The sequence below is a fragment of the Pipistrellus kuhlii genome, unplaced genomic scaffold, assembly GCF_014108245.1.
Source record: "Pipistrellus kuhlii isolate mPipKuh1 unplaced genomic scaffold, mPipKuh1.p scaffold_m20_p_7, whole genome shotgun sequence".
Lineage (NCBI taxonomy): Eukaryota > Metazoa > Chordata > Mammalia > Chiroptera > Vespertilionidae > Pipistrellus > Pipistrellus kuhlii.
In genome coordinates this window covers 9,494,357-9,562,263 of record NW_023425573.1, presented here as the reverse complement: position 1 = coordinate 9,562,263, position 67,907 = coordinate 9,494,357, and the positions used below count along the sequence as shown (strand labels likewise).

The 67,907-nt window shown below is 40.6% G+C and overlaps 1 protein-coding gene across 1 annotated transcript; it reads left to right on the top strand.

Annotated features, from left to right (window-relative positions):
• Positions 1–7,562: 7,562 nt before the first annotated feature.
• CD28 (CD28 molecule) lies at positions 7,563–34,554 on the top strand. The gene is made up of 4 exons (XM_036422055.2): positions 7,563–7,950; positions 26,846–27,202; positions 28,046–28,170; positions 33,692–34,554. The coding sequence occupies exons 1-4, from the start codon at positions 7,896–7,898 to the stop codon at positions 33,818–33,820; spliced, it is 666 nt and encodes a 221-aa protein (XP_036277948.1). The 5' UTR covers positions 7,563–7,895; the 3' UTR covers positions 33,821–34,554.
• Positions 34,555–67,907: the final 33,353 nt, after the last annotated feature.

The following is a 67,907-nucleotide window of genomic DNA, read 5'->3' as shown; positions in this document are numbered from 1 at the left end:
GGCCTTCTCTATCGTGGGCACTGAACGTATGTCTGTTGAGTGAATAAGTGCATTTTTTGAGGTCACCCTATATGACTCTCCTACACTTGTTTGTTACACGTTGACGCCTGCTAAATGATTCCAATTTTCTAGAAGAGTCTTATGGCAATTTGGCACAGCAACGCTGGGCAAATTACATACAGTGACCAACAGCACGAGAGATCAGTGTAGATTGGACTCCTGATGTGGACGAGATTTCCTTGTGTTTCGAAGTCAATTGTGGGCCCGCAATGAGGAAAATTATGAGTTAGTTTGCAGTCATTCCAAAAAGGAGCAGCCTGTAATATAAAGGGAGCTAAATGCGTGAGGACAAGTTTAGTCTGGAATTTTCCTCAAGACCATGCATAAAAGACATCACATGCACTGTGGTGTAAATGACTATTTCTGGATGGATTCTTAGACGAATACTAGATTTGTCTGAACCTTGCCTCAGGACATAGCCTCTTTAATCTTGCTCCGTATTGTTACTATTGAGCTTCTTGTAACATCTGGTACAGCTTTTTTTCTCTCTCTCCAATATTTCACGTGTGTGTGTGTGTGTGTGTGTGTGTGTGTGTGTGTGTATTACGATGTGGAAGTATAGTGACTTAGAGAGAAAGAAAGGTACTGCATTTTCCAGAACTTAAAGAAAAAGTTAAGGCTTAAAAACTTGGCATGTTTTAGGTTTGTACTAAATCTGGCAAATAGCAAATGCTTAAGGACTTTTAGCTACAATTATTATTAAAATTACTAATATTATTATTAGCAGTAATAGGATCCAGTACTTGAAAGCAGGCTGTTTTGTACCAAAGCAAGTGTGGGGGAATATACTCTCCTAGCTCTACTATTCTCCATAGGAAGCAGAGATTGCATGTATTAGCTGGAGTTCACCCAAACTACTTTTGGGACAAACAGGATCACGTGTTTGGAACGGAGGTCAACAGCTGTTACTCCTCTGTGACATTTCTGAGATGTGGACAGATGTATTCAGATGACCTTCCTTATTCAGTGAGTGTGGGAACTGGTGGAAGAGGGCAGGGGGGAGGGAAGGAGATACAGCAGTGGAGAGGGTTAGAAGGCTCCCATGGGGCTCAGTAACATGAGCGACCATTGAAGGCAACATTGGAGCTAACAGTTTTATTTCCTGGAGTTTCCGTACTAAACACACATTAGGGAATGAGGGCCCTTAACATTTTTTTTCTGAAAGGATGAAAACCAGGCATGACAGTTTTCCCAAGGCTGGGACAAGATTGCACTTCCTGAAGAGGTCAGAGGTGACCTGTTTACCATTCCACTGAATGCACAGTAGGGAATAGAAGAGAGTCAAATCAGGTTCAATACAAGATGTGAAGTGAAATACATTTCTTCCATAGCCCTTCCAACCCCAGTCATATTTAATTAACATTCCTATTTCTAGAAAATATCCAACTGTGTCAGTGGCTTCAAAAAAGTAAAAATTCAGCCTGGCACAGGGCTCTTGGTATATTTGTATAATGCCAGCAATAAAGCAGGCAGCTGGTCTTCCTTGAGCCAAAAGAACATGGCTCCGTAAGGCCATTCATTTTTTCAGAATAATAGAATTTGAGAACATCACAGCAGACTTTCCTGTAACGGTATCTTTGGGTCCTAAGACCTCTAAGTTTACACTGCCATAGTGGGTCAGCCAGAGTCTGCTGGGCAATCGTCTTCCTCAGTCTTTAGTGATGGTGATGGATGTTTTCTGTATCTGCCACTCTCCTTCTGCTTTCTGTCAGATTACCAAGTGAATAAACCCATTGTCAAGGAACTGTCCTAAAGCTCTGGTCAGCATTGCCTGGGCACATGGTGGATCTGGCTGACAGTACACACATTCCTTTAGGATCTCGTCAGCATTAATTCCTCCAAGATGATGTCAAAACTACACGATTTTTTCTCCTTCCTCTTGATGGGGTCTGCATGAGTATAGGGTCAGCAAGGAAACTAGGAGAACTACATCCTCCAGAGTGAAGGAAGACGTTGCAAGTCACATAGAATTCTTGCTGAATTTGTATGAAGATGGCGCTAGAGGTCAGGAGTGCCTATCAGGAAGATACGTTCCTCTTTACAAACCTTGTTCCTAAGCACTGCGCTATCAACCACATATTCCAGCTGTCGGTTGATTGGGACTGTATCCATTTCCACCATGATGCTCTAATCTAGAGTTCACTTTTGGAGTGAGACGGAATCAAATTTAAATCCTTGCTTTATTACTTACCGTGTGATTGCAGGTGGATTACTTAACCCGGCTGAGCTCCTGTTTTCTTATCTATAAAATAGAGATATTAATAGCACCAACCTCCTAAGGTTATTGTGGAGATTAAATGAGATGATGCAGGCATAATGCTGAGCACAATGCCTGCCAGCAGGAGGCCTCCAGGAAAAGTTAGCTACTTACTACTTTTACCACTTGGAGCCTTAGGCCTGTCTCTCTTTGTAAGTGGTCAAAAGGTTTTTAGATAATGTTTTAAGCTATTTTTCACCATATTTTTCATGGGATGCTTGATAAAACTTCTTAGATTGTTCCTGCAAATATATTTAATATTTGTTTACTCAGTAGGATTAGTTGATCAATATGGCAGTTATTTCTTGCCTTTTCATTTCTTTTGGGCACAACATAATTTTTTTTTTCAGGCTTTGGTCCTGCTGGTTTGTGATAATGCATGACCTTTATTTTTAAGAGTTTTTGTCTGTTTTTTTTTTTTTTTTTTTTTTTAATAACTTTTTTGTACCAACTGCATAGCTCAAAGAATCTCAAGCTTCGTTATTTTTCCACAGTCACCAGGTGAGCATTTGAACCCCTGTATGACAAGACCTTTATGGAAAATTAGAAACTAAAATGAAGGCAAGTTTCTAGCTGAAATTTAGACAAAAGAAAATATTATCCTGGTAGGCTTGCTCAATATTAGAGATAGCCAGAGGGTTTCCCATTATTGACTGGCTTGACTAATTCTTGAGGACTCTTCAATGATATTTCGTAGTTTATACTGGTGTAGGTTACGGTGAAAAGAACTATGCACCAAGAAGGCACTATGCTAATTTCTAAAACAGAGTTCTGGTGTTACTCATGCTGGAAAGTAAAATCAGTCTATGTAAACATATCAAACATATATTCATCTAGAGGCCCAGTGCATGAAATTTGTGCATGGGGAGGGGGGAGGAATTCCCTTAGCCTGGCCTGCACCCTCTCACAATTTGGGACCCCTTAGGGGATGTCCGACTACTGTTAGGGCCTAAACCAGCAGTCAGACATCCCTCTCGCAATTTGGGACCACCAGCTCCTAACTGCTGGCCTTCCTGACTACTTGATTGCCCCTAACTGCCTCTGCCTGCCTGCCTGATCACCCCTAATGTTCTCTGCCGGTTTGCCTGATTACCCCTAACCATTTGCCTGCCTGCCTGCCTGCCTGCCTGATCACCCTTAACTGCTTACCCACCTGCCTGATCACCCCTAACCACCTCTGCCTCAACCCCTGCCTCTGTGGCTTCATCTGGAAGGACGTCCAGAATGATGTCCAGAAGGCCGTTTGACTGCCTGGTCTAATTAGCATATTATGCTTTTATATTATGATATAATATAATATTATAGATGATCCATTTTGGTTGATCCAACAAAAATTTACTCAGCCCCTTATAGTAAGTGTGAAATGGAGATTCATTAAATCTTATTTCTATCTTAAGAGTGTGGAAATTCACACATTGTGTGAGATATGAACAACTTACTGTGTGAATTATTTTCATTCCTACTTTACACATGCAGAATTGAGGTTATGACTTTTTAAGTTCCTTTGGCTACCAAGTGGCCCAACTGGGATTTGTCCCTTAAGCCTGTGGAACTTCAAGCCCTTGCTTTTAGCTGCTAGAATTCTCAAAATTCTCCCCCCATCAATACTGACTAATTCTCTGAAACCAGTTGGTTGTCCTACAATTTAATTCAGTTCTGACATGATTTAATTAGAGTTAATGTCAGATCCCACAAGTTAAGGGGTCAATTCCACAAAATTGTCCTTCCTACAGATGCCAAATGCAAGTCCCAGGTTGTAATTTTTTGGACTGTGTATAAATTGTGTTCCCGTGACCCCCTCTCAGGTTCAGAGGATAGGGAGAGGAGCTAAAAGTTTCCAGCTTCTAATCATGGCTTGGTATTTCTCATGACCAGCCCCATCCTGAAGCTATCCAGGAGCTAACCAAGAATCACCTCCTTAGAACAAAAGATGCTCCCATCACCCAGAAAATTCCTACGCATTTAGGAGCTCTGGGCAAGAAACTGAATAAAAAACCAAATATGAAAACAAAATGGTCCTAGAACCTTTATTAATTAGGAAATTACAGAGGTTTTAGGAGCCAAGAATAAAGACCACAATATTACAATATTATATTACAACTAGAGGCCTGATGCACGAAAATTTGTGCACTGGGCAGGGGTGGGGGTGGTGGGAGAATGGGGTGAGATCCCTCAGCCCAGCCTGCACCCTCTTGCAGTCCAGGACACCTCGGGGGATGTCCACCTGCCAGCTTAGGCCTGCTCCTGGTGGAGTGGGCCCAAGTTGACATCCCTCTGGCAGCCTGGGAGCCCTCAGAGGATGTCCAACTGACAGCTTAGGCCCGCTTCCCAGGAGGAGCAGGCCTAAACCACAGTTAGACATCCATCTCCACCTCTGCTGTGCTTGCAGGTGTCATCCCAGTTAGTGTCAGTCCTGTGGAAGCGTATTGCCACCAGGGGGCAGCTCCTGTGTTGAGCGTCTGTGCCTGGTGGTCAGTGTGCATCATAGTGACTGGTTGTTCCTAGTCATTATGCCATTAGGATCAATTTACATATTACCTTTTTATTATATAGGATTTTACATGCCCCAAGATTCTTTCTTTTTAAGTTTCTTAATCCCAAGTGTAATTTCTATTACATATGTTCAAACAGCCCAGAGAATTTGGTCATTTGTACTATATTTTTCTCTGACAAGTTATGTAATTGGAACTTCAGTATCATCACATGCACATGTCCTTGAATTTCAAAATCATGTGTGAATTTAAAAAATTCTGGAATTTCTCCATAAATATCCAGGTGCATTTTTTTTTTTTTAAATCAAACATAGTTTGATTATGTCTTCACAGCATCCTGGGGCCAACCCCTTTTCCTCTCACACTCCAGCACATAGGCTAGATGTTAGATGCCTTGCAAGAGAAAGATAATGCACATTTCTTATTCTTTTGCCGGAAGGAATTTATAATCCTGGAGAGGTTTGACAGTAAGGAGGCAGTATAGTTCTGTGCCTAGGGCATAGCAGTTCAAGTTAGAAATCTCTAGATTCTAATGCTGACTCCACTGCTTCCTGAGACTTCTCAACTCTCTCAGAGTCATTTTCTCATCTGTAAAGTGGGGATAATAGTAGCGTGTTCCTTACAGAATGTGTGAGTATTAAATGAGACAAGGCATGTGAAGTGCTTGCTACATAAATGCTAACTACTTTTATTATGGGGAACACAGTAGAGACTCAGTAATCTCTGCATTGATGGCTTTAATGTCCTTTATTTCATTTCTTTCATTTTCACTTCTCAGTACATGTGAATGCCATTGAATTTCAAGGAGCAAATGTGAAAGGACCAAACCCTAATGAAATGATTTGCTTCTTTAGTGTGATATATATTTATAAAAAAAGAAGGCAAATACCAACATTTGTATTTCCTTTTATTCTAATGACTAAAAACCAAAAAATGGTTAATCAAGTTATAAAATCAAGTATACTTACTTGATATTTTGTGAGTTTCTATTAATTAGCTATTCTCTGTGGGCTTCAGCATCCGCCTCTGCAAAATAAAGGAGTTAGACCAGATAATTGCACCGTTTCTTTCCAGCTGAGTTTGATTCAACCAGGCATTTACATATACATAATATTAGCTAGATGTTATACAGTTATCTTTCCTGTGCTCAAAGATAGTTCTTCATTTTCTTCTTAGCTTTCTGTTATCGGTCAGAGGGAAATTCAGGAAGTCTTTGTTTCTCCTGTACATATTCTTAATCTCTATGATGAATTTCAGAGCCTCTTTGTCTAGATCTGGGTGGTCTAGTCGCTCCAGAATAGGGGTAACCTTGTAGAGAAGGTCAATAGGCCTCCTTTAAATTGTCCCAGAAAGATATCAGGCCCTGGGTAAGCAATAGGTCCCCCTAACGGGGTGGAGGGTCCGAGCCAGGAATACTGGGTCAAACTAGAAGTGAATCTTCTCCAGGACTGGGGCGTTAACATAATTATTTTCCTTTAGTTCAGAAGTGTAAATGAATCCTTTTCAAGGACCAGCTGCTCCAAAGGGCAGAAAAAATGTGTCAGTATGGGCGGGTCACAAAGACTGTGTTGGTGAGAAAATTGAAATGTGGACAAAAGAGGTCTATCGGGAGAGAAAATTTTTAAATCTATCATTCAGCAGATGAGAAGGGTGGGACTTATAGCTAGGTCATCAAGGATGTTCACTGTAGCATTTTTAAAATAGCAAAAAATTGGTACTAGGGGATGCTTAAACAAATTATGATATGATTATAAGATATTGTTCATCAATTACAAATGGTATTGATAAAGAATACTTATATGTCATGGGGAAATGTTCCAGATATAACAGATAAGAGCATATATCTGTTGAAAACTATAAATAAAACATGGCATCAAACATATAAAAATCTTAGTAGAAAATCACATGGAAGACAATGGAGCAGGAAGTTAAAAGTACATCAGGGTGGTAAGATTATGCGAGATTTTGGTTTTAATGATTATTTTTTACATTTAAAAAGGTTAAATGTATCTTTTTCTAAATTTTCTATATGAAATATGTCTGACTTTTATAGTCAGAATAGAAAGCAATACAAACTATCTTAAAACCAAACCAAACCAAACCAAACCTAGGGTAATCATATCAAACTTAGATGTTCAGGAAAACAGAAAAAAATGACTGGGAAGATTTTGAGAAAGCCAGCAAATACAAGATCCTGAGTCAGGTGCCAGACGAGGGAAGCAGAGTTGGCCACACCAGTGGAAAGATTCAAATGCAGAAGGCATGGCCAGAAGGAGAGGGCTCAGGGCATGGGACTGGCCTTGGGGAGCCTGCTCTAGACCCTCCCTTCCTGCCTCTCACTTATATTGAGTGACTCCTTGAGGGACATACAAAAGGGCTTTTGGTCACTTTACTGACCCCCTTTGTTATCTGACTCTCCCTTTGCTTAGGGGACCTCCTCTTCTCAGTGGCTTGAGCTTGCAAGGAGGGTGTGTGGTTCTCAAAGTTCCTAGAAGTGAGCTTGGTATAAACAAAGGTGCACGTGTTAAATTCTCCAAAGGGCTACCTATGTCTAACACACAAGTTCAAGTCCCAATATTTATGACTCCTTTCAACACTGGTCTAAATTTTCCCAAATAAATCCTCAATAGAATTCTCATTGTTGTTATTTAACTCTAACAATATGTCTATCCCCATCTCGTGAAAATCTCTCCTCTGTGAGAGGGCTTTATCTGTCCTTTAGAATACCTTTGTCTACCCTTACATTCCTGCTGGATTCCACGCACCAGGTTTCCCCAGCTGTGACCCCGGACCATCAAGAATCATTCTCATGAGCCCATCATAGAGTGACTGGCAATCTTTTTCAGTGACAAGAAAAGGACGCCTTTAAAAGAAAAGTCTACAGTCATCAAAACAATGCAATATCCTGTGTGAAGCGGTGCCTTGAGGTTTGAGGACATGTGGTTTGATCATGTGCCCCGAGAGAAGTGAAGTTGGCGGTGGCCTTGGATGACGGTGACGCGCAGGCCCTAGCGAGTGTGCCCTCAGCCCACCTCACACTTGGGGCTCCTCCGGAGGAGGGGCTGCCTCTCTGACCTGTTAGCACCATGATCCTCAGGCTGCTTCTGGCTCTCAGCTTCTTCCCGTCAATTCTAGTAACAGGTAAATGATTTTGATTTCTTTCCTTCTCTGCGTTTTAACCGTGAAATTTGGGTATTTGAAGTATAGTTTTGCTATGAAATGGCAATCTGCTTTTTAGAAACTCACTGATTCTCAGACTACATTATGATATTTTAATGAGCATCTTTTTTTGGAATGAAATAAAATTTATTTAGCTATTAGTTGAAAATGTCATATATATATATACATACATATGTATGTATATATATGGTGTTTTTTTTTTCAATTTAAGAAAACTACTAATAGCAGTTTGGTTCTGAATGCTCTGGAATTGGACTGCTTGCATTCATGTCACAAACCCATTGTTCACTAGCTAAGCTGAGGCTAGTGTTTAAACTCTCTAAGCCTCAATTTCCTTATGTGTGGAATGGTGATGATAATAAATTCACCCCAAGGTCATTGTGAGGATAAAATGAAATAATCCATGTAAAATGCTCAGTGTAGTTAGTGCTTGGCTGGCAAGTTAAGTGTTACTTGTAATTACTGTGTCTACCAGAATTGCACGAGTGCCAAAATGAATCTGGAGTCATTACATAAACTGGCACAATACAGATGCTAATAAATTAGTTTATTTTGTTTTGTTTGGTTTTTACAATTGGCTGAAATCCATTTCCCTAGATTAAAAACCCTTAGGGTCTCAATGGTGATGATGAGGAGGATGAGTACACCTAACACTATTACAAACCCCATTTCAGATGAAGAGATGGAGGGGTAGGAATGCTAATTTGCCCAAGGGTATACAGGTACTAGTTGTAGGAACCAGGGTTTGATGCTAGACTATCTATGTTCTGGACCTTTGTGCTATCCCACCTAACATGATGTGGTTTATAATTTCATAGCTGCAGACACATCCAAGGTTCAGTCATCTTTAGAAAAAAATCCCAATTCCAAACAGAAGGAACTTGTTGCTTTGGTGGGCTAGGGTGAGAGGTGTTTGTTCAGCTTGGTCTTAGACTTGGAAAAGGGTTCTGCTTGGCTCAAAAATTGGACTGATAGGGGTTGATGGGATGTTTAAATATAGTTACTTCTTTCCCTTGAAGATACATTGAAAAACCAATACCTTCAATTTTCTATTGCATTTATTTTGATGTGAGAACTATTTGTTGTTCTTAAATATCATGTGCACGTGCTCCAAAGGGTATACTTTTCCCACCTGCATAAGTACAATAGTTACATAATTGCCCATCTGTTTCATTGTCTGATGCCAGCGAGAACATTTACAAATTGTGTGTATTTATAAAAGGTGTTCATATAATGAAACACAGCTGGTGATGAGACAGGTTTTGCCTCAGTGTCTAGGACCAAGCATTTAGAGCTACTAAATTCATTTAAAAGGTATTTTTACATTTATTTTTAAAAAGGTCTTTAAACTCTATTTTTAAGGGATCTTTAAAATTTATTTAAAAATAACATTTAAAATTCCTTAGTTTATTAGACAGCAAAGAATTGGCAGAAAAGAAGGAGAAACCTCATTCAGGCAGAAAAACTAAAATTTGTGATTGTACACAAAGTACTTTGCTGATGTGCCTTGTGGACAGCCATCTGCCATCAGTTCATTCACTGTCCTTGGAAGGCATTTTTTGCATGATTCAAAGCTTTTTAGAACATCTGTTAAAAGGGAGTAGCTAAAAAAGCAGTTAGAGAGCACACACACGCAAAAACCTTTGTTTCTTCAACTTTAAAATACATCTGCTTTTCAAATACCAAATCAACCTCCTAATAACTTTTCAGGTTTGATGCTGAGTGGTCAGCCAATGAAGTAGGAAAGGGTTTGGAGGACAGAGGGCACTTCTGAAATGCCTCTTCCAATGGAAAAACTGATGAGAAAACACAATGACAACACGCACAAATGTATAACCCATTTTAATCAGTGTGCTCTCTGCTTCTCTGTACTTACCCTGTAAGAGGAAATAGCAATACAATTCTCTGGTCAAAGTGTAATTGTCCTTCTTAGGATTGTGAGAGACTACTGGTATGTCAGTGTTGAAAGTGTGTATGTGTTTAAAAAAAGAGAAGAACGGTTCTCTCCTCCCCCAACCCCTCTTCCCCCGCCCCCATGAATCTAATAATCCTAATGCATTGGCTCACAGCATAGTTTAAAACACTTATTCTAGGAAGGTTAAACCTACCCCGATTCTTTATGATTTTACTGATACTCTAGAAAAGATCTTTATGGCTAAATTAAAGAAATATGACCTAGAAAGTGTGAGGCAGCCTTCACTTAGACAATTCCTTTGCTCAAGTTGCATGTTTTCTATCAGATTTGGGTAGTTGTGCCGTTGAGATCCATAGCAGAGAATTTCGCTGGGCCTCGGAATGTGAGTCCAGCTCAGGACAGCAGGCCCTGGAAAGGAGCCTCGCTTGGGATTGCCGATGGAGAGTGTGCATATTGTTTGTAGGTGTGCAGCCGATATTGGCTATTTCTCGGCAAGCTAGTTATCCACACTGAAGACAAAATCAGGACGACACCACTTCTTTTTTTTAATTTATTTTTTATTTTTTTGTCCACGAGAGCATTTATTTTCATTTAATCTTTGCAAAATGAGCCATTTTGAACAGGATTGGCTTCTCCAGCGCTGCTGCATTTCCCTCAGCATGTCTTTTTCTGAGAGAGCCAGGAAGGCAGAAAGATGGTATCTAATCATTTCAATGATCAGCAAAGCAAGCTACTTAAAAACTTTATTTTTAGTTCAGCAAATGGCCCCTCTGAGATAGCTGCACGCAAAAGGGAGTAATCCACCTCTCCTGAAAAAAAAGCGCTGCTGCTCTGAGGCCAGACGTGGGAAAGTATGGTAAAAAGAGGAACATCAAAAAGGCAACGTACCCAGCAAATGGCTCCATCTACCTAAGATTCAATACACTGTAGCCAGTGTTCCTGACTGTTCAGAAAGTGACCGGGTGTTTTTGTCATTTCAAGTAAATGTGATGGACATTTCAAAAGTGTAGACCTTGCTTAAGAGTTATCTTTTGCTCTGCCACCATTCCCTACAACGAGGTACTACTTTTTATGTTTTTCAAAGGCAGCTATCCAGAAAGGTCTTTTACGGCAAGGACTGTGAAATTAATATCAATATACCAATGTCAGGAAATAGAATGAGTCATTTTCACAGACAGACTAGAAATAGAAATGAATCTGTGATCCTAACTTTGAAGCTCTCACATTCAAACCTTTACTCTGGGTAGGAAGGAGAACTAGACTGTCCTTCTTCTTGAGGTCTTGATCCTATGATCACGAGTGGATAAGTTCCATATGACTATTATTCAGCTTTTATCATGTGTGACTGTCCTCCCCCCAGTATTTCCTGCATGCAATGCACACGAAGCTCCAATCACCTGGCCACTCCAAGAGGTAGGTAGCGTGGGGAGCACTCCAGCCCTCCTGACCAAGGTCTATGAGCTAAAATGTTCAAGCTCTAGCTACCCATTTTTTTTTTTTTAAGAGGGAGAAAAAGAATGTGTACAAGCAGTGAATACTGTAGTAGATTCACTGGGGGGCCATGGCCTTTGGCCTCTAACACGTTCCTGGCTGATCCCAGGGACTATGGAATGCCCCCGCACATGCCAGGCCTCAAAGCTCACACTGCCTTCAGAAACACAGAAATGCCTACCCTGACCCAACAGACCACCTGCAGAGAGAGCAGAGTCTGTGGGCCTGGGAGGGAGCTATCTGTGCTCAGCCTGTGCTTCCTCCTCCGGGCACTAACGGGGTGTGGACCTCACCAGGAAGAAAAATCAATGGAGTCCCCTTCCCCCATTGTTTTGAATTTTGGTGGATCTGTGTGTGGCAAAAGCCTCACGAAATTTCACCACCTGCACCATTCTTAACTCAGAAAACTAGAAATAAGGTCGCTTATTCTGACTGAAGGTTTGTCCCTCGCTGGCTACCCTCCCTTCCCATCACCATGGTTTGGTTCCTATTAATTTCGGATGCTTTTCTTTAAAGCAATGACGAGAGAGAGAGAGAGAGAGAGAGAGAGAGAGAGAGAGAGAGAGAGAGAGAGAGAGTGAGTATAAGACATTATTTACAGAGGCATAAGACAAAGCAAAGCACTGCAGGAGAGCACAGGTAGTAGAGACAGAATGCCCACACCGGACAGGGAAGACAGGTTACTTTGAGGAGGAGCAGGGCACCCTGTCACCCAGGCTTCCCCTGGGTGTTGGCTGAGGACCTAACACCGGGGTGTCAGAGCATGGAGAATGGGGCCTGAGAAATGGGGAGAGCGGGAGATGCAACTCCTGCTTGGGGCTGTGAGAAGAAAGTCCTGAAAGAGACCCAAGGAAGCTGAGGGACCTAAGTCTTGCCATCCCAACCTCCACTGGTGGCGCTGGCATCTTCCAGGCTCGCGTGGGGGGCAGTGGGTGGGCCTGGAGAAGGGGGATACAAGCCCCGAGGTGCTATGAGGGTTACCCGGGTCGGTCCCAGGATGTTTCCCCACATGGGCAGCATACAGATAGGCCACTCCCCGAGGGCAGGTGTGCAAGCTAGCTGCAATGATGGGTATCGTGCAGCTTGGCATGGGCTGCCCAGGCATCATGGAACCTGGGCCTGGTGTGACGTGGCTGGGGCAGGTGGGGCGGCAGCATCCTCTGCTGCATCAGAGGGTAGCAGGGGTGGGGAGGAGGGGCACTGCTGGCGAGGCATCATGCCCAGGTGCCGGGGGGGCCGGGCCAGCCCCCCTGGAGTGCTACTGTCCCTGTGGAGGGTTCTGCCCACGCTGCTTTCAGCTGCTCCACGTGCAAGTCCTGGCGTTCGGCAAGCAGGTGCTGCCGCTGCTCTAAGCCTCCTTCTGTCCACGGTCCTTTCCGGCCCCGAAGTGTGATCTCCAGCTTCGTCACCCGTGTCTCAACCAGGAGAGCGGCCTTGGTCTTTCTCTTCAAGGGCAGCCAGGTGTGTGGCTTTGTGGCAGCTGAGGCAAGAGCAGATGCAGTAGCTGCGGCTGCGGCTATGTTTCCTTCAGAAAGGTTCCGCTCTGCTCTGTTGTTCCCAATAACCCTTCCTCTTTCTTGACAAGTGTCACTGAGTTCCTTGTTCTCGGGACTCCTTTTCCTGGGATTTGGTTGCCTCTGCCTGGCTAACTTCACTATCCTCTTGGTATTTTTCATTGTCTCAGTCTTGTGCTCTGTCAGCTTCATCCGTTTCATTTCCCCCTTTGTTTCTGCCTTTCCAGGCTGCCCACCATCAGGATCTGTTTCCATTTCCCCCTCTTCAGCTCCTTCAAGTCCTTCTGGCTCCTCAGGCCCAGGCCTGAGATGCAGCTGCCCTCCAGGCCGTAGGTGGGATCCAGCTACTTCTTGTACTTTCTTGATATGCGCGTCAGCCAATTCCTGGGGTACCTTGTCCCCGAGCCACAGAAACTCCTGTAAAGATGTTTTTGTTGCAGGAGATACCACACAGAGGGTCTATCCTGGATATCAGAAGGGCAGCAGTGCTCATGACTGGGTTTCCCGACTGACGAAGGGGGACAGGCTGGTAGGCCAGGGGCCCAGGGGAAGCATCTGAATCCTCAAGGGATGGGCCCTCAGTGGAAAGCCTCAAAAAGTGAAGGATGCATTCAGCATGTTCTGCCACTGTTCCAACCACCCTTGTACATGTCCAGGGCCTCCAGGGGTAGTCAGTCTCCTGCTCAGTCCACTCACTTCCAGCATGAGTAAATGTCAGTAGGGAGGCCACAGTTCTGCAAATCAGCTGGTTTTTCCTTGTCCTTCTCAGGACCTGAGGTGATTGTAGACGTAGAGGCACAAGCCCAGAGGGTGTATCAGTCAATGTGCTGAAGGGAGGAGTAGGAAGGACGTCCCATTACCATGGGCTGACTTTCTGGATCCACTGGGTGGTTAACAAACCCCCCACTGCTCTAGAAAGGCATGAACCCTCATCACAGCACACACATCTCCAGTCAAGTTTTAGGCAATTATGTGTCAATCATAAAATTTGGATATGCCAAGTATATCTCTGGAGTCTTGGATTTATGTTTTTTTTCCAATGAAAAACTCAGGAAGAGCATGTTGTTCAATCATGTGAATGTAGTTATAACCAAACCATGACCATAGGTGGGAATAATAATGTGATTGGTCTTCTATGTCTCATTATCTTTACCAAGGTCAACTGCATGACTCTGATCACCTTTGAAGGGGTCTTCATCTTCCTTTTCTCTTGTTGTGACTGTTTCTTCATTCTGTTCATCCAGATCAGCTAAGTGCCTCTTTCATAGGTGTATTTTCACTATCTTTCTTTGGACTTATATTTGTTTTTTTTTGGAAGTACCACTTCTTCTATGTTGGGTATAGGTATTGGGTCTTCCATATCCTTGGTAAGATTTTCTTGCTTATCTTCCTCTTCTTTTTTAAAATATATTTTTATTGATTTTTGTACAGAGAGGAAGGGAGAGGATAGAGAGTTAGAAACATCGATGAGAGAGAGTCATCGATCAGCTGCCTCTTGCACACCCCCTACTGGGATATGCCCACAACCAAGGTACATGCCCTTGACCTGAATCGAACCCAGGACCTTTCAGTTCCCAAGCCGATGCTCTATCCATTGAGCCAAACCGGTTTTGGCTATCTTCCTCTTTTTGATATCTGCATTTCCCCATAAAGATTAGTTGTTCTTTCTTTCCACTTTTCTTCTGTGAGTCTGTGGGTGTGGGAGGTGGAGAGGAAGGTGAATGTTGCCTTTTCAGAGCATTAACTAAGGCCTTTCTTTTCTTTTCTTTTTTTTTAATTTTATTGATTTCAGAGAGGAAGGAAGTGGGAGAGATAGAATCATCAATGATGAGAGAGAATCATTGATTGGCTGCCTCATGCACATCCTCCACTGGGGATTGAGCCTGCAATCCCAGGCATATATCTTTGACCGGAATCGAACCTGGGACTTTTCAGTCTGCAGGCTGACCCTCTATCCACTGAACCAAACTAGCTAGGGCTATATAAGTCCTTCCATCCCTTTTCTCTGGACTTCAGGCTGGCTCTTCACTCTTCATTGAAATTTGCTGTAAAAAACTCAGCAAATTGTGTTCTGTCCACCTCATAATCCTCCTCATTCATAGCATTCATTGAAAAAAACATTAGTGTCTTAAATCCATTTTGCATGAACTTCCCATGGATTTCTTGGAATTAGTAGATCTTCACTTTCCACATTAACATCATTATGGACCCAAGTGTCATAGCTGTCTGGATAAAACCCCTAATGTACTAACACCAGCTTGTCTTTTCTATTCATGGGTCTCAATCACTCTTCATCTTCTTGTGAGGAAGGATACGGATAAATGTGGTGGGAAGCTTTTGACTTCTCATCAGTAAATGTCACCTGATGTCATTTGATGATATCTTTCAATTTGTTAGCCAACTTCAGATCAACGTCTGGAATTATGTAGATATTGGGTCTGGTCAGACAATTGCTGTGTACCAATGTCTTTTTTTAAATTTATTTTTATTTTTTTATATATTTTTTTATTGATTTTTTACAGAGAGGAAGGGAGAGAGATAGAGAGCTAGAAACGTCGACGAGACAGAAACATCGACAGCTGCCTCTTGCACACCCCCTACTGGGGATGTGCCCGCAACCAACGTACATGCCCCTGACCAGAATCGAACCTGGGACCTTTCAGTCCGCAGACCGATGTTCTACCACTGAGCCAAACTGGTTTTGGCCCAATGTCTTAAAAAAAAAAAAAAAAAAAAAAATTATATATATATATATATATATATATATATATATATATATATATATATATATATATATAAATTGATTTCAGAGAGGAAATGAGAGAGCCTACAACCTAGAACCTACAACCCCTACTTGGGATGATCGAGACTACAACCCGGCATGTGCCCTTGGCAGGAATCAAACCTGGCACCCTTTAGTCTTCAGGCTGATGCATATCCACTGAGCCAGATGTTCATAAACATCTCAAGGTTATGATCCATTTGGGATGGATTCTGTAGATCAAACCTCCACTATTCCTGTTCATTTTTATACTAGAGGCACATTGCACAAAGATTTGTACAATAGGCCTTCCTTCCCCTGGCTGCTGGCACCGGTTTGCCCCCAGCACCCAAGACCTTTGCTCTGGCCACTGCCTTCAGTCTTTGCTCCAGCTGGAGTGCTGCTCCTGTAGCTCCTTCTACCCCCCTCTCCCCCTCACAGCAGGAGTCTCACCCTGCCTGTCTACTCTACCTGGAATGTATTGCCCAGAGGCCTGGAGTGGCTGGGGGGCAAGGCCATCGTCATATTTGTCAGATTAATTTGCATACTCACTCCCGATTGGCTGGTGGGTGTTGCAAAGTGATGGTCAATTTGCATATATCTCTTTTATTAGTGTAGATGTATAAACAGCCACAAGAATGTGACACAAGGTGCCTCCAGCTTTGAAATCCATAAAATATATGCCAGGATTTTGGTGAAGGCTGGGCTGGTGACACATTTCCTAAAGACACCTTCCTGGAAATAAAGAAGCTGCACCATAGCCTAGTCAGCATTTTATTGGTAGGTGCATTGGCATGAACATACTTTCTTGTAGTGCTTTGCCCAGCCAGACCTGCACCAAGCACACCAATTCATATTGTCTCTAGAATCTCCCAAAATTTGTTAGCTGGGTCCTCATGCTTCCATTGATAAATGTCCAGGCCCACTGCTGTCCCCTGGCTGCTGCCACTTGCTGCTGTGGCCATCATAGCCATTTGTCAGCCCCACCCCTGGCCTGCCCTGGCGTTCCTGTTCACACCTGACAGTATATGTCTCTTTTATGCTGATTTCTTTGACTCCTTTGGCCAATGACATGGTGTTGTCATAAAAAAAAAATGTACCCAAGCTTTCAGTCTGAGAATCATTGCATGAGCCTTGGTTTCTAAAGCTGGAGAGAAGGTAGTCTAGGCCCAACTGAGAAGTGGAAAGTAGGTGTCTAACTTGTTGCCTGTTACTCTCATTTTGATGACTATAGAAGAGAGATGTGCTGTATGGGATAAACTGCTACTCAGTCACTCCTTTATAGGATGTGAAAAAGAGACTCAAGACTTCAATCCTAATTTCATAGGCATTTTAATTTAGTCTGTGTGTGTCACCATGTAGTTTAGCTGTGTTTATGTTTTCATTGCTAGAAGAGAGCCTGTACCATGGTGGATAATTTCTTACTTAACTTTGAGCTCCAACTTTATCTCTGCATCATCATTACTCTCATCCTTTTTGTGCGTCATCATCTTCGTTATCTTGGGGACTCTGACTGCCAAGGCAACCAGGTTAATGGTTCCTGATTAACATCAGAGTTACCCATTCTCTGTTCACTCTGACCTCTGATCTAATGCCGAGCCCCTTTCCACACTTTGTTGCCTCACAATCCACAGTGTAATGTATTGATTACTGCAGTAACTCCTATTCATCATCCACTCATTCACATAAGAATCTGAATTATTGACATGTCTTACATTTTAACAATGACATAGACTTTCTTGCTAAGAACTTAGGTGGGTGTTTGACTTGAGCTTTTTGTTTCTTGCTGAGAAGATAACAAGCTGTGCTTTTCATTGCTGAGGGATACTTGACATGCGGTGAAGTGTCAGAATGTCACTGTGGCTGTGTTTGCAACTTCCATGTGACCTGATGACTTCCCTTGATATTGAGCACTACCAATAGCCAGGGTACATAGTTTAAGAACAGCTTTAGGAATGGGGGTCCAGGAGGGTTCCATTTCTGAGCCACAGACTCTATCCCATAAAGTGTGGTTGAGAGTGGGCACACATGAGGAGACTGTTTCTTTCAACTATGAGGCTCCTTTGGGGGCTAACACACAAGGTTCAGCCCAACCCTGCCTACCATCAGGGACAGGGATCTCTTGTCTAGTCAGGAAAGTTACTCTCAGCATCTCCATGTTTGTTTGATTTTTGTTTTGTTTTTTGTAACAAAGATGTAGCTGCTTGCCCTTGGCTTTGGAAAGGCCATTATTCTTTTCTTTTCTTTTCTTTTTCTTTTCTTTTCTCTTCTATTCTCTTCTTTTCTTTTCTTTTCTTTTTTTTCTCCCTTCTTCTTCTTCTTCTTCTTCTTCTTCTTCTTCTTCTTCTTCTTCTTCTTCTTCTTCTTCTTCTTCTTCTTCTTCTTCTTCTTCTTCTTCTTCTTCCTCCTCTTCTCCTCCTCCTCCTCCTCCTCCTCCTCCTCCTCCTCCTCCTCCTCCTCCTTCTTCTTCTTCCTTTCCTCCCCCTCCGCTTCCCCCACCCCCTTCTCTTCCTCCTCCTTCTTCTTTTCAAGCTCAAAAGCCAAAGCTACTGATCTTTCAAGGTAGGAGGATGTGACTAGGAGTTTTAAGTCTGTCACACTGTGGCACAGCTTTTCTAGGCCTTTGTTTTCTCATCTGATATATGAAGGGGTTGGACTTGAAGACATCGCAGGTATATTTCTGGCTTAAAAATGCTGCTTTAGTGGAATAAAAACTCTGGCTTTTATCAGCTCTATCAAGGCAACGCAACCACCCTCCCACTTTGTAGATGCTCTTACGCACGATCTGATAGAGAAATACAAAGAATTGCAAGCCAGCCATTTCTGAAATCTCCTGGAGAGATTGCAAACCTGGATCTGAGATACTAATATGCTTTGAAATGACTGCAAGAGTTTAAGGGACATATTGTCTTTGCACTCTCTCCCCCATTTTGTTATGTAATGTTGTTTCAACACATCAATTATTTTCAAACTTCTAGAAGATTTTGTATCTGCCAAGGTGGTTCGGAGCAGGGTTTTTTTTGTTGTTTTTTTTTAAATAGAAGATTTAAGGAGAATGAGACAGAGAGGATCAATGTATTCTCATCTTTTTTAGAGTTATTTTAAGTGAGGGGTCAGAATGATGGTGACTTAAGAGAAAAATATATTTCCCAAATTTGGTTACTGGTTTAAAATATACATTTAGAAAATAATATATTAATATAGGAAGTCCTTTGATACCTGTGAGGTTTCTTTTTTATCTGTTAGCTGAATTGCCATCATGACATTTATGTAGAAAGCTATAAAATAATTTTTGATTCCTGTTCACCATCACCAATCATAACTGAGCACCAATGACTTGTCCATCCTTACTATCGCAGCTGCTACCCGCAGTTCAGACCCCATGAGTGCACATCAATACTATTACAACAGCCTCCAGTGAGTCTCCGCCTCCACTCTAGCCTTGCTCCAAATCATTACATTCTGCACAAATGTGCTAACATCCCAAAGGAGCATTTACCACTCTGTTCTGAACTCAGATATCTTTAATGTCTCCTATTGCTTTTCTAGTAAAATACACATTGACATTAAAGGCGCGCCCATCCTCACTTACTTCCTTGTTAAGTAAATGGGATACTCTGATAGTCTCCAGTAAACCCTTACACTCAAAGTTCTCTCCTTCATTTTAGCCTGTCTAGATTTGCCCCAGACCTCATATCCAGCTAAAGCCCAGCCTGCTCAAAAGCCTCCAGACTCAGGTCATCTGGCAACAAGGCCTCTTACGTGTGACTGTCAGTGAATCTCTATGGGGCTCATGCACCAGACATGGCTTTGGAGTATAGCTAATCGTGCCCCTGCCTTAGAATTTCTCCCAGAAGGAAAAGGCTTTGTGTTTTACATCTTCCCATCTCCCAAGAACCTAGAACATTAGGTCCCATTACTTATTTGCTGAATGAATGCATGACTTTGTCACAGTAGAAGTTAGAATGCCAAAGAACAATTTTCTGACACATCAAAATTTATTTTCGGAAAGTACTTATTGTTTTGATAATTTTTTCTCTCTTAAGAATTAATGGAAGATAGGACTGAGAAGGAGAAAGGGGTCAGATGGTCACATGTTGAAGGGTATCCTGCGTCTGAGCAGGAAATATACTCTGAGAGAAGTTATGGTAACTTTACCAGCTCTGTGGTCAGGTGGGAGGTGTCATTCTCTGCTAGGGAAACCAGTGTTACCTTCACAAAATAATCACAAATATCATAGGGCAAAATAGCTGAAAATAGAAAGCTTTCATTTTCTTTGGTTTCTGCCTAACATATTGAATTCTGTACAATCAGAACTTAAAAATGGAATAAAAGTGAATAGGATTTTCCAACCTAATTTTTAAACTGCAAAAGAAACTCTGGGATGTGCTGAAATGAAACCCACAAAAGTTCTTAAGAGGTTCTGAAGGGAAGTAAGATTGTTTGCTAAATATCTACTATATATATTCTATTGTGTCTTTAACTTCCCAATACAGATTTAAGTACTGAGTGCTGCCTACTCTACTCTCTGGTTTATCAGCCTCCATGTGGTATTGTATTTCTCTATGGTACTATGATAAAGAAAAGGAAATATGAAATATGGTAAATTAAACATGACAAGCAAATGCAATTCACAAAGACTGAATTTAAGGATTTCCTCAAATGAGGTTTAGACTGAAAAGGGTCTTTATTATTGACAAATGTTCATGTTCAAACCCTTTTGTACACTTGGGCAAGCTGAAATGGAAGAGCTGCCATGGTATAATTATTGCTTGTAGATCTGAAATAATTTACAAGAGGCATTTCATGTGACCATATTATCGGTAGGACTTATCTGGGATCCATCTATGCCCTTCAGGAAATCTTTGCAATGGTAAGCAAAATGTTTTCTGAATGTGCATTAGAGGCACAAACTGTTTGGAGACATATATTTTTTCTAAATAGGACCATGGAATTAAGTCAGTTTTGCTGAATTCACAAAGTTTGCTTTCTATTCATTCACGTTTCAAAACATTGCCCATAGAATCATTTATAAACAAACAAAAAAATAAAACCTTAGCCTTTCCTCCATTTGTGTGATCTTGCTTAGAGAGTTATTTACTTAATTTGTTTTCCGTTGCCTTTCCTAGAAAACAGGGATTAGTATAGATTATCTCCAGCTTTCCGACAGCTGAGTACTTTTGGTAGGATAGGACTCCAGCAAAATGATGGAGTAAGTGGAATTTTTCTTGGTCCTGTTTTCCCCCACTCCATTTACTCCCCCACTCAATAGTATTCTTCTTCCTAGCTCTCAATTTAGATATACTGTACCATACAATTATATCAAGCCCAACTTTTACAGGATCTAAAATCAATCACTGAAATTGTGTTGAAGTTTTGATGCAACCTGGCAGAGAGAAAATAACAATAGATTAGGAGGCATGAGGCATGAGCCAAGTCTTAAGGGTCACTTACTTGTTCTATAACATTGGGCAAGTCATTGACTCCACTGCCTGGTTTTTCCACATATAAAATGATCATAAAGATGAATACCTTGTCTATTTACTTCACATGTTAATATGGAGTTCATATGAGATAAAATAGGAGAAAATGCTTTATAGCCTTATTTAATTACTTTTTTTTTGTGTGTGTTTTTTTGTAATTCTCTAGATATTCTCCCATTGACTTTTAGAGAGGTGGAAGGGAAGGGGAGAAACACACAGAGAGAGAGAAACATTGATGTGAGAGAGACATATCGATTGGTTGTCTCCTGCACACACCCTGACCAGGGCCAGGAATTGAATATGCAATCGAGGTATATGCCCTTGTCCGGAATTTATCCCAGGACTCTTTAGTCTGAGGGCTGATGTTCTATCCACTGAGCCAAACTGTCTAGGGCTATGATTACTTAAGTCAACATGTAGATACTTTCAGGGTCAAGGTTCTTTCTCTAGTACTTGGAGTAACACCTTACAGATGGTTGGTTATCTACTCCACCTGTGCAGAGAGCTGATTTGGTTATTAATATAGTAATTGACCTATTTACAATAGATAGAAGAGGAAGATTTTTGTTGTAATCAAGCTTTCTCTTTCACTCCATTCTCATGGAAGCACAAGCAACTTACAATTTTCCAGAAGTCAATGATAGCACAAGATTCACAGATTATCTGTGAGAAATCTTTTAGCTCTCAATGCCTTGCTCATAAGTAGCAGATAAGTACCTTCTTACCTCCAATCTACTCTCATGTTGTCTGTTGTCAAGGAGGAGTTGTGAGGGAAAGAGGTTTGAGGTTATTGCTTCCTGTCTCCACACCTTTAGCTGGTTTAGCTGAAGGAAAGACTTTGAAAAGCAAAGCACTAAATTCATCATCAAAACAACTTGTCAATTCAGTTATAGAAACGTCAGTCAAGGCGTTTTTTTTTGATACCATAAGCAAATATAATAGATGGGTTGACAATGTTTCTCTTTTAACCTAGTAGGTCTGACCTAAGTAGACTCACAAGAGGGAAAACCAAAATGGGGAGACAAAGAAATATGCCCCAAATGAAAGAATGATAGGAATGTTCAGAAAAAGGGCTAAACGAAATGAACAAGCAATTTATTAGACATAGAGTTAAAAAAAAATGGCTATGAGGATGCTGAAGAAACTTACTGAGCACTTTCAAAATGAGAGAGAAAGCATAAAAAGGACAGAGAAACAAGAGAGAGAGAGAGAGAGAGAGAGAGAGAGAGAGAGAGAGAGAGAGAGAGAGAGAGAGAGAGAGAGAATCAGCCAGAAATGAAGAATGCAAGGTGTAAATGAAGAACATACTAGATGGAATAAACAGTAGGTTGGATCAAGCAGGGGATCGAATCAGTAATATGGATAACAAGCTAGCTGAAAATACACAATCAGAGGAGCAAAAAATGGAGGCTAAATAACATATTACTAAACAATGAATGGATTAATAATGATATCAAGGAAGATACCAAAAGATACCTTGAAACAAATGAGAATACAAGAATCCCAAAATCATTGTGACATAGCAAAAGCAGTCCTAAGAGGGAAATTCATAGCATTATAGGCCTACCTCAAGAAACAAGAAAAATATCATATAAACAATTTAACTTTAATTTAAAGGAACTAGAAAAATGAGCAATAAACAAAGCCCAAAGTGAGTAGAAGAAAGGGAATAATAAAGACCAGAGCAGAAATAAATAAAATAGAGGGGGAAAAAAAGAAGAAAGAAACAAAAAATCAATGGAATCAGAGCTGGTTCTTTGAAAAGCTAAAAAAGATTGAACACTTCTAACATGACTCATCAAGAAAAAAAGACAGAGGACCCAAATAAATAAAATAAGAAATGATAGAGAAGTAACAACTGACATCAAAGTAATACAAAGAATTCTAAGAAAATATTACAACTATATGTCAACAAATTTGACAATCTAGATGAAATGGTTAAATTCATCAAACACACACACACACACACACACACACACACACACACACACACACACAATCTTCTAAAGCTGAATCAGAAGGAATCAGAAAATCTGAATAGAAAAATTACAACTAATGAAATTGAAGCAGTCATCAAAAATCTCCCAACACACATAAGTCCTGGACTGGATGATTTCACAGATGCATTTTACCAAACATTCAAGGAACTAACATCTATATTTTTCAGACTATTCCAAACAATTCAAGAGAAGGGGAAACTCCCAAGCTTATGTAGAGGCCAGCAATCAGATAAGAAGAATAAAAGGTATCCAAATTGGAAAGATGACATGAAATTGTATATAGAGAACCCTTAAGATTCCATAAGGAAGGGAAAATACATTTACAGTATTTATCTAAAAATCAGCATATAAACAGCATGTAAGTGGACCTGTGTAGTTTATACCCATATTGTTCCAGGATCAACTGAATATTTTTAAACACCATTTTGAAAATACTAGAATGTTATTTTCCACTTTATATATTACCTAGATCAGTTAAACTACAACTCTCTGAGAATCTTGCTTAGTTGAAAGTATCATGTCTGTAAAATTGAACTGAAAAGTTGCAGGAATTAATAGCTTTCAAATATTTTTTTTTGTAAATTAACTATATTTCTACAAGCTATGCTAAGATAATGGCCATTAATATAATGACAATGAGACCACTTTAATTCTAAGTACTCATTAATGATAGTGCCACAAAATTATTTAATTCCAGCTTATGTGTTTGCTAGTTTTTAAATTACAGATAATGATATCTCTTAGGGTAAATGAATGTGCTCAATTTACCATCAGTTTTCATTTATGTTTATTTTATACTTTCAAAATACAGCAAGTTCTATAATTTGAATAGCTTATTTTATGTGCTTCAATTCATTCAGCTTATAATTTATATTTCCTTGAGACCCCTAGTTTTCAAGCCTTTTGAGAGCAAGGATCACATGTTACACTTCTTTATATATTGCTGTGAAAATAATAGGATCTCATTAAATAACCAATAAGTGATGGTGATCTTGCTGTATCATTATCCACAGCTAAGCCTAACAGCCATCTCATTAAATCCTTATTCAAAATGTGTGTCTCAACAATAAGTTTAGCTTTATTTATTATTCATTCAACAAATACTCTCTAAGAGCATTAGAAAGTAAACATGCAAAGAATCAGGACTGAAACCAAGATGGCAGCATAGGTGAACACCTAAACTGCTGCCTCGCACAACAATTTCAAAACTACAACTAAAGGATAAAACAGACATTATCCAGAACCACAGGAAGACTGGCTGAGTGGAAATTCTACAACTAGAATGAAAGAGAAAAGCAGACTGAGACTTAGAGGAGCTGCAGGAGGCAGAGGTACTGAGGTGCACACACAGAGAGGACTGGCAACTGAGAGTGTGGCTGGCTTTCTCAAGGGGGAGGGAGACAAGAGCTCCTGACTGCACTGAACTCCAGTTCCGGGCGAGACTCTGGGGACCCAGACTCATTTGGAGAGAAACTGGACTGTCTGGCAGCGGGTGGAACTCGAGGACGGCTTTCTCTCAGAGGTACTTGCAGTGATTACCATGGAACACTGAGACACAAAGGCCTATTAGGGCAGGCCTGATGGGAAACCAATGCTGCTCTGCCCTTAGACTCAGCCCCATCCAAGCTGAGCACAGAGGCTTTTGCAAGTCTTGTCTCATAAGGGTGTCTCCAGCACAGAAGTTTTCCCTGCATAGGCACAGCTGATCCTCACAGCCAATTGGCCTGGAGTCAAGTCCTCCCAGTGATACCAACAACAGTCAAGGCTTACCTACAACAAGACTGTGCACACAACCCACAAATGGGCACACCAAGAGTGTTCACCTCAGGTAACTGGGGAAGCTGAGCCACTAGGCCCTATAGGACACCTAGCACACAAGTCACTCTGTCAACTCATGGAAGCAGCCAAAATGCGGAGACAAAGAAATATATCACAAATTAAAGAAATAGAGGGAAGCAAACTACTGGATATAGAGTTCAAAACCACAGTTATAAGGTTTTTCAAGAATTTTCTAGAAAAGGCTGATAAATTTAGCGAGACCCTCGAGGATATGAAAAAGGACCAACTATAAATTAAGCATACACTGACTGAAATAAAAAAATATTATACAGAGATCTAACAGCAGACTAAAAGATTGCAAGAATCAAGTCAAATATTTGAAACACAAAGAAGCAAAAAACACTCAACCGGAAAAGCAAAAAGCAAAAAGAATCCAAAAATATGAAGATAGTATAAGGAACCTCTGGGACAACTTCAAGCATACCAACATCAGAATTATGGGGGTGTCAGCTGATTTCTCAACAGAAACTATGCAGGCCAGTTGGGAGTGGCAAGAAATATTCAAAGTGATTAACTGCAAGAACCTACAACCAAGATTACTTTACCCAGCTATCATTCAGAATTGAAGGTCAGATAAAGAGCTTTAAAGATAAGAAAAAACTAAAGGAGTTCATCACCACCAAACCAGTATTATAATATATGAAACGCTGAAAGGTATTCTTTAAGAAGAGGAGGAAGAAGAAAAAGGTAAAGATAAAAGTTATGAACAACAAATACATATCTATCAACAAGTGAATCTAAAAATCAAATGAATAAAAAATCTGATGAACAGAATAAATTGGTGAATTTAATAGAATCAGGGGCATAGAAAGGGAGTGGACTGACAATTCTCAGGGGGAAAGGGGTGTGGGGGGTTCTGGAAGATACTGGACAAAAATTGTATACCTATGGATGAGGACAGTGGGGGGGCGGGTAAGGGCAGAAGGAGGGGTGGGAACTGGATGGAGGGGAAAAAAGAGGAACAATTGTAACAATCAGAATAATAAAGATTTATTAAATTTAAAAAAAAGAATAAAAAAGTTCAAGCTGTCTTGATAGGAAAAATCCAACTTGTTTTTTTCTGTGGTTTTGTTTTGCTTGGCCTTTTTCTTTGTGTACTTAGAAGAAATCATTGGGCAGGTTCTGATGGGAAGAATCAACGCCAGCAAGCAATGCCAGCATCTCCCTCTTTTACAGAAAGTTTGGGTTAGGCATTTATATTTCTGTTTACTGAGCCCTCCAGGAATTGTGTTTCTGTTACTAATATTTGGATGCTGTTATAATGAGCATTCAAATTCTTCCTGATTTAACTTTGAGAGCTGATATAAGAAAAAAAGATGAGACTAGGATTCCTTTGCAGAAAATTTTAAAAAGGAGGACTTGGTCGGGGAAACTGAGTAAGGCTGGAGAGAAACCTTAGATCAGTGTTTCCCAAAGTGTGGTACGTGTACCCCCAGGGGTACGGGAAGAGTTTGGTGGGGGTACGTGTTGCACCGGAGTTTGGTGGGGATATGCACTGCACCTCGCTTAGCTGAGCCTAATTCTACATTCTCATGAGTACGAGGGGTACTCAGCGTTATGAAAATTATAGAAGGGGTACACATATGTCAAAAGTTTGGGAAACACTGCCTGGAACCCACAGAGAGAAGGAGGGATTGAAAGGAGAGGAAGGGAAGAAAAACAATGTTACTGTACTCCATAGCATCTATTGTATATGCTCCAGTAGTTTGCTTAATATGTTTTGTCTAGCTAAGAGTGTGACACTTTCCCAAGATGCATGTAGGAGATCTGTTTATTTTGTTAATTGTTTTACTTTGATTTCAGAAAAAAAGTCTATATACCCTGTTCTAAACAAGTGATTTTTCCTCCTCCAGAAAACAAGATTTTGGTGAAGCAATCACCCATGCTTGTGGTGTACAACAATGCTGTCAACCTTAGCTGCAAGTATACCTACAACCTCTTTTCAAAGGAATTCCGAGCATCTCTTTATAAGGGAGCAGATAGTGCTGTGGAAGTCTGTGTTGTGAATGGCAACTACTCCCATCAGCTTAAGTTTCGCCCAAAACCAGGATTCCACTGTGATGGGAAATTGGGCAACGAAACAGTGACATTCCACCTCTGGAACTTGTTTGTTAACCAAACAGACATTTACTTCTGCAAAATAGAAGTCATGTATCCTCCTCCATACATAGATAATGAGAAGAGCAATGGAACCATTATCCATGTGAAAGGTAACATGCCACTCTACAAATGTACCACTTTGAAGAAATGGTTTTCAACTGTAGCCTTGAAAACTAGGTCCTGATGAGTAGTGGGATTGGATAAATCCCAAAGAGGATGTCTGCACATTCTAAGCTTGTGATATTTTGCCTGTTTTGGTCCCTCTCACATCCTATATAATAATCCTATATATTAAAGGGGTAATATGAAAATTGACCATCTCTCCAACACTCACAAGATGGCCACCCCCATGTAGTCAAGGATGGCTGCCCCCATGTGGACACAAGATTGTCAGCAGGAGAGGGCAGTTACAGGCAATCAGACTGGCAAGGAAGGATAGTTAGGGGCAACCAGGCCTACAGGGGAGGACAGTTAGGGGCAATCGGGCCGGCAGGTGAGCAGTTAGGCGTTGATCAGGCTAGCAGGGGAATGGTTAGGGGGTGATCAGGCTGGCAGGAAAAAGCAGTAAGGGGTAATCAGGCAGGCAGGCAGGCAGGTGAGTGGTTGGGAGCCAGCAGTCCTGTATCGTGAGAGGGATATCCTACTGACTATTTAGTCCCAATCCCAGTAGGTATGATTGAGAACCCATGGCTATGGCTGCCCAACCCCACTCAGCACCAAGTTTGTATGTAGTAAGTATAGGCCTACTGGAATTGGGCCTAAATGGGTAGTCGAATATCCCTTGAGGGGTCCCAGATTGGAGAGGGTGCAAGCTGGGCTGAGGGAACACCCCTCCACCCCCACCCATGAATTTCGTGCACCGGGCCTCTAGTTCTTCCATAATGTTCAGAAGGGAAAAAATGTATTCAAGCGTTGCTCCCATGTCATTTAATGCACTCTATTCTATTTTTCAGAGAATCATCATTGTCCAGCTCACCCAACTCCTGAGTCTTCTAAGCCATTTTGGGCACTGGTGGTTGCTGTTGGAGTCTTGGCTTTGTATAGCTTGCTAGTAACAGTGGCTCTTTTTACTTACTGGGTAAGAGAAGCAGCACTGCTTTCATGCAAACTTTTCTGCCACATGTGATCTGATCAGATTTAAGAATTTTGCCTATGTAGTGTATTTTCTGTTTAACATGTGATATTTATTAGTTCCTTTTCCCTTGCTGGATTGAAGTAGGTTCTCTTTTAGCCTGTCCAACTTATTCTGAGATAAAAATTTGACAGGCATTCTATTTTCCAGAAGGCACTGGTTCAAACAGAATAAAAAGCTAAATGGTTAAATAAGGGTGGGGTACTAAGAGCCATTACTTTTTTTTTTCCTCCCCATTTGCAGTATCATTATGACATATAAAATAGTTTTAATGTACATATGTATAAAAAAATCTAAGCAACTTGGGAATCTAGACAACCGAAGTCAATGAAGAACTTTGGCTCAGGGTGAAAAATCATGAGAAATTTGGCTATTGAAATGATGCATTCAAACTTAGCAAAGAAACTAAGTCTGTTCTTCTGACTCATATTTTTATCTCCTCAGAGGCAGTTAAATTTTGTGAGACCAACTATGGTACTGTCATTATGAAACTATAATGAGAATTAGACTTTTCTGAGCTCTCATCACTGAATTGGAGCTTAACAAATTTGCAAACTTCATGCCTAAATGTGGTGCATTTTTTTAACCTACTTCAGCATTGAATTTTTTGCTGAGGTTTGAGGATATCATGATATCAAGCATCCACTAAGTATCCTAATGATCATATCTACTATTAAGAAGGGAACCTCCTTATCAAGGATCTTTTCCCATTTGGGGACTTCCTGTTCTTATATACACATTATTCTTATATAGAATAATCATGTATTGATTTCATTTTGTCTTTGAAATGTTTTCTGAAAGTTATATCCATGTATGAGTCGTTCACTCTTTCAACAAGAAAAGTATGCACCTCTTGGATAAAGGACTATTTCTCTTTATATTTGCCATCTACCTAGGATTAAGCACATTTAATACTTAGTGATGCTTAACCTCATAACCTCCTTTGAAGCCAAACTAAAGACTCAAATAAACAGGTCTGAAGTATAACACCCATCTTCAAGGCATACTCCATTTAGCTAAAGCAGACATAGGGAAGAGATTTCTGGTAGCCATGCCATGGGTAGCCATCATACTTATTACATACAGTCTTGGTGCTGGGTGAGGTTGGGCAGCCATGGGTTCACCATCACACCAATGATAGACACAATTTGGGCTGCTGTCACTCTCTTGTTGGCCTGTTCCCAAAGTTTCCCTCCTGATTGTTCCCCACATACTTCTCCCATTTTAGAAGATCCTTGGGGTATTCTGAACACTGTTCATGCTGCCTATTGCCCAATCTCTACCTTCTTCAGGGGAGGGAATAAAATGGCTGCTTGTTCCTGGAAATCCTTTATACTAGATATCATCTTGAGAATTTGCCTGCCAGTCTTGCCTTCTTCAAGTTGCCTGAGCCTGATGGGGGCTTTTTATGCAGTGAAATATCGCCTACGTTCTTCCTTTGATGTTAGCTCAGTCCCTTATCTTTCTGGATCCTTGTGTCTTCATTTAAGGTCCCTTCCAGCTTTGAACCACTGTGGTGTTTGCTAATGATTTTAGAATTTAGACTCTTAATTCTTGGTGTGTGTGTGTGTGTGTGTGTGTGTGTGTGTTTTTCCTGATCCCATAGGGAATGTCAATGTCTTAATTTAAAAGTCAGGTGTAGTGGCTTTTTGGGTACCTTTCCAGGGCAAGTGCTCCCCTATAATATGCTGACCTTAGACAATGTAATTCACTGACTTGGCAGGAAGTAGTTTTAGGAACTGCTTTAACTTTATATGGCCAGAAGGGTACTGATGAGCATTTAAAATTTATTGTTAATATGCATTAGAATATCAGTTACTATAATCAGGCACTAACTTGCTAAGTGGCTCAAAACAACCAAAGGGACAAATTAGCTTCTCATTTTCAAGGAGTTTTAACAGTTTACTTTCAGTTTGGAAACAACATAGGCACTATGGTTTTTCTTTGGCAGTACAACTAATATCCAGCGTGATTCATCTTGCTTTGTCTTAAAAAAATTATTTTTTTTACTTATTCTGTCTCACAGGATCCCTATGAACTGGGAAATTAAAGTGCTTTGTATATCTTATCATCTGTGGCCTCTTATAGTCAATTTGGTTACCCCATAACATATATCTATATTTCATAGTATAATTCAACATTTTCACCCTGGGCTCATCTTTTCTTGCAGCTGTTACTATTTAAGCAACTAGACCTTGCTGAGCTAGGCAGCCAGGCCATTAGGGATCCTTAGAGTTTAGCCATTTCCTGGGTCCTTTTTTAGGATCCCATTTCTGGCTGCTCTGCACTGTACCTTGGTATAAATTGCTGTTTTCCGGAACTTCCTGAGGGCTTGTGACGTGCTACTGTAGGCAGTTCTAAGCTGAGTGGGTTTTGGGGAGCAGCTGCAGATTCTATCTCAGTTCTTGACCTATTGCTGACATTTGAATAAATAAAGAGTTCCCCTTGGCCAGGCTGCCACAGATCAGCACCTGCTACAATCACTCAGTCCTTCATTTACTGAATTACCTTGTGTCATGCGACTGCTCCTAGGAAACAAATGGGTAAGGGCTGCAGGGTAGGGAAGGGCAAGGGAAGTGGGTTCTGAAATCATGTACGATATCATTAGCAGACATTTAATGGTGAAGGATCAGAGAGGTGACCTAGTCACACAGATACATCAGGTGAGTACTCTGCAAACATCTATGCACATGCTAGATGCACACGGACACTGTGGGTTCTGGATAGTGTTTCCAGTCATGCATGTGTCATTTCCATCCTACTGTTGTTTAAAATTAGGGTGATAATGACTAAACCCACCATCTGATAACTGTGAGAGTAGGCATGGGAGTTATCGCAGCAGATCTTTCATAGACTTTGTGTGCAACCTGGAGAACCCAGAACCAAGACATCTTCATTGTTGGGCCTTCTCTACCAGTTGTAGTTTTTTTGAGGGGTATCTGGGGACAAAGACTATCATTTGGGAATCGGGCAAGGGGAGTCTTCAAGGTTGGAATAAGCACTAAAATGCTTCCCAGGGTATAATCAGCAGCTTTCCACATTGACTTGGGAGCAGACATTTTCAGGTCCTGATTCCTGTCCTGCTGTAACCCTGTGCTCAAGAAAACTCCTGCCTTTCTTTTATAGAAAGGATGTAGAATCAAGATGTTTGAAGTGCAGCTTCCCTGATGCACTTGGTTTCCATGACTACCTCTCTCTGAATGAATCCTCCAATCATGTGTGTTTAACACTATCCTCTTCGTAGTTCCAGCTAAATAACTCATCCATCATCTCAAGTCCCAAATGACTAAAGCAGAATGTATAACTTCTTTCAAAGATATTTTTCCTACTGCCTTGCCTAATGCCTATGGATGGAACACCATCCTTCTAGTCACCCAGGCTCAAGTCATCTGTCATCTTGGGTATGAACAAGAAGGAGTCAAGCAGTCTCACGATACTCATGCTAATTTGATGATATGTGTTGTATCTATTGCTTCCTTTTCATTCCATTTTCATTTCATGACCAGATTCTAGATTAGAACGTCTCAGTCTTGGCGCTATTGACATTTTGGGCTGAATGATTCTTTGTTATTGGGGGGCTGCCCTGTGCAATGTAGACTATTTAGCAGCATCTTTGGCCTTTACCCACTCTAGATGCCATTAGCATTCTTCCCAGGTGTGACAACCCAAAATGTCTTCAGACATTATCAAATGTCCTCTAGGACAGAGGATAAGGAGCTGGAGTTGACAAGGCAAGAAGGTTTGGCTTGGGCAACTCTATATACGTAGTGTCACTCACTAAGATGAGAAATCCTGAAAGAGGACCTGACTTTAGGGGAAGATTTTGAGGGATTTTTATTGTTGTTGTTTGTTTAATCTTCAGCTGAGAATATTTTCCACTGACTTTTAGAGAGAGTGTAAGGGAGACAGAGAGACAGAAAGAACAATGACATGAGAGAAACACATTGATTGGTTGCCTCCTGCAAGCACCTTGATTGGGGCTGGGGCACCTGCAACTGAAGTACATGCCCTTGACTGGAATCAAATGTGGGACCCTTCAGTCTGCAGGCCAATGCTTTATCCACTGAGCCAAACTGGCTAGGGCTCTTTAGTTTTGTTTTAGATGTGTTGAGTTTAAAATGATTTTGAAGTCTAGTCTAGAGATATAAATTCGGGTGAGTAGATGATAATTGAAGTTGTGAATGTTGATGAGATTGCCTAGGGTGAGGATGGAGTTACGAAGAGAAAGCCTAGGCCCTAGAACAAAGCTGTGCGGAACTCTAATACTGAATGGCTAGATACAAAAGGATGAGCTTGCAGAGGCCAGAAAGCACAGTCAGGGAGGCAGGATGAAAACCTGGATGGTTCCATCTCATAGACGGCAAAGTGGAAGAGTGATTCAAAAAGGAGAGAATAATCAATAATAAAGAATGCTGCTGAGAGTTCAAGAAAATGAGGTCTGAAAACATTTACTCATATTTAGTAATGTGAAGGTCAGTGTTTTTTCAGCCTTTCATTAACACTTATTCATGCCCCTTTGACAAGGAAGGTGTGAAACACCCAGGTAGAAGTGCAAGGAAATAAGGCCAGAGCTGAAGTCATTTGCTTACTCATTTAAGCAAGAGTTCATATCTTTCATGTCCAACATTTCTACTTATGCATTAGGCCTATGTGCCAGGAAATAGGCATTTTTTTCCATAATAGAGAATTCTAAATCCAGAAATCTAGATGACTTTCTAATTTTAGAATTTTAAGGGTCTCCCCCCCCCCAAATATATAAATTTTACCATTCTATTGATCCAAAGAAGATACTCCTTAATCCAAACTTTGCTAAAATTCACGGAAGAATATCTCTTGCTCCAGGTTAATGAAGTATTATCTTACTTTTCTCACCCCTCGTAAAAATTCTTCTAGAGGGAGCTGAGCCTGAGGGCCAGGAAATGTAAATACATGTAATGAAACAGGAATATAACTAGTTGCCTAGATCTATCTTCCCATTTGGAATCCATTGCTATGAATTTATGATTCTATGAGTTTTATGATTACTCCAATCTCTGAAATGCTGATGGTCCTCTCGGGTTAATTATGAAAAACACACACACACAAAGATTGTTAAGCAAATGACTAATATAAGAAGATTGCAGAGGGGATGCTTGACCTTTGCAAAAGAGGAAGGACCTTCAAGAATATTTTATATCAACAGCAGATATGTAAATGAGATATGCTTTTGAAATTCAGGTTAAATGACTTCTTTGAGAGTAACATTTCTCTAAAATACCTTCTCTGATTCGGATTTTTCAAGTTAATTTAGAAGAGTCCAAAGTAGTTAAGGTTGATTAGTCAAGATTTAAGTTCAAAGTGCTTAATGAATTCTGGTGTTAGGCTTCATGTGACAGTTCATGGTCTGAGAAGTTGCCTCCAAAGTCTTAGAAATGACATCTCTCTCCATGTATCTGGCCCTTCACAATGACACCTCTTTTTTCTGCAGATGAAGAGTAAGAGGAACAGGGTCCTTCAGAGTGACTACTTGAACATGACCCCTCGGAGGCTGGGGCCTACTCGCAGGCACTACCATCCCTATGCTCCATCGAGAGACTTTGCAGCCTATCGCTCCTGACATGGACCCCTATCCAGAAGCCAGCCGGCTGACACCTCTTCACCTGCTCCACACCACTGCTCTGGATAGGAAAGGACCGCCTCATCTTCAGCCGGCCACCTCAGGCCCCTGTTGGGCTACAAAGTGACACATTTTCTTGACTGACTTGACCAAATAACATTATTTTTGAGAAGCCGAAATGAAGCTAAAGAATATTACTATGGCAGACTAAGTCTTGTAGTGCCACAACCAAATTGCAAACTTGCTATATATTTATTGACTTGATTGAGAGGCTAGGGCAGAAAATAAAAAGTGAGTGAATTCTGTTAGCCTTAAGGTCTGCTTACAGTTTTACTCCTTTCTTACCCCTCTGCATTGTGGTGGTCAAGTAAAGTGTGATATTGAAGGACTTTTTACTTTATTTTTTCAATATGTTTTTATTGATTTTAGAGAGAGGAAGGGAGAAGGAGAAAGAGATAGAAATATCAATGATGAGAGAGAATCATTGTTTGGCTGCCTCCTGCATGCCCCCTACTGGGTATCGAGCCTGCAACCTGAGCATGTTGCCCTGACTGGGAATTGAACTGTGACCTCTGGTTCATAGGTCGAGGGTCAATCACTGAGCCACACTGGTGGGCTTAAAACTTTTTAGATGGAGAAGAAAGGTTAAAAAATCATTCCTTTTTTGTTAAATGGGGGTTCAGGGTGGGGATAGGTTAGAGTAGGAGGGGAGGGGAGAGAGACCTTTTTAAAACGTGAAAACACTGTCTTTCACTCATGAAATGAACCACTGAGCTCTTATTTAATGTTGTTTTCCTTTTAGTTTAGAAATATGTAGTCATTATCTTTGATGATTTCTGGTCATATTTAGTCATTTTGACCAATGGAATATCTTCAAAGCAATGCAAGTTAAACTGACTTGCTTTCCTTATTCCCTATGATGGAAATTCAATGTAATTTTCACAGTATGATTAAAAAAAAAAATAAAGTAGTCTTCCCATACCAAGGAAGAATATATTTGGAAATAAGGCCACTTGATGCTAAAATTATTTAAATATTATTAATATTCCAGTCAACTTCTATAGGGACTTTTCTGTTCCATATATTCCAGGTTTGCCTAGCTGGTCTCTTTATTGTCTGCATGGAGATCTGAAGTGGAATGTTGAATGCACATCCATAGGGAAGTGATGATACTGTGAAAAAGGGATGTTAGCCTTCATTGGGGTGCGGGGAAGGAGAATAGAAAGGAATGACTTAATTCTTGTCATGTGCTGAGGAATATACCGGTGACGATTTTCCAGAAGATGGCAGGCGGCAGGAGCTCTCATGAAAGCTTCTTTTCAGGATCTTCAGTGCTTTAGGGCTCACAGCTTCCTAGGATTCAGGTACCTGGAGGTCCATCGATGTGCGAAAAGTATTCTGGAATATGTCTTTTGAGACAGCATCGAAGTTCTCAAGATACCCTGTAAGGTCTGACCCTGGAAAGACTATGGACATTTTTCTACATCCAGTTTGGGTCAACTGGTGTGTGCCTGGGGACATTAGAGAATGGCTCTACTGCTGCCTTTATGGTTGTTCAGTGCTTCAATGTTGGAGGAGTCTAGGTTTTAGAGGCAGAGAGACCTGGTTCAGGTTCCATTGCTAGTTGGCCTCAGGCACATTGCTGTCTTTCTAAGACTCTGGTTCTTCAACTATAAAATGGAAATAATGATCACAAATATCTGTCCCTATATTGTAATTTCCTTGAGGACATGGCCATAGTTTGTCTTTTTTTCTACTTGTTCCTGGAACTTAGTACCATGCCTGGCATGTAATTTTATTTATTTTTTTTTTTTTTCTTTTCTTTTTACTTTTTATAAGTTTTTATTGTTCATATTATTACAAGTGTTCCTTTCCCCCCCTCCCCACCATTGCTCTCCTCCACCAGGTACCCACCCCACCCTCTGCCCTTTCCCCTCTCCCCATTGTCCTCATCCATAGGTGCACAGTTTATGTTCAGTCTCTTCCCACGCCCCCCTCTCCCCTTTTCCCCAAGAATCGTCAGTTCACTCCCCTTCCATACCTCTGATTCTATTATATTCAATAGTTAATATTATTCATCATATTTTTTTAATTTCCTTGGTTTTTAGATTCACTTGTTGATAGTTACGTATTTGTTGTTCATAATTTTTATCTTTGTTTACTTTCTCTTCTGAAAGAACCCCCTTCAGCAATTCATATAATTCTGGTTTGGCGGTGATGAACTCCTTTAGCTTTTTTTTATTAGTGAAGCTCTTTATCTGACCTTCGATTCTGAGTGATAGCTTTGCTGGGTAGATTATTTTTGGCTGTAGGTTCTTGCTATTCATCACCTTGAATATTTCTTGCCATTCCCTTCTGGCCTGCATGGTTTCTGTTGAGAAGTCAGCTGACAATCGTATAGGTGCTCCTTTATAGATTACTACCTTCTTTGCTCTTGCTTCTTTTAATATTCTCTCTTTGTCTTTTGCTCTTGGAATTTTAATAATGATGTGTCTCGGTGTGGTCCTCTTTGGATTCCTTTTGTTTGGAGTTCTGTGCGCTTCCTGGACTTGTAAGTCTAGTTCTTTCACCAGGTGGGGAAAGTTTTCTGTCACTATTTCTTTCAGTATGTTTTCGATATCTTGCTCTCTCTCATCTTCTGGGACCCCAATAATTCTGATGTTGGTTCGCTTGAAGTTGTCCCAGAGGTTTCTTACATTATCTTCAATTTTCTGGATTCTCTTGCCTTCTAGCTTCTGTGGAGGAGTGTCTTCTGGCTCTTTATGTTCCAAATCTTTGACTTGATTCTTGTGATCTTCCCTTCTGTTTTTAGGACTCTGTAAAATATTTTTTATTTCAGACAATGTATTCTTTATTTCTTGTTGACTCCTTATTAATTCTAGTTGATCTCTTTTCATATCCTCATAGGCCTTATCCATCTTTTCTAGGAAATTCTTGAAAAACCTTATAAGCGTAGATTTGAACTCTATATCCAGATGCTTTTTGTCCTCCATTTCTTTCGTTTGTGATCTATTTTGTTGTCGCATTTCGCAGTTACAGATGGGACAGGGTTTCAGGGTGGAGCCTGCAGCTTTGGCTTCCGTCAGCCCCGCCCTATGTGGGTCCGTCAGTGCTCGCTGCTGGGGCCTCTGAGAGAAAGGTGCCCTCGATTTTCGCCTGCTGCCAAACAGTCTATGCTCTCCCACAATGAGCCCGGTATTGGGGTTCAGTTCAGTTGGAAGTGGAGTTGGAGGTGGCGTTCAGAGCAGTCTGGAGCCCCTGTCTCCTTCCCGTCAGGGCAATCCCACGGCACAGCCGGCCGGCCCTTCTCTGCGTGCAGTGTGCGCGCCTCTGGGACCTCCTTTCGCCGCTTCCCCGGGGTTCCGCCTTACAGCCCGGCTCCCTATGGCTGAGCCTGAGTCCCCGGGGTCTGGCTTAAAACTGGGGATCAGAGCAGTCGGGGGCCCAGCACAGTCGGAGTTTTATCTCCTTTCCGCTAGGGAACGCCCGTCAGGCACTTGGCCTCCCTCCTCTCCGGCTCCGTCCTCTCCGCAGGCGCCTCGTCTCTGTACCTTGGGCTTTTCCAGCTCCTCCGCGCCTCCTTCTGGTTTTCTCCTTGCTTCTCGCTGTAGAATTTCCAGTCAGTCAACCTTCCTGTAGTTCTGGGCAATGTCCGTTTTATATTTTAGTTGTATTTTATTGAAATTGTTGTGTGCGGCTGCGGCTAGGTGTTCACCTGGGCGCAGCCATCTTGGATCCTGGCATGTAATTTTAGCCATTATTATTATTATTATTATTATTGCCATAGATATAAGTTATGTATAACAATTACACTGGACAATGACCTAAGAAGGGAGAGAATATTATTGATATAACACAAATTTAAACCCATTATCCAGGAATGAGGTACTTATAAAATTTGAGAGCCTCTTAACTTCCACCATTATCCTGTTTCAGATTATTTTGGCTTGTAATGAAAAAATGTACAGTCTTCCACCTCACATTTTTATGTATATAAATAAGTTTCTTTAAAATTTTTTTGTGTGTTGTGGGGAGAGATAAGAATATTATGATTCCAGGCAGAAAATATTGTACTTTGGTTGATTTTTAAGTGGGCTCCTTTTCCATTAATTTAATTCATCTGAAGAAGGCCAAGCCCAGCAGTATTTGAGTGACAAAGAACATTTGAATTTAAGTTGGCAACTGTACCCTTTTGCCAGTCTCTTGGCAAACAGAGATCTGTAATCTAAGTTATCAGAATGGATTTAAAAATGATAGAGCTGTAGAATTTGTAGAAAGGGCAATGGCAAAACATAAATAAATAAAAAATAAAAATGGAAAGATTTGATCTTTGGCAATACCCAGTTTTATTTTCTGATGGGAAAAACAGGTTCACTAACGATGAATCACACTTCAGATTCTTCTTACTCACTTTGAACAGAACCAAAGTAGAAGTGTTAACAGGGAAGTCCTTTTTCACTATTAGTGTGAACCAAGAAATGGTTTAAAAACAGTGGTTGGAGCCATGCATTTACAGTTTCAGATATGGTACTTATGAAGAAAACAATGTCCTTTGCTGCTTTTATTCTAAGAGTTTTATCCTTGGTATTTCTGTAAGTTTTTTTATTGTGAGCTTCCTTATTTTGGGCTGAACATGCCAATTTAAAGAGGCCAAGTGTACATCATGTTCTGTGTATTCAGTAATAAAATTACTGAACTCTCACGTGCCTGCTTTTTAATTCGTGCTTCAATGTTAACGTTCAGAGCAGATATGCTTCACCTTTGGCAACACAACTAGAGGAAACTTTCTATGTGTTTTTTAAAATGTTTATTAAAAGGATTTAAATAAATCCTTTTCACAATCTTTAGTTTTAGCCTTTTCAAAAAAACCCATACTTTCAAATATTCTCACTTCAAGCAAGGTATATTTCTACCTTGGCTTCCGTTACAATTTCTCATCAAAACATTAGTTTATATCTCTGCGATGTCAGGCCGGGCTTACCTGCGCATTCTGTGTGATGTGAATCTCTCTCCTACAGGTCAATGAATACTTTCTGACAGATTGCTCCTCAACAGCAGACATGTTCCCTCTTCAGAACCTTTACCCATATATTTTTTTTCCTTCTAGAATGCCCTTCTCTAGTGATCTACTTGGCTTGTTCCCTCATTTCCTTCAGGTCCCTCCTAGTTAATTTCCCCCAAACTCTATCTGCTTTCCTTGCTTGTTTTTTTTCACCCCCACCATCTCTTACACTAGATTTTTTACTTATTTATTTACTGTTTGTGTCTCCAAACTAGAATGCAAGTTCCATGAGGGACAGAACTTTGCTTTGTTTGTTGCCATGTCCCCAGTGCCTAGAACAGTGCCTGGCATGCAATAAGCATGTATTGGCTGACTGAATGACTCTCACATACCCTAATGAATCAGTGGTTAATCTAAATGTACCCATCACACTCTGAGATGGAGAGAAGCACTTCTGTTTTCCACTTTCCTATTAATAAGTTCAAAAAATGCATTTGTTCTAATGGAACAGGAGGTAAAATATATACAATGAAACCTGGAAAAAGAAAACTTCCTGGATATGAGGTTAATTTATATTTTTGTGCAGTGAGTAAAAACAAGATTTAGAGTAATCTTAAAAAGCCACGCTAAATAAGCCACAGTCAAGAGTTAAATTGATTTCCCATTGAAGTCTCCAAATTTCCTCTTGACAACATTTTGAACACGCCTTTAGCATAGGACTTCTAAAAATGTTGCATTTGTAGTTAAAATCCTGTATGACTACTGAACTGCTGCACTTTTCTAGGGAGTGATTTTTGTCTCAACAAATTCTATAAATGCATTGACTGGCTGCGATTCAAAAAGAGCTCAAATATGGGAAAGCTGGGGACAGACAATTTCAACTGCTTCATCTGTCATGCTCATGTCATAACAGAACACTCTAATGGTTTGCAATAGTTTAAAAATAAAAGAAAACAACAAACAAAATTGTGGCACTTGGAACAAGTTGAACATTCAAATCAGACATGATAATCATCATCATCACCACACACACACACACACACACACACACACACACACAGAGTTATAATCTTATGGGTAGGGAAAGGCCCTCAAGAGACACAAGGGTTGGTCTGATAATTCATGTGGCAGCTCCTATTTATTTCATACAAATTGTGTTTTGAGGATGGCCTGAAGTCAAATACATGTATGATGAGCTCATCTCCATACTTGCTCTTTTATTTGTTGAAATGGACCTCATTAAACTTAAAGATAAATAAAACTTGAGGGGAAAAAAAGGCGAGCCTATATGTTTCCTAATCCAAGAAAGACTGAACTCCGCTACTCACTCATGAGTTCAATAGGGCAGATCTAATCAATTGAAAAGGGACAAACAACCTTGGTAAAAATCAGCTATTAAACGAATCTATTCAATAAGCACTCCTTTATTGGAATAATAAAAACAATACAAACTGCTTCAGTAAAAAGTTTCCAGTACCTTGAAACTCAAGTTCAAAATGAAATAAAATGCAAACTTCATAAGTTTACTTAACAGACCTCCTACTATGTTGTAGCTACATGACTAAATATGTAATTGCCTGCAGCCCTGAATCCACTTGTTTCTCTCTCCAGTCTGAGAAAACAGACTGATTGCTTTTAAAGCAGCACCTTCTCTCCTCTCTCATCCAGTGTGGAACACAGGTAATGGATGAGTGAGAAAAATTAAGGAACTTCTGGATCCATCATAATGGTGGCCTGACCACCACATTAAGCAACTGCAAATGAGATGATCTTAGAGCCACACCAAACCTTATTTGGTAACTTATTTGTGTCTCCTAAATGGAGAGGCACTGTGGTAACTCCTGACTTTTCAACAGTGGTGCTCAGAGGAAGCTTGGTTCCTCAGGAGTGAGTCTGTGGGGGTGGACCTCTCAACTTTCTCTGATTCAGTAACCCCCAAGGAATTGGTTGGTGTTTTCCCTTCAAACATTCATGGGCTCTCAGCACTTTCCACTGTCCAGAGCAGACTGTGGCCCACTTTCTCAGTGTGCCTTCTGTTCATTTGAGGGTGTGGACACTGCGTTCTGCACTTGAAAAACTCTCGGGATGAAATATGAGTGAGCCAAGCTGATCTCACTATGGAGGCCACTTAAGGCTAGAATGTGTGCTTCTTGAGCCCTGTTCCCTGTCAGAGTCACCTGTTTCAACTCTGTGAAAGGTTTTTGGGTGCTGAGAATTTGAGGGGACAAAAAGGTGAATTTACTTTAGAATAGGAGTGAATTGGATTCTAGATATATTTCACCTGGCAGAGCTATCGCAATGGCAGATTTAAACCACCCCTCTGGCTCCAAAGAACAGATTGTGAGAGCTGGGTGGAAATGTCAGTTGAGACAGAAGAGCAGCAAACAGCTCTGTTTTCCTATAGTTGTGGTTTTACATGTTGATGATGAAAATGTGCAGCATGAACTCCAATTGTTATCTGAGTGAGCATCTCTGCCAGCACTGAAGGATATGTGTGGGCGTCACCTGCAAGCAAAAAGAGAGAGAGAGAGAGAGAGAGAGAGAGAGAGAGAGAGAGAGAGAGAGAGAGAGAGAGAGGGAGAAGAGGCCCTGTTTCGGAAAGAAGAGCCAGTTGTAATCAAAGATCAACAGTGACAAGTGGTGCTGTTTATTTCATGAACTCTATATTTGATTTCCTTCCTCTTGCTAATCTCCAAGTCTGAATTTACTCTCCGGACTAAATATATGTGTTTGGTGGCTGAGAAAGGGGTTGGGAAGCATGGTCTTGAATGAGCATTATGGCAGTTACTATAGTTATTTAGTCATTTCTTTAATTTCTTGAGTGCATGCTTAGCGTATACCATGTTAGCTTCCAAAGTGTGAATTTTTGCTAACTTGGGGATTCATGACATCAACACAAGAGTAGACAAACTTGAGGCAGTGCCTGGGGACCCTCTTTCACTCCCAACCCCGTGCAGCCTTTATTTCAGTTGTTTTATGTTTCTTCCTCCTCCCTTCCTGGTCATTTACTTAAAAATTAATGAGGACCTGCCCAGCTCTAAGAAGTGGGCTAGGTCTAGGACACACTATTATCTCCACTCTTATCAAGTGTAGAGTGTAGACTTTGTATATCCCCCCTTTTATGTAATATCCTGATTCTCAGGGTAACCACTAAGTCTGATTTATGGGCTTAGACCTTCATCTGGCTATTTGATAGCCTTCGCCTTGGTTTGCCTGAAATGTATTTCATTGATATGTTCTTATTTAACATCTCTAACTTGCTTAATACCTTATGTTAGGAACTGACAAATTGTTTGTTTGTTTTTTTGGAAAGGTCCAGATAGTAAATATTTTAGGCTTTGTGACCATACAGTCTTACAGCTATGTAACTCTGCCATTGTACTGTAGAAGGAGCCAGAGATGATAATCAAACTAATAAGCTTGTGTGTATAACAATAAACCTCAACCAGTGGGCATTGATATTTTAATTTCATACAATTTTCACATCACACAACGTTCTTAGTTCAGGAGCTGTTCAAAGGCAGGTGATGGGCTGGGTTTGGTCTGCAGGCTGTAGAATGCTGACTCCTAATTACACCCAAGGCCACAGTTGTAGCTACAGGCTTGTCTTTGAGTTCTAGCCAAAATGTACATTTATAAGGCTAGAAGGAATCAGCTCAGATGTGAGTAGAGGCTTTTGGGGGTTGGGGGTGGTGGTAAATGTTAACTAACTGTTTGAAAGAAAGACATGGACCAATGAAGAGGAAGAAGAAACTTCACCTGAGGGAAAGTTATTTTAGGCAGGAGAAACAGGAAATCATAAGAGGAGAAGCTGATTCAAGGTGATAGAGTCCAGTGTACATTGTTGCGGAAAGCCTACAAATCTTGGGAATTATGGTTGCTCTTCTCTTAAGTCACATTTGTTCTTTCTCCCCTTTTCTAGGCATCAAACGTTGTGGGTTTTAAAAAAATAAATTTTATTGATTTTTTTACAGAGAAGAAGGGAGAAGGATAGAGAGTTAGAAACATCAATGAGAGAGAAACATCGATCAGCTGCCTCCAGCACACTCCCTACTGGGAATGTGCGTGCCCACAACCAAGGTACATGCCCTTGACCGGAACTGAATCTGGGACCCTTCAGTCCACAGGCCCACGCTCTATCCACTGAGCCAAACCGGTCAGGGCAAGTGTTGTTTTTTTAATAATTTTTTTTTTTTGAGAGAGAGAGAGGAAGGGAGAGAGAGAGAGAGAGAGAGAGAGAGAGAGAGAGAGAGAGAGAGAGAGACACAGAGAGACAGAGAGAGACAGAGACAGAGAGAAACATAAATGTGACAGCGAAACATCAATCGATCCTGCACATCCCCCACTGGGAAAGAACCCTCAGCTTGAGCATGTGCCCTGACTGGGAAGCAAGCTGGCAATCATTTGGTGCACGGGACAACGCCCAACCAACTAAGCCACACCAGCCAGGGCAAATGCTTTACATCGCTAAGGAAACAAAATGAATTTCAAGTCACAGCAGGCAGAGGATTAAAAATGGCCTCTTTCCCTGCAGAGTCTCCCCCACAGGGCACACTCAGTCCACCTTGGGGCTGGTGCAGCAGGACCAGGAGCGCTCTCAGAACTGGCCTCCCTTTCTCTGTCTGTCACACCCTTTCAGTCTGCACTTGACTGCTGTTTTATGGGTGACCCAGCGTGAACTCCTCTAACCCCCAATTTACACTAAGGCTCAGCATTTGACTGGTGACGGGTAAAATCGGTTTTATTCAGTTAAGAAAGGCACTGACTCGGCACTTGCCATTCTTTCACCTCTGTTCTCCGCTCCTGTCCGCAGCTGCTGGACACGCCCAAGGTACAAATAGTTCCTGGAAGCAGCCCAGTGTGTTGGGCACCCCGAGCTACACGCCCATTCACACCATCTGGGCAATATAAAAATAGGGCTGGGTGTGTAGCATTTAGCCTGAGCTGCTCAACTGAGATCAGGAAATTGCTTCTGAAAGGTCAGATGATTAATATTATTGTGCCAGCGTCTCGGGTGTCAGCGATGAAAAAAGATTCTGGCAGGGTGGATTTATCCTGACTTTGTATATGGCATTCAAATTCTGGGCCTGGGTGAACAGCCTCAGGAATTCCGAGATTTTCCTTTCTCAGCGTGCACGCTCACTGTGTACAGTTACGCATGCTATGCCCTGCACACGGACTCCTAGGCAAAGAGATGGAAGGGGCCGGAATCAGTTAGGATCTCCTTACTAAGCTATGCACCTGCAAGGGCAATGCCTACCTGCAGAGGACGCCTTTCCTTAATGGTCCATATGTCCTAGAGAGGCCCTGGCAGAATGCTTGCCTTTTTGCCATTTATTCTTTATAGAATAAACTAGAGGCCAGTACACAAAATTCGTGCATGGGTAGGGGTCCCTCGGCCTGACCAGCGATCAGGGCCAATTGGGCCTTCCTTCTCTGGCTGCCAGCTGCCAGATGGGGCCTTCCTTCATTCCGTGCTGCCCCCTGGTGGTCAGCACATGTCATAGGGAGCCGTCGAACTTCTGATAGCTCCCGGTGAGTCAAACTCCTGAGGAAACAATTTGCATATTAGCCTTTTATTATATAGGATTGGGTCACAATTCTCAAAACAGGTATAATCTAGGAAGAACAAAAGTTTAAAAAAGATGGAATGGTTTTTACTATCATAAAATGTCTTCCTGGGTCCCTTCTTTAGCCATTTCTTTCCCTCAATTCTTCTTCTTTCCCCCCACAGTTCTTTAAACTTTAATTCAATTTGTCAGCTTTTCCTGGCATACATCTGGTGGGTTTGTCTTTTAGGAGTAATGTGAGAAGAAACATTCTGGTGTGAATCTCAGAGGAAAAACAAGTAAGTTTTTGTGACCTGGAGAATACTGGATTTGGGGTTAATTCAATATAGCTGTGGATGCTTAGAAAGACAGAAAGAGATTTAAAATATAATCCTGACCTCAAAAATTTACAATCTGGTTGGGAAAAAAAACTGGTAGAAAGGCAGTACATACTGAATTCCAATTTAAGTGATATACAATTCAAGTTCAGCGGCAAAAGAGTATTCTGGAGTGGAATTCCAGTTCTGAAAGATATTGCATATATACCTCTTAAAAATTGTATAAAGTAGAATTGCTCTGGGGAGTAGTATTTGCATTTAACATTTTACCCAACCAATATTATAAATTTTGCTTTTCAGGGAGGTTATGCTGATGTATACTCCCATCAGTCATGTACAAGAGAGCCTGTTACCCTGTTATTTTCAATAACACAGTGTTATCAACATTTGATCTTTGACAATTTGATCATTTAAAATGGTACCTTATCATTGAGCTAATTTGCTTTTCATTTTTAATGAATGACACTATCTTTTTAAATATATTTTATTGATTTTGTACAGAGAGGAAGGGAGAGAGATAGAGAGTTAGAAACATCGATGAGGGAGAGTCATCGATCAGCTGCCTCTTGCACACCCTTTTTATATGGTGACTAGCCATTTGTATCTCTTTCATTGTGAACTGTCTATTCATATTTTTGACCATTTCTTTGTTCAGTTGTACTGTTGGCTTTTTATCATAGTACCTCTTTAAGGAAACTAGCCTTTTGCTTTCAACAATTTCATTTTAGAGATGAGTAGATGCAAGCTTATTGCTTCATTGTTTATGCAGCAGCATTTATTAAGTACCCATTCCGGGCTAGACACTGTTAGATATAACCTCTGTCCTCAGGACCCTCCCAGGCTATGGGAGATATGGTACTTTTCCCATGGTTTCTTTTGGATCTATTATAGAGCTATGCCTAGGGGCTTGTTGGAGCTCAAAGGTCCTCTGTTAATGAGCTGAGATGATTGGATGAACAATAAAATTAAGATGGTTATAATGTTCTGTTTCTTGAACTGGGTGCTGGTTATTAATCACTCTGAAAATTCACTGAGCTGGACAAGTATGATTTGTGCCCTTTCCTGTATTATTTACTTTAGCAAAGAGTTTAAAAAATTTACCATATGCTTATGCCATAAAAATGTTTTTCTTCCTTTTGTTTCAGAAATCCTGCTATTATCAAGATTTTTTTTACATATCATGATTTTTTACATAACTTGTGTATTGTTGACTGTAATATTAGAGACTGAGATTGTTCCTTTATCTCAAATGGCCAGAAAATAGTCTTTAGAGAAATTGGTCTTAACATTATTTATAGAAAATGTTCTCCACATCCATGCAAACAAATGTTTTTTGTTCTAATTACTTTGTAGTTTATTAAAATTTTACTTCAGTTGCATTTTTGCTTGTAGTTTTATTTGGAAAAATAATTTACTCTAAAATAAAAAGTACTTTGCCCTAGCCAGTTTGGCTCAGTGGATAGAGCATTGGCCTGCAGAGGGAAGGGTCCTGAGTTCGATTCTAGTCAAGGACATGTGCCTCAGTTGAAGGCTTCTCCCCTCCCGCCCAGGCCCTGGTCGGGGGCGCATGCAGGAGGCAACCCATGGATGTGTTTCTCTCACATTGATATTTCTCTCTGTCTTTCCCCCTCTCTCTTCCACTCTCTCTAAAATCAATAGAAAAATATCCTTGGGTAAGGATTAAAAATAAATAAATAAATAAATAAATAAATAAATAAAATAAAATAAAAATACTTTAAATTTCTTTTAAAAACAAAACAACTACATTTAGATCTGTTTTTTTGTAATAGATAATGAGTAATAGTTCACATCAAATAATTGTAGCCCCGAACAAATACAGAAGAAATTTAATTTTCCAACGAAGACCACCATTTGCTCTTTTTCCCCCCAGAATCTTCTGTTGTTTCACTTAATTCTTCTAATGTGTTCTCTATCTTGTCTATGTCAAGTCTAATTGCTTCATAATACTTAGTTGGCTTCCTTATAATGTATTCAAAAGCTATTATAAGGTCAAATTTGCTATGTATGTATTTCATTAGGATTTTTATCTCTTGGCAAATCCACAACATATTGTGTATAATCTTTGAATTTTTCCAAAGAATGTCATCACTCACAGCATTACGTGAAGTCATGGTCTCCTGGTGCCAAATACAAACAATGAGTCATATGTGACTTCTGTATTTTTGACCAACATTCTGCCTTGTCTGCATTTGTCTTTCTAGTCATGTTAGTGTCATTCTCATAGACTTCCCTTTGACAATTGGGAGGAAAAAGCCACATTAAAATAAAACTAAAATGGTTTCCTTTACTTTTTGAAGACTTAAATATTTATTAATTATTAATATTAATGATATTAATATCTTCACAAATATTACAGAATTTCTCATTCTACCATGCATTGCCCACTTATTTGCCCAAGTAAATTTGATGAACACAAAGGTGTGCCATCCTGATCCCTGGCGGGTCCAAGTCCCCATTTTCACAGCTGCTGGAGTGTTTGCTTCTGAGGTCCCCCACGAATTGCTGTCTGCTCACCCACAGTTAAGCTTTCTCTCTGGCAAAGGTCTTTGCTCAATGGTGGGTGGATCAATCTAGAGGTACCACCATTGGGACATTTGTGAAGGGTCAAATCTCTGCTCTAGAACTTCTAGTGGTATTGTCTGAAGTTTCTATTTTAACCATAGCTGCATCACTGTTCAATTTCTTCCTCTGCCAAGTTCTGCTACTCTCACTGCCCCTCCCCAATGAATGATTTTTTCCTTCTTCTTGTAAAAACTCAAACAAATTTAGAGTCTCAGAGTTTGGTCTTATGAAACCTAACCTGTGATAGTAAACAACCAGCATCAATCCTCATGCTTGTTGTCTAGGCTTACAGATATATGTTGGAGTCGTTTAAATTGTTCAATATTGTAAAATGTTCCAAAATATGTGGAACTCTTGTAAATACCGTGCTTTGTGAGCACTGCTGGAAACACAAATTGGAACTCAAATAGAAGCAAGGAACAGGATGTTTAGCAGTTGTGGGAAATGATATCTTGTTGCATAAGAATCTAAAGCATTCATGCTATCTGAAAGGAAGGATTTAAAAGGTTAATTTTTTCTTTCCTTTGATTAAAAGTTCCTGACACTCAGTCCTCTCCAAACTTGGAAGCAGCTCTGCAGCTGAGATTGGAGGTGGTGCAACCTCCAACCTCTATGGCATGTGGAGACAGTTGCCCTCAAGGGTTTCGAGGTCATGGGACAAGCGATGTGGAAGAGCATTTCCTGAAGCCTGGTATGCAGGATCCTCAGGACAGCAGCCTTTGCCCTCCAAGGTTTAAGAGTCATAAGAAAGCACAGGACCCTGGAGCACACCACAGTTAAGAAAGGGACTGAGGGAGGCCTAGAAGGAGCTGCCAGGGAGGAAGAGAGTAGGAGAACTGTTATGTTGAACTATGTACAATTGCTGAGGTTTGACCTTTAAAAAAATGAAGATTGATGGACAATTTTTAGATGGCAGTTTTAGGTTCACTGCAAAATTGAGTGGAAAGTACAGAGGATTCCCATACACTCTCCCACTTCCCCCTGCCTCAAATAGCCTCTCTCATTATCAAGACATCCTACCAGAGTGGTATATTTAAACAATCAATGATCCTCCATTGACCACCATTGTAAGCCAAATCCACAGTTCACACTGTGTTTCACTCTTGGTGTACATTCCATGGCTTTTGACAAATGCATGGTGACATGTGTGCATTCTTATAATATCATACAGAAGTTTTAGTGCCCTAAGAATTCCTTATGTTCCACCTACTCATCCTTCCCCATCTAAATTCCTGGCTATTGTATTATTTTATTTATAAAAACTGCTACTTCATTCATGTGGTTCAATGCAAAGAAGAGAAAGGATTACATTTACTGTAAAGGAGATGAAAAGTCTGAGTCTGCGAGAGTGGTCAACAGTGTTTCATTAGGTATGTAAGATGAGGGATGAGATCAGCACTTGGATTTAGCAACTGGGGCCTTGGCAAGACTAGTTGCAGTGGAATGGTGGGGCTGGAAGTGAGGTCATAGCAGGGGAAATGGTGATCAGAGTGAAGAACAGGAGGTCAAGAAAGTAGAACTTTGGGGCAAGAAGTTTCCTTGTGAAGAGGAGCTTCTTGGCAGATGTTCCTCTTTTGGACCGGAGTTCCTTGATAGAATCTCCAAAGTCTAGCAAACTATGAAGCAACTTAGCCACGGTAGCCTCCCAAATGTCTGTTGACTAGAGAGCAAGAGGAAGACAGTCAGGCAGAGGAAAGTTTTGTTGTTCTTAGAAGACAAAGATTTAAGCTGTTTAAGGAAAGAGGACATCTAGCAGGAAGGGAGAAATGAAAGCTGAAAGAATAAGAGGAAATAACTGACGGTGAAAGATCCTTGAGCAGAGATGGAGAGGTAGGGTTGGGAAAGGTGAGAGAATGGAGGGTTGAAGAGGGGGATCTAGGATTGGGGGGAACAGGGAATCTTGGTTTGGAGAGGGATGTTGGACTCCTTCTCACACATACACACCTCTTATTTGTAGTGTGGGGAAAGGCTATTTTGATCATTTACTCCTGAACTTTTTACTGCACTGTGCACTGATGGATAGGAATGAACTACGAGAGTTTGAAGTTCCAAATTGCTTACCACCCCCAACCCTGTCACACTTTTGCTAGCAAATAAATAGTCAAATTCTTTCAACCTTCTTTAAACAAGCTTAAAGGGCTTGAGGATAGGGGATGGGTGTGTACTAGGGCTAGTGAGCACATGGTGACTTAGTTGAGCCTGGACTTTTATTTTTCTCTTCCTTTCTATCTGATTCCACAGCCTCCTCTGTTAATCATTAATATAGCCCTTATCACCAGCTACTTCTGGCTTATTCCTCCATGGGCAGTTGGCAATTCCAACAATAAGGACACACTTGGTAACTCTCAAAGTACTTTTCAAAGATAAAATGGCCTGACAAGAGAAACAACTAGTTTTTCATCTCTGAGGAGGAGTTAGCTGGATGATCACCTGTTAAGTATGTAGGAATTGAGTAAGTAAATAATTAAGATCACAGCTACCATCTGTTTGGCATAGGCACAATCTTAAGCATCTCAAATACATAACCTCATATTTCTATAATAACCCTGTGCATTGTCCATTTTTCTTCATTTTTCAGTTCAGGGAATTGAGACTCAGGTTAAGTTAATTGTTTAAGGCCATGTGACTTGGAAGTAGCAAAGCCAAACATTTTGTCTAACTTCAAAGCCCACTCTCTGTTCACTCGTTTGCATGCCAATTTCATTCTGGTCTAGATGCTTAAACCATCTTGACTTTAAGATCCCTTCTAAGTGAGAGATTCTACAAGCTTATGAACATTTGTTTCAAGGGTTAGTAGCAAAAGGAGATGAAATTATACTGTATGAAGTTTTCTTCTCACTTTTCTTCCCCATTTTTTAAAAGGGGGGAGCAGGAAGACATTGAAATGATTAACACATCTTCGTAACACTTTGAGAAAACAAGTGAGTACAGTGGTTTTCATACTCAAATCAAAGCTGAGGTTGTTTTCTGACTCCAGATGGGCCTTTGCAGAATCTAGTCATTTATAAATTAGGTGAAGCTTGTGCCTGGCTGTGCCAACTAGAGTGGAGAGAATGAGCTGTGGAGGTCTGTAGGAGTGTGGGGGCACTGCTGGGAAAGGTGTAGGGGAGGTTTAGAGAGACAACTACCACGACCAGCCATATCTCATACCTGTGTGGCCTGAGTGTTTGGGAGGAAGTATAAGTACTAAATATAATACAAAAGGAAAAAAAAGAGGGGGTAGGGGATGTTGGGTTTGGTCTTAGATCTTATGCACTGACTCACAGAGTCATGAAAACATTTGAGAGAAGGGGGAAAAGGCATGTACTTTAGGCAGATATGAGTGCACATAAACAAGACATCAAATTTGTGATGTTGAGAGTGTGCTGGAACTTTTTCATAGCTCCAGTGAGGAAGTGAGTGCCAACAGGTGATGCTAAGGCCTAAAATGTGCCAAGTGAATAGCTTCCTTTGCATTCTGTTCTATCATAGCATGCCTACCTATGCCTGTTGAACCCATTTCAGAGTACAGGCACCCAAAACTACCAGGTGATTTGAAACTTCCATGTAAGTCAGAAAACTGAGGTGTTGGGTCTTGGAAATCTATAGTTAAGGGATCTGTGATTAAGACTTCATATCACAGTATTATTTCATATGAAAGAATAATTAAATATAAATTCTGATGAATAATTAACTACCTTTATGAAAATCTACCTTGTAGGTCAGGAAAGGGTAAGTTTTGCCGCAGTAGGATTTGTTGTTTTGGACTCCTGTTAATATTTTGTTTCCTTGAGTTCCTATATACTATATTTTGTTTTATAGAGTGGACCTAGCCATGTGTTGTTTTTCTCTAGTAAAACATTGTTTTGGCAAACCTGTTATTCTCTACCTGTTAAAAGAGATCCAATATAACAAAAATTAGGTAACAAAAAATAGGAGTGCAGAAATAAAAGGGAGTGGGCAAAAGATAAAGTTGTACTTTGTAAAAAGAAGACAGATGGGGGTCAAAACATTGGGGGACATGATACCCCATTCATAGAGTTACACTGTATATTATAATAGCTAATTAATGGTTGTGAGAAGTCCTGTGATAAAAAATAATTTACCTTTTAAACAAATGTTTCTCAAGTAATTTTTAATCTTTCAATTTTTTTTAAAGCACACAGTATTTATTAATAACACATGGAACTAGTGTTCTGTACCACATTTTGTGATATTGGTCTAGAATGCTTCTTGGTTCTACCCTTGGCCTCTACAGAAGGTTGCTAACACCTGTCTTAACCAATTTGAAGCTGAAAATTAAAATAATAATAATAAGAAGAATAATAATAAGAAGAAGCAACCCTTGTTGGGTTGGCTGTGGGCTGTGGGCAGTAGGCCTCTATCAAAGGCCACACACAGCTTCTGTGAGGGCTGTCCTATACACTATCACCTCTGTGGACCGTAGCAACAGCTCCCTCCACCTACTCATTCAGGCTTAGGGGATATTTGCCTCCCCTGCTCTTACTAGTTCTAGGCTGCTATCACTCCTTGTTTATCCTAAACACTGCCCACAGCTTTGTAAGAGTTCCCTTTCCCTCAGTCACCCAGTTTCAGTCTGCCATCTGTGTTTTGCTGGTGCCCTAGTGGACTCAGAGTCTTAGCAGTTTCCTATCATCTCTGGTGTTTAGTCACCCTTGTTTGTTTCTTTCACTCTGCCCATATTCTTTGTAAGCAGTCGTTTTATTAATGTTTCCTCATGTTATCCCCCTGGGGCTGAAGAGGGAATTCTGTGTCCCACCAGGGTCCTGACTTATACACTAAGTGAGGATACAGTAAGACGTTTCCTTGTTTCTTTAAGGACATTTGCATTCTCAGGCACAGACAGATTATAACCCATGGAACTGAAATCACTCCCAGCAGCGTTCTAGGAATTATTGTCAATAATTTCTAAAACATTGTGGCAGGTAACAGACATGACAGGAAACTAGAGATGAACAAGTTGTGGTCCTTGAGGTTCCAAACAAAAAGAGGGAAAAGCAGCTACCAGAACATTCATATCCATGAACACAGAAACTTTTGGGAAAATGCCAGCATAAGATATTAAACACTTTATGGTTACTTACAAAGGAAAATGGTCAGCACTAAGAAGCTAACATAAATTCATTAAGAGAAAGGAGGAAATAAGCTTTTTTTTTACATTTTACATGGGCATTTCAGACTAAAGATGTAGGGAATTGTTCATCTGTAGTGTATATGAATTTCAAGTAAAATTCCTTCACTGAAATATCAAAATACCTTGTGATATTCCAGTGAAGAAATGGATGCTGGCTGAGAAATATTTAGTTGGATCAAGTGATAGTTGAACACTTGACTCCAAAGAGTGCTAATTAGTAATTCATTTCAGTGTAGGCATTCTCTATGCCTTGGTCTCAGACTTTTCTTGTTTTAAAAATTTGTTTTGGACACTGATTTGAATGAGCACATAGAATGAATGTTTATTATTCACAAATTTGATAAATTGTTGAGGAAACAAGAAATTTTCTGGGTTATAAAATCATGATTTGAAATCACCACAACCAGTTGGAATTTTGGACTGAAAACTAAAAGATAAAGTGCAGAGGAGCTAAGCATAAGGACTGATCCTCCCCTGGATCATCTGCTAAAGGAGGCCAAGAAGTGAAAGAGAGCAAGGAGGACCTCACGGGACCAATGGCCTGGCATTGAACGGCACCCATGCCTTATGCCCTCATTTTATTGGCCAGATTCCAGTCCCACAATCCCAGCCTACATCTAGGGAGATTAGAAAACGGGGTGTTCCAGTATGTGCAAGAAGAGAAAATGAGATTGGTGAGCATCTAGCCAGCTCTGAAAACTAGAGAGTCAAACTGGAAAAGAACCAGAGAGTCAAACTGGGAAAACGATAACTGTTCACAGATACATGAAAAGGGATCCATGATGGCTTCCTCCAATATTTACAATGCTGTTGTGTAGAAGAAATATACTAGCTTCTAAAAGCAGAACTCGAGATCCAAGATGGCTGCGCCCAGGTGAACACCTAGCCGCAGCCGCACACAACAATTTCAATAAAATACAACTAAAATATAAAACGGACATTGCCCAGAACTAGAGGAAGGTTGACTGACTGGAAATTCTACAGTGAGAAGCAAGGAGAAAACCAGAAGGAGGTGTGGAGGAGCTGGAAAAGCCAAGGTACAGAGACGCGGTGCGCGGAGAGGACGGAGCCGTAGAGGAGGGAGGCCGAGTGCCTGGCGGACGTTCCCTAGCGGAAAGGAGATAAAACTCCGACTGTGCTGGGCCCCCGACTGCTCTGATCCCCAGTTTTAAGCCAGACCCCGGGGACTCAGGCTCAGCCATAGGGAGCCGGGCTGTAAGGCGGAACCCCGGGGAAGTGGCGAAAGGAGGTCCCAGCGGTGCGCACACTGCGCACAAAGAAGGGACGGTCGGCTGTGCCGCGGGATTGCCCTGACGGGAAGGAGACTGGGGCTCCAGACTGCTCTGAACGCCACCTCCAACTCCACTTCCAACTGAACTGAACCCCAATACCGGGCTCATTGGGGGAGAGCATAGACTGGCAGCAGGCGAAAATCGAGGGCACCTTTCTCTCAGAGGCGCCGGCAGCGAGCACTGACGGACCCACATAGGGCGGGGCTGACGGAAGCCAAAGCTGCAGGCTCCACCCTGAAACCCCGTCCCATCTGTAACTGCGAAATGCGACAACAAAATAGATCACAAACGAAAGAAATGGAGGACAAAAAGCATCTGGATATAGAGTTCAAATCTACGCTTATAAGGTTTTTCAAGAATTTCCTAGAAAAGATGGATAAGGCCTATGAGGATATGAAAAGAGATCAACTAGAATTAATAAGGAGTCAACAAGAAATAAAGAATACATTGTCTGAAATAAAAAATATTTTACAGAGTCCTAAAAACAGAAGGGAAGATCACAAGAATCAAGTCAAAGATTTGGAACATAAAGAGCCAGAAGACACTCCTCCACAGAAGCTAGAAGGCAAGAGAATCCAGAAAATTGAAGATAATGTAAGAAACCTCTGGGACAACTTCAAGCGAACCAACATCAGAATTATTGGGGTCCCAGAAGATGAGAGAAAGCAAGATATTGAAAACATACTGAAAGAAATAGTGACAGAAAACTTCCCCCACCTGGTGAAAGAATTAGACTTACAAGTCCAGGAAGCGCATAGAACCCCAAACAAAAGGAATCCAAAGAGGACCACACCGAGACACATCATTATTAAAATTCCAAGAGCAAAAGACAAAGAGAGAATATTAAAAGAAGCAAGAGCAAAGAAGGTAGTAATCTATAAAGGAGCACCTATACGATTGTCAGCTGACTTCTCAACAGAAACCATGCAGCCAGAAGGGAATGGCAAGAAATATTCAAGGTGATGAATAGCAAGAACCTACAGCCAAAAATAATCTACCCAGCCAAGCTATCACTCAGAATCGAAGGCCAGATAAAGAGCTTCACTAATAAAAAAATGCTAAAGGAGTTCATCACCGCCAAACCAGAATTATATGAATTGCTGAAGGGGGTTCTTTCAGAAGAGAAAGTAAACAAAGATAAAAATTATGAACAACAAATACGTAACTATCAACAAGTGAATCTAAAAACCAAGGAAATTAAAAAAATCTGATGAACAATATTAACTATTGAATATAATAGAATCAGAAATATGGAAGGGGAGTGAACTGACGATTCTTGGGGAAAAGGGGAGAGAGGGGCGTGGGAAGAGACTGAACATAAACTGTGCACCTATGGATGAGGACAATGGGGAGAGGGGAAAGGGCAGAGGGTGGGGTGGGAACCTGGTGGAGGAGAGCAATGGTGGGGGGGAAAAAAAGGAACATTTGTAATAATATGAACAATAAAAACTTATAAAAAAAAAATAAAAAAAAAGCAGAACTCAACCCGAAACCGGTTTGGCTCAGCGGTAGAGCGTCAGTCTGCGGACTGAAAGGTCCCAGGTTTGATTCCGGTGAGGGGCATGTACATTGGTTGCGGGCACATTGCGGTAGGGAGTGTGCAAGAGGCAGCTGGTTGGTGTTTCTCTCTCATTGACGTTTCTAGCTCTCTATCCCTCTCTCCTCCTCTCCGTAAAAAATCAATTAAAAAAATATTAATATATTTTGGATAGAGCGTCAGCTTGGGGACTGAAGGGTCCCGGGTTCGATTCTGGTCAAGGGCATGTACCTTGGTTGCGGGCATATCCCCAGTAGGGGGTGTGAAAGAGGCAGCTGATAGATGACTCTCTCTCATCGATGTTTCTAACTCTGTATCTCTCTCCCTTCCTCTCTGTACAAAATCAATAAAATAGATTTTTAAAAGCAGAACTCAGAACCAAGATTGATATTATTATGAAACCAATTTTAAAGTTTGATGTAAAAAAAAAACTTGCCATCAGTAGATCTGATCATCCCAAACAGATACTTTGTGAGTGCTAATAAAAATAATTTATTAAGTGCCTACTATGTGCTAACTTATTGAGATATAATTGATATACAGTATTGTGTAAGTTTACGGTATACAAATGTTGATTTGATACATTTGCATCTTGCAAAATGATTACTGCCATAGCATTAGCTAACACCACCATCATGTCATATAATTACCATTTCTTTATTGTAGTAAGAACATTTAAGATCTACTCTCATAGCAACTTCCAAGTGTGTAATACAGAATTATTAACTATAATCATCACGCTGTACATTAGCTTCCCAGAACTTATTTTATCTAACTAGATAAACATTTCCCCAATGTGCCAAATTCTTAAGTGATTTAATCGTAGCAACCACTGTTGAGATAGTACTGTTATAAATATCTTTACTTTGCTGGCGAGGAAACCAAATCTCAGAGAGCTTAAGTAACTTGTGGTCTGTGGTGACCTCTGACACACAGATGGTATATACAGGGCAGTGGCCGGATGTGAGTCTACTTTTTTTTGAACCTAAAGCTCATTCATTTAAACCCTATGCCATCTGCCCTTATGGAAAACAGTTGAAAGTTTGTACCAGGTAGTGTGATAGCAGTTCAGAAGGGATACTTCAAACAGGATTTTTTGTTATGTCTGAACTGGACAGACATGGAAGGTGCTTCCTGGTAGGAATATGTAAAAAATATTCTGGGAACACTGAGAGCCCCTATTAAGTAATTAATGCCTTTAACATGGAAGAAGAGTTAAACAAAATCCATTGCTGGACCAACCCACACTTTGCCATAAGTGTGTGGTTGCCATAGTGATGAATAATAACATTAGGAGGTTTGGGGGATGAAATGACCCATGGTGCTATTTCCTATGCATGAGGGTTTAGCCAGCACCCAAGCAAACCTTGGTATAACCCATTGCAGAAATGTTGCTGGGCTTCCATTGGATGCTCAATATCTCCCTCTACAGGGCTTAAAGGTGCAGATTCTCAGTCTTGTATTGACTGTAGCAAGTTGTTAGTTCACACTCAGCCACACAGAAGCAGGCTCTGGCAGTCTTAGTACTTTTGTCAGGTCGCCATGGAGATGCTGTATTGTTTCAGAAATTCATAGCCTTCAAAGGGAGATGGATTCTGAAAGCATTGGAAATGCATCATAATGCCTTGCCTCTGGCTTGTATTTATAAAAATAGATGTGTAAAACAAATACAGCTGGACCCAAGTGTCCAATCCAACCCAGAGACTCAACTGGGCAGAGTGTAGTACTACTAGTTCTGCATTTTATAACAAACAAGTTTTACATCCTGATTCAAGTGGCCTTTCAGGAATTGCTGCATGTCAAGTATTAAACACGGCCAATACATGTACACTCTCTGCTTTGTAAAAATTTATCGCCTGTCTAACCTGGTTCAGAGGTCGCCACAGACCACAACAGTACAATATGTCATTTAAATGCAAAACAAAACAAAGGTCACCTACAAGGAGGTGAAAAGGTAAATATATTTAGACCACAGAGCAGAACAGATTACTATCACATTTGAGCAAGAAATTTGCTGTAAGATTTCTAGTAGCTAAAGCTACAAGAAAAACAGGGAGTTATATATTTTTTCATTTTCTGACAACAGGAAGCAAATAAATCTATAAACAGCTAGATACTACATACCTCCCCTCCCCCATGCCATCGCCCGGCAACTAAATAAAATCATGAGTAAATAGCATGGGGTCCTTCCATGAAACACAGAGATGTATGGAGTGAACAGACCCTTGGCTTCAGTAGTATAAAAGATACTGGAAGGAACCTCAGCTGACTCTTGAATCAGCCATCCATAAAGACAGAGGGCATGACATTGGGAAGTAACAATGAGGTCGTTTTTTGCACAGACTGTTGATATGGAGCAAAAATTCTTTTTCCAGGGTCGTGTTAACAGAGGGATAGAATGGTGAGGCTCTCTATGGGGGACTTTTCCCAGTGTTAGCGAATCACCTTGGGAGCTTGATAAAAAGGTGGGTGTTTCGTCCCTTTTCCCAGGGCTGTGATAGGACCCAGAAATCTGCATTGAGATGATGATTGTCTATGGATCCAACTTGGAGAAACACAGATGGGAAGACATTCGTGGATTTGGGGCAGGTGCTGGATCCAGATCTGTTTTATATCATGGGTGAGGAATGAACTGGAGTCATTTCGCAGCCTCCGTGGAGTTGAAGTTCATCTGACTCTTAATGAACCAAGGAGCTGCAGGCATCGTTTCTCTTCACAACTCATTAGCTTACATGTCTCTCTTTAAAGTAGCTGTCATGAAATGCTTAGAGCAAAAAGCCTACTATATCATTCTACCCTCAGAATTACGTGAGCTTGGTGCTATGTTCCGAGAACCAAGAATGTTAAGTGTATCCTTAAGTGGTTCCATTTTTCTACCGTTCACAGTTACGAAACACAGTAATTTATAGGCTGTGTTCCCATGAGAAGAATTCATGCTTTGAAGTTTCTTTCTACATCTGAAAAACCTAAACATGCCAGTGGTCATCACGAGCTAACCCCGTGGGCATGGAAGGTCACGTGGGTGATGGACAGGGAAGCTGGGGCCAAGGTCAGAGAGTTCCTTCAACTTTTCCCATTGCTGCCACCACAGCTTTCTGGACATGGTGTTGATGCACATCCCTATTCATGATGGGGTGCAGGTCATAGAGCATGCGTGGGAAAAGGAAAAATCCATGATGGCTTCTGGGAGTCACATCCACGCCCCAGCAGCGATGGTACTACATGAAACCTTTGAAGGTCTGAATAAGAGATTTCTAAGTCATGAAATCTTTATTATTATTATTTTTAAAAATCATCACATCAAAGCACAGGACATGGATCTGGGGGCAGTGTATGGAAAGTAAGGAACAATCCAGTTTTTTGGATTCAGACCAAACACTAGACAATGGCAATGTATATACAATACTATTCTTATACCAAAATGAAAGTTAAAAATCTTATCAAACACTTAGTCTTCACAAGATAAAACAATTAATTGGACCAGCTTTCCCCCCTTCTATTAAATGGCTGATTCAACAGCTGTTTCAGCTCAACACTCTGATCTTCATTAGCTATTGCTTCACATTTGGCCCTGATAATATTATCAATCCTAAGTGCTAAGAATATGTTTAAATCAACTAAAATATTTTTTGCTTTTTTTTATATAAGGGATTTTTTCCCCTCTCTCTCTCTGCTTGTCTTTTAACCTCCTAAAAGCAGGCAGCCAACTTATTAGTTCATCTACTTTGGCACAAGGAAACGATGAATGGTTTTAAAAGCTTTGAAAACGTAAAACTGTAAAGAAATCACAAGAATATCCAGCTTATAAGGCTGTTTATGTACTTTCTATGGCGGCATAGTTCATCCTGTGGAAGGATTTCCTTCGCTCTGAATCCCCCAGGGTCTCTGGCTGATTTCCCTCTTCCTCTGGCACTGTTTGTGTTTAAGAAATAATGCCCAGGAGAAAGATAACCATCTTGCTGCTGCTTTGTGGAAACATATGCATTCTCATACAATTTCTATTCCCTCTTCCTCCTAAGTGATGAGATGAAGACCTGAGTTTAAGCACATCATCAAAAATTGCACAGTAAGTGGCCAGGAGTCTTTCAAATGGCTAAAGAAGCTGAATTACCCAAGGAGGAAGGCGCAGCTGGAAGCTAGAGATTGCATCATCTGGCCTTCCTCTGCTGAACAAAGGCAATTATTTTGCAAAGTATTTACAGATGCTCTTATTTCAAGTGACACAACACATTTGTTTCAATGGAGGTTTTCAATCTGCAACTTGGAAATTTTCCTTAGCACGGAAAACCCCATAACAATTCATTGCACCCTAGAGTGTAGTTGAGGGGAAGCAGTTGAATCTTAAAGCTATACTAGCAATTAGGATAGCTTCAGAGGCTGGTGTTTCTGGGACGTTTCCATCTTATATTACAGCACAGAAGTCCTGCCTTTGTGTGGCAAGGGAAGACCTAGGAAAAGGCTTGCTAAAGCCAGGACACTAGTCAGGCTGTGTGATTCCAATTCTGCAGTGCGAGTATTTAAGCTCATATTCTCAGGAATGGTGAATTTGTTCGGAAAGCAAGAATTGAAATGGGCATTTAAGGCAATGTTGTCCTTCATTAGGTTATTAGCTTATTAGGTTGACGCTTCCTTCAAAAATCCAGAGATAGATGACAAAAATGTAAATATTTTCATATTTTCTCTAAAGATTAGTGGTAAATGTTGGCTAGTATATGGCCATAAATCAATTGCTCAAGACATAATCCTCAGATTTAATAAAGGAAAAGAGGAGCTTCTACACCAGCTAGTTCAAATTATAATATGCCTCTGACCACCCTTCCCGATCATGTAGTGTTACGCCCAGACTTCGTGATCCCCAAGGACCACCAGGGAGCCGAGTCCGATGTAATAAACAAAAGAGCCTTTTCCCTGGCCTCTATCCCACTCACACCGGCAGCATGGCGGAAGAGCGAATTTCGCTCAGTCCAGGGGTTTTACTCCGGTCGGTGGTGATGTCACTGCCTCGGCTAACCCTGATTGATTGGGTGAGGGCTAGGGTTCAGTTACAGAATGGAGGATAACTCCGCCCTGCCCTCTCAGTAGGAGAGTAGCTTGTGGAAAGGAGGGACATACAAATGTATAAGCAGGCCCAGGGATGGGAAAAGAGGAAAAGGAGAACGTTATCTGGACCAAACTCTCTTGTATCTTTCTGATTCAGAATCTTGGGGGAATTTCTCTGTGTATCTCCACTTGACAGACCAAAATAAACAGGAATACCCTGAAGAATTTGCTCAGATATTTTAGTTTAGCTTTGGTTTCCCAGTTTTCAGAATTGATGGCCAACAATATTTCCCTCCCATGATAATTTATCCCTCCAACCCCCTCTTTAGCTGCATTTCTTATTATCTTAAAATGTTTGCATTTGTCTTGTGATGGATTAGTCTAAAATTGTGCCATAAGACTCCACCAAATTCAAACAGTTGATATTTTAAACCAGTGTTCCCCAGTCACAGGGCAGGAAAGGATAGAACTTATGGAATTATGCCCATGGGTGCACAAATCCAGATGTTAAAAAACATACAACGTGAAAGCTATCATGCATAGTTGCACAGGTGACACAGGAAAATCAAAGTGGGGTGAGTTTCACCTGTAAAGGCTTTTTGCATGAACTAAATTTTTAGCTGTTCTTGAAGGATGTGAACTTGGAGAATAATGTGGGGGAGGCATTTCAGGTGGAAAACACAAGCAACTTTGCAGAGGGAGGAATTTAAGTCCCGTATGTGGACAGCAAGTGAATTGACTTGGCGAGCAGAACACAAATGAAGAGTGTAAAAATCTGGTTCCTCATTGAAAAGGATCATAACTTGCACTTCCACGTGATCCTGACATAGGACTTAGCAGGACATTTTTTGAGCAGGCAACTAATAAGTTCTTGTTAACTGATTGATTCTACCTGACTCCTGTACAACACATATTTTATCCAGCATTTTCTTTCAACACGAGGACCAAAATCTATTCAGTTTTGTGCTCTTGGTGCCAAAAGAAAGCCCATAAGAAACTCCGTAAAAATGATAACTGTATACATTTATTTTCAGTGAATGAATTGATCTGAAATCCGAGCCTGTCGTTTTTGGAAAGCACAAATCTCTTTTAGAATATCTTTTATCTTGATCTCCTTATCAACTTTCCCACCTAATAGTATCTTTTAGCTGGAGAAAATAACAACAAGAAGACTCCAAGAACTTAATAATACTTTTAAGCAAATTTGTTTCTTGTTGACATGCATGTATGTATGAATATGGATATAACTATCAACATCTTTTATTGATAGCTGAATAAAGATAAAAGAGACCATCCCTGGATCTATGGATTTGTTCACCTATTGACATAATTCCTTAAGCTCTACAGTTTGTTTGGCCCCTGACTGGAAAGCACTGGTTTAAAATATCAACTGTTTGACTGAGTTTAGACAAATTCATAACAAGATAAATGCAGACCTTATAAGATAATCTTTAAATTTTAAATCTAGGCTCTGGATTTTGTTTCCTTTATTTCTCCATCCCTCTTTCCCCTCCTTCCCCCCTCTTCCATTCTTTCTCTTATTTGCAAAACTGGATATCTTGACCCTTTAAATAATATATTAAGTCTGGTTCATTTTGGCTAATACTAAGGCAGGTTTGTTGGAAACCACCCATTGCCTTCACTAGCGGATAGGTGTGGACAAGGAACTGGAAGGCTGGTCAACCTTGAAGCTCTGAAAGGTCAGAGCCAACCACCCACTGTTTAATTGAGATGATGTCAGCTGAAGCAACTTCCACCTTTTAGTTTTATGTAAATCTTTGTTGATTGCATGTTATTGGTATTACCTGCCTAAGGGCTATGGGTGTATCCCACAATCTGAATGAAAGGAGGAAGCGGAGTCCTTCCTCTTGAGCTGGGCTCCCACCTGGCCCCCAATATTTCCAAATTAATATTTTCTAGTCTCTTTTATTTGCGTGTGGCCTCCTCCAGAGCCCAAACCCTGAACCTGAACCCTGAACCATGCAGGGCGGGGAAGGAGGAAGACACTCACACAGGCTTGAACTTTAAATTAATAATAATAATAAAATCAACCCATCTCCTATTTCTGTCCCAAGCTGCCAACAGAGTTTGGTGAAAACATTGCCAGACTGACAATTGCTGTCAAAAGCAGCTTTCCCCTTAGGTTGCCTGGCAGAAGCAGAAAGGCGGGTGGGGTCTCCTGTGATTGCCAAAGCCAGGGCTCTGGATGGAATGGAGGTCTTTGGGACATTTTGTTCTGGCTCAGCTGCTTTCCTACTGCTTCTCTTTCCCTGCCATTTCCTCTGGGCCCCGACCTGCTTCTTTTGTCTGTCTCCAAAACACATGGGAGCTCTGTGCATAGAAGTAATTTCAAAAGTTTGTTTAGGGAGCCCCAGGAGGGGTCAATAATGATAGTTTCTGAATTACAGGGTAAGTTAGTGAATGTTTTGATAGCATCCTTAACGTTTTTACTATAACTATAGTAACAAGTTTCATAGGGAAATTCTTTTTATTTTTTTGTTCAACAAATATTTACTTAAAAATTTAAAATTGCATTTATTAAATTGATTGATTTGACATTGGTCAACATGAACATATACGTTTCATGTGTGGATTTCTATGTTACAAGATCTGAATATTGCACAGTGTGCTCATAGGGCAGTTCTTTACAGTATATTTCAATATCTGACTATGGCATAATGCCAAGATCGCACCAGTAAAATTAATTCCATGAGGGGCAAAACATAATGTGAAAATTTCTGATGCTTTGATTTAATTTTAGGGTAAGTGTTTAGGTTTCTAGTGCAGTGAAGAAGTCCTTCACAAATATTACTTCTTTAGGAGTGATGAATTCTAGGTTATACCCTTGGAGAAGTGAATATATTTTATGTTGATTACTAGAGGCCTGGTGCATGGATTCATGCACTGATGGGGTCCCTCAGCCTGGCCTGTGGAGATTGTGCCAAAACCAGCTCTTTGGCATTCCTTGAGGGGTCCCAGATTGTGAGAGGGTAGTTCTTGGGTGATGCACCTGGAATTGGGTTCCCTCCTCTCTGGTTCTGTGTGCATCACCTGAGAACCACAGGTGCCAAGTCACCACAGCTTAGCAGCTCCCTGCGTTGAGTGTCTTCCCCCTAGTAGTCAGTGCACATCATAGCTGCCAGTCGGATGGTTGAATGGTTGGATGGTTGGATGGTTGCTTAGGCTTTTATATATATAGGTTGCCCATAATGCAATGATAAACCTGAGAAACTCTCTGAGGATCTAAATAAAGTCATCCCCCTTCTTCAATCAGGTGAGAGGGGAGAATTCTGGTCTGCAGAGAGATCCTCTAGATTTTTTTTTAGTTTAAGTAATTTTTTTTTTAAAATAAAACAATTTGGGTACAACTCCAACACACAGAATAATGGATAATTGTAGAACTAATAGAAAGAGGCAAACCCCAAATTCATTAATTCAGTCTTGTTAAAATTAAGCTGAATCAGAAACTTGGAAATATTTAATAATAGGACCTTTGAAATAATGAAGAACTGTTAACACGTGCTTTTTGAATGCCAAACTCTGAGCTGGCTTCTTACATCTTATTTTGAAAGACAAGAAAATATGTCAGAAAATATTTGCACACCAGGCACCAAATATTTGAGTTAGTTTAATCCCTATTCTCTTTTAGCAGCATGTTGAGTTGCCTACCTGTTGCTGTCTAAGAAAAAAAGAATTTCCCTAAAATATTGAAATGTTAATAGTTTTAACAGTTTCAAAGATTGTTGATTTATGATTTTAAGGGTTTGAGTGATTGAAATAAGATTATATAGAGAGAATCTTTGATAAAGGAAATTGTTAAAGTAGAAAACTATGTTTACCATAGGAAGTTTTACTTATCTAACTGTGAAAGATTGTTGTACCAGTATAACAGTCTATTACTTACCCCTTCTTTTATGGCAACAGGATTTTAGCTGGACCTAAGGATATCTAAAAAAGAGGCAATGAGATAAAAACATGGGATAAAATTATGGCCAATAGGATGTGAGCAGAAATAATTTATAAGCTTGTGAAAATATTCTCAAAGGGAGAGGATATACCTTATTTCTCCCCTTCTTCCTTTGCGGGGCAAGGAATGGGGATGGAGGCAAATCGCTGGAAAATGCAGACAAGGATCAGGCTGTAGTGATACAGAGCAAAGATAAAGGGACCTGGGCTTCTGACCAGAGGTGGTTATACCTGCCTCAGACATCTTATCTGCGGGCTTCATTTATTTATGATAGAAATGAACCAATATGACAAAAGTACAAGCATTACAGAGAAGCTCTAGAACAGTTCACTTTCCTCTTATTTAATTAGTTAAGAAATTTCATTTCTTCATTCTCATTTACTTATTGGTACAAATCTTCATTCGTTCATACTAAGTTAGACAAGTTAACCTCTCTGAATGGCTGTTTCTTTATGTCTCAAATGGGAATCATACAGAATACTGCTTACCTCCTTCCAGGGTATTTCTGAAGGTTAAAGATAATGAATGAGTGTGAAGTTCCTGGTACATAACAGGCAACCCCAAAATAGAACCTGCTGTTGTTGTTACTATTATTCTTTTATTAGCTCAGTGCCAACCAATCTTGGCAAAGGCATTCACAACTCTCTGTTGAAGAGAAAATGGCAACATAGTGTGTTAGATGCTACTCGTAATTAACAGTGTACCAACCTTGTGTGCTCTATTCCTTCAAATAGATTCAGAATCTCTTTATAAAAATTTTAGACTAATTTTTGTTGTCTGTGTCATCCTTATTTGAAAGATGCCTTTGGCCTCTGACAGGGTAACCTGACCCATCTTTTCACTAATTCTGCCACTAAGACAACCCAGACCCTTTGACCAGTGGTAACTGAAAGGCTTCCTGCTGGTAGGTAAATCACCCCTTACCCACATGTGGTATCAAGCCTGAGTTGAAAGTAAGGGGAGAGTGGGAAGGGGGAAGAGATCAACCAATGAGCTCATATGCATATATGCATAACCCATGGACACAGACAATAGGGTGGTGAAGGCATGGGGTGGGGAGCAGGGTGGGAGAGGTTGATGTGTGGAGGGGAAGGGGTCATATGTAGTAATACTTTCAAGAATAAAGATTTTTTTTAAAAAAGAACATTTGGAAATTTGGGGATACACGTGTACTTTATGTACATCCCAATTCAATTTAGACAAACAACCTGGCCTTCTGGCACCCCATAAAGGAAGGCAACTCCCATTAGGGGGTAACTCTCATTAGCTGGAATAGATTAAGCTTTAAGTGGTTATGGTAAGTGCCTAGTATGGTCAGCTGTCAATAATAGTAACTGTAATTTCTGTGTTGTCAGTATCATAATCATCATTATCATGGCCCTGTGGTGATATGAAAGCTCAAACAAGAAAGAATTTGCTCAGACCTCATTCTAGTTAATTGCAGGATAGATGTAGTGCACAGGGACTGTTTTCTGGTTATAAAATCTGGTTTAGGTAGCAAAGAGATGGTGAACATATGGAGACAGCCTCCTTTTTATTCCGGGTCCATAAGTGGGCATCTTTTTATCTGTTCTAGGAATCATAATGCTTTAGAACAGCTCTTCTTAATGTCCACCCAGCTCTTATGCTGGTTATGTACCCCCTTAAATGTATTCAGATTTGATTAAAACTCAGAAAATGGTGGCCAAGCAAAGCACACTAATTCAAGACTGCCGCACTATATATAGCTCACCAGAGCTGATGGCTGTTTTAGTTTGGGCCTTCTGTGAAGCAGAGCCTGAGACCAGGACTAGGGTGTGGGTAGTTTATTTGGGAGGTGATCCTCTGAAGCCAAGATGAAGAAATAGAGAGTGAAGCAGGGAAAGAGGAGAAACTGACATAAGGGTACATACATCATTGAGGGTGTCAGATTAAGCCATGGGGGCCAGATTCTCCCAGAATCTTGGAGAAGCATACAGAATGGCTCTCAGCAGCACCCATCTGAAGGATTGGCTTCTGTCACCCGTATTTGAGGATTTCCTGGGAGCTTAACTGTCCCGAAATTCTGGAATTATGTTTACACATAGCGGGGGTGGAATTCAGAAAAGGCCATGAGGTATAAGAGAAACAAATACAAACAAAGCAGGATTAAAGACCTCAAAAAAGCTACCCTTCAATACAAGCAGCAGGAACTGTCAAAGTCAACTGTTTAGAACGCTGGAAATTAATTAAAGGCTTGCAATAATCTTAGGAGTGTTTATTGAATAGAAATAGCTGAGTCTCATTAAGAACAGGAAGGCTATAGCATTCCAAGGCTGACAACAAATTTTAAGAGGAAAAACTGGTGAGTTAGATGTCTCAAGGGCATTTTAAAAGCTCTGACGTATTCCTGCAAATCTAGAAGGATGCAGAGGGCTACACACTTACTCAGGAAAGGCCTGGAAAGCCCTAAACTCTCACCTTTGGCTGACCTTAATGCTCTGTGCATGATGAAAGTAAAACCAAAGGCAGAGTTGGAAATGTCCTGTTGGAGGGTTGAAAGTGTACCTCAACACACACATAGAATCTCAGGGCCAAGACTGAGAGACTCATTGGTTTAAGGCGGTGGTCGGCAAACTGCAGCTCGTGAGCCACATGTGGCTCTTTGGCCCCTAGTGTTCTAACACCACTTCTTCAAAATAGACTCGCCCAGGCCTAAAACCGACTTCTGCGCATGGGCTACGAAATTTTAATCGCAGTGTACGTGTGGGCCTGCATGTGGTATTTTGTGGAAGAGCCACACTAAAGGGGCCAAAGAGCTGCATGTGGCTCTCAAGCCTCGGTTTGCCGACCAGTGGTTTAAGGCATTTGGGTACATCTATCCAATTATTAACTGATCACTAAGCTTCAGTGACTACATAGGACGAAGAATATAGACTTTACAGGATCAGTCCAGGCAAGTCTCCAAACAAACAACAAGAACAAAAACCACCATGACATATCCTGAGAAAAGAGAGAGGAATTTTGTTTCCAGAGTTGACACATTATATTATTTTAAATGTCCAGTTTTCAACAGAAAATTATGAGACATGCAAAGAAGTAGGAGAGTATGGCCCCTACATAGGAATAAAAGCAGCCAATAGAAATTGCCTCTGAGGAAGCCCACACACTGTACATAATATACAAAGACTTTAACTTAGCAATCATAAATATGTTTTAAGATATAATGGGAACCATGTCTAAAGAGTTAAAGGAAAGTATACAAATGATATTTCCCATTTAAAGAATATCAATAAAGACTTATGAATTACAAAAAGAATCAAATAGAAGTTCTGTAGTTAAAAAGTATAATAATTGAAAAATTCACTATATGGAATCAACAGTAGTTTAGAACTGGCAAAAGAAAGAATCAGTGAGCTTGAAAGAAAGTCAATTGAGATTATCCAGTTTGTAGTACAAAAAGAAAAAAGATTAAAGAAAATTAATAGGGCCTTAGAGAACCGTGGGACACAATCAAGCATATTGACATACACATAATGGGAGTCCTAGAGAGAAAGAAAGAGACAGAAATAATATCTATAAAATAATGGCTTAAAATATCCCCAATCTAATGAAAAATATTAATCTGTACATCCAAGAAACTCAACAAATTTCAAGCAGGATAAATTTAAAAATACCCACATCGAG

Coding starts and splice junctions, on each gene's coding strand:
- CD28 (XM_036422055.2), top strand. CDS start 7,896: ATGATCCTCAGGCTGCTTCTGGCTCTCAGCTTCTTCCCGTCAATTCTA. Junction 7,951..26,845: donor CCCGTCAATTCTAGTAACAG/GTAAATGATTTT, acceptor TTCCTCCTCCAG/AAAACAAGATTTTGGTGAAG. Junction 28,171..33,691: donor TGGCTCTTTTTACTTACTGG/GTAAGAGAAGCA, acceptor TTTTTTCTGCAG/ATGAAGAGTAAGAGGAACAG.